Here is a 72,089-nt window from a genome sequence, read left to right as displayed (position 1 = left end):
TCCAGTCATCTATTCCCGTTCATGGAGCAAGAAGGAATATTTATTTTGTGCAAACTCTAGAAACTCCGTCCACATGAAAAGAGGTATCGACCCTCTTCTATTTTCTGTTGCCCGTCCGTATCCGTGCTTTCATCTGTAGTGTCTCTCCAGTGGGTTCCAAAATTTACCAAACTCCATTGCATTCTTGGGACAGATGGCTGAAACATATGCTCAGAAACGATCATGTTAGGGCTAATCTTGGATATCGTGGTTTCGTTGTCGGTCCATCCTTGACTTTAGGTTGTTCAGTGCTTGGACCTTCTGATTGCGATGAAAATATGTTGTGGATGCTTGTATGGTCGATATCTTCCGGAGCCACTGGATGAAATAGATAAGCTGGGAGGCGTTCTGTTGTCGATGTGCTGTTATAAAGTCTTCAAGGACTTTGTTCAAAGCGACATCCTTCGAACCATCTTATGAATCTTGGAATATCGTATGGAATGGGATGCGGTGAGCAGTCCCCAGTTATACTTCCGTCAGATCCTATAGCACGACCGAATATATGAATATATCTTTGTGGCGTGTTTTTGGAGTCTTCAATGCACATGTACGGTTTCATGTTGAGAAATTCCTGCGTCTTGTAAAACTTCGACAATGATGATGTTGAAATCAGAAATAACCTGGTTGAGGGGAGTGAAAGCGTCCCATGCTGGTAGTCCCCATGTGTAGCTTGCTTTCATTGCATCCCCTTGAATCCGTGTCCACGGGATTCGGTACAAGCTTATTGTACTCTTCTGGATGTGACGCTTGGACGCTCAGAATATCACACGGACAAAATATTCTCGATAGAGAAGAGGTATAAATAAGAGAGTTATGATGTTTATCGTGGCTCCCTCTGTTTCTTCAAGTAAATATTTCAGCCGCGTCTCTGGAGTTATCTCATGAATCTTTGATGGTCGTCGGGATGGACTGCGGTGAGCAGTCCCCAGTCGCACATTTCTTCAGTTTCTGAAGTTGTTTCCTCTTAAGAAGGCTTGGGATCCACCGCGACCTCGTAAAGTGTTGCAGGAATCTTCTATACAGAGAGGTGATGGTACTCTTACGATATATCCTTGAAGAGTAGATGACCTTGTCGTGGCTATGACCTTTTGGTTGACCGTGTCTTCTAATCTTTGAAAGTGAAGGGATTCCGTGTAGATCCTCAGTCCCCAAGTGTGGTTTACATGTTTCCATCTTTGTAGTGATTGTTTCCATGGTGAAGGTCTGGCTGGTATCACGAGCGGCAATAGTTCTTGGCAGCAGATGTGACCAGAAGGCACTACATCGTCGCGGGAACAAAGTAGGTTGGATGGATGCGTAAGAGGGCAAACCTTCCATGACCACGAGCTTTGACGGGGTGGATCAAAAGGTGGCCACGACTACTAAAATTGGATGGCTGCGATCATGATCCTTGACAGGGGGAGCGGAAGCCACGAGCACGAACCTTGGCAGGAATGAGGCGTTAAAGCGGCTTCGGCTCTTGGAGAGGACGTTGAAACTTATAGAGAAAAACGCTAAAGCTTCGGCTTCGGATCCTGGAGCAAATGTTGAAGCGGAGCCGCTGCTGGAGGACATTGAAGTGGAACGACTTCTGAAGAGAACATTGAAGCATAGCTGTTGCTGGATGACGTTGAAGCGGAGCCGCTGCTGGAGGGCGTTGAAGCGGATCCGCTGCTTGAGGACGTTGAAGTGAAGCGAATTCTGGAGAGAACGTTGAAGCGGCTCCTTATCTTCGATTGACGACATGTGCAATGTGACTGGCCATACCGTCTCCGAAGATGTAATCTCAAGCTGGAAGTTCCATCGTGACATGCGGTGTAGACTACAAGTTCAACGCTCCCTGGTTTGTTGAGGGTTTTACCGAGATCCAAAAGTTGCAGGCCGAGGCGATCGAAGGCCCTTCCGCGGATGTGATCAAACAACAGGAAGCGGAAATTGAAAGTTTGTCCAAAAAGTTGAAGCTGAAACGGGGCGGCTCTCCAAAGCACGAAGGAGGCTTTCTCTAAGAAGAGCAAGCCATTGTTGAATGGCTTCCCTTGAATGTACTTCTGTCTTCTGAACTTCTTTTGCTTAGGTTTTTTTTTTGAAAGGCAAACGAAACGCCTAGTTTATGGTTTGGTTTTCTGGATTTTTGGGTTCATAGATAATTGTTAGCTATGAGGGTTTTGGATTATTATTTGGAATGAACTGTTTTTAGAATAATGTCGTTTTTGATTATGATTGTAAGTAACACAAATATTCCAGGAGAGTCATGGAACTATGAGTGTTGTATGACTGTGGAAAGTATAGGATGAAATTCGAGGATAACATGGATATCGGTTTCTGTTATCAGTGTGGAAACTCGAAGTAATAGATTATGCACTTTGTCTAACAAGACTTACTCGTTTCCAGGGTCACCCAACAAAACGGATCTTCCGGGCGTAAGTCTGAGTTTTGTGGGCGACGCCGTCGTTACTGTGAGAAGTCCTCAGTCGTTTCTCGTCGTTTGATAAACTGAGTCGTCGATCCCTGCGCGGATCATTTTCTTCTACCATCTTGAGATCTGGGTTGAAGAATGAAATCGGGAATTAGAAATTGACATTGTAACCGAGAGATTAATCTCCCACTGTGGTCGCCAATTGTTTGAGGGTGAAAACAGTTTCTGCTGATTTTGGTAATTTCGAGTGTGTGGGTGAGAAACGAGTCTAAACCCTAAACAATGTACTGCAAGGAGTACTTTGATTCGAGAGATCATTCTATACAAATCCGGCCTAAACCAAGAAATGACCGTTCCATACTTGCTTCGGTCACAAAGTGAAGGAGAAGGGTTGGTCTTAGGGAGGGAAGCGAAGAGATTGTTGAGACCAGAATAGTTGATTCTGGAAGAGTAGTTGTTTGACGACTTGTATCAGAAAGTGGAAAGCTATCAGATGGGAACGCTAACAAGTGATTTCTGAGTGTTGTATTCTGATAAGCACGAAAGTGCTACATTTTATACCCGTATTTATACTAGATAGGACTCGATGTTTTGCCAAATAACATTATTTTAGTGCTTTTGTAGAAAGTACAAGTGAATCGGATCATCCGGATAATAAATGGCTTAGTTGGGAGCTAAACTGGCGTTCGCGGCTCAAAGGCACCAAAGAGACAGGGATCATTTAACCGTGGTTGCCTTGGGTTGCCTATGTTGCTGCACCACTTCTTCATTTCATAGACAGAAACATCAAAAGGAAACAGATGAAATTAATTTCACTCAAGCGTGTGAAACTCCCACTAGTGGTTTAGGCAAAGAAGACGAGTGAACATGGCCTGGCTTCATTATCACCACGTGTTAGTTACTGGGAGTTTAAAAGAGCATACAGATCTTTTCATTTCTCGGCAGAAAGCATCAGCTCTCAAAGGGACTGTTGTTGGTTTATGGTCTGAGTTGTTCTTGAATGGAGATGGAATTGTAGAACCCATTTGCTTGCAGGGAAGAAAGCTGGAGTGTTTGGCCATTTTGGGTTCGTTTTGAATGATGAGAAGGGCCGGAAAAGCAGCTGAACTGATGATGTCGCTGCTGTTAACTGGTTGGACGAATGGAGAGGATTAGGAGCTTGTTTTGTTTCCGATGGTAGGGGTGTAAATTCGGGCAGGCCGGGCCGCCCGACCCAAAAACTAAGACAGGCCGGGCAGGCCAGGCTTAATATTTGTGAGCCCGTAAACAAATTCAGGACGAACAGGCCGGGCACAAGTAGATAATTTGCTACCCAAAGACCGTCCAAAGCCCGCTTTTTATACGGGCAGGCCAGATCAGGCCGGACAGGCCACTATTTTGATTTTTTTTTTTTAAGTTTAAATTTTCAAATGAACAGTATTAAATACAATATCCTTTCCTTTCCAACATCGCATATCATAAGTGATAGTATTATTTTATATTTAAATTACACTGACAAATATTTAATTTTAGCTTATAATAAATAATTAATTAGAGTACAATAAACTTTCTAATAAGAAAATATATTACCATTAATGTTTTGAAAAGGTTAATTATAAGTAAAAAAGCAATTATATATTTTATTTTTCTTGACACAAAATTGACAATTATAAAATTGTAACTTTTAAGTCTTTTAAGAGGATATTATATGATTAATGGCACATATAAGGCTTTCAGGCCGGGCACCAGGCCGGGCATCATAATTAATCGCAAAGCCCGAAACCGCCCAATAAATTAATCCAGGTCAGGCCGGGTGGTCCATGACGGACCATAACAGGCTTTGGGCTACTTCGGGTACAGGCGGGCTCGGGCGGATACAGTCAGACCGAGTATTTTCGGGTATTATTTACACCCCTATCTGATGGAATGAGGAAGTATGGACGACGATGCTGGCGCTGAGATTGATTGCTTCCGAAGGTGTTAGAAGTCATGAGAAGATGGAAACCAGTGCAGTGCTATTCTGACCGATGGAGGAAGGATCTTAGACAGTGAGAAGAAAATGCGAAGAAGAGCAGTTCAAGAAGGAAGTAATGGTTGTGTTGGCTCAGCTGGATTTGATGGGGATTGTGGTTCGAATTATGTACAACGAAGATGGATATGATGGATGAACTGTTGGTGGCAGTGGTGATTTGTACAAGCTGCTGACAACGATGGATTTTCGAAGCTGCTGTTGATATGGAGTACAATAATCACCGGCATTAATGGAGTTTCTATATAGGGAAGAATAAGAAGTGATGGTTGAAATCGTGCTGGTGATGTTGGCTGGAAATAACAGAATTTGGAGGTTCTAGCATGGAACTGCAGATTGAAAGAAGGTTCATCTACGGCAATAAGTAGGAAATGGTTCTGAATCCGTTTTGGAGAATGATTTGAGAAACTGGTGTTGGTGATGGCAGTCGCCCAAACTTTCATAAACTGTGGTGTGGGACCTGTGGGTTTTGAACGTGAACTGGTGATGGAAATTGCAGTTGGCAGTGTGGTGATTCATGGGTTTGTGAATGCTTTGTCCTGGTATAATGGGTTGTATCCGAATCTGAGATTGGTTGTTGGCAGTGATCAAGAAGATGGAGGAGATCGGACATTGAAAAAAACAAAAGCAAGTCATGAATCCTGCTGGTGTCGATGGATTTTGTCGGACTGAAATGTAGATGAACGGTGGACGGTGGTGGTGACTGAACACTGAAGGTAATGTCACGGAAGTGATTTAGGGAATGTGGTTAAATTTGGAAGGCGAAGTGCTGTGCGTGCGAACCAAAGGCAAGGAGCAGGAACCGGTGTTGTATGTGTTTGGACTGGGCCTTGGCACTTTGCTAGGGCTTAGTCGGACTTCTTCGCAGCATTTTTATAAAAACGAACAGAGACAAGACAAAAGGAGGCCGTTTTTTTTGGAGACAAACAGAAGGGAGGCGGCTACAGAGCCGTGAAAAAGAGATGGAAAAGGGTGTGCGTTTGGGTTTGCGTTTTTTCGTTTTTCCAGTTCCATTTCGATTAGCAAGTGAATTTCTAATATATTTGTTTATGACTTTTGAGAAAGCCATGTTTTACTAATAATTTTGTAACTAGGGTTTTTATGGTTGAAACTACATGGGTATTAGGCCATTTTTGATTGATTGGATTATATAGCAATAGACCATTTTGATTTGAATAAATAATTCCATGATTTTATATATATTGATTTAATGATAATATGAGTTGTTGCTTCACCGGTTTCGTATAACCTTTGTGCATAATTGTTAGGATCAAAAATATATTTGTCTACTTATTTGATATTTCATGTTTGGGTTAAATTCTTTGATGGGGTATGCTTAGAATAGCCAGGTATTATTTGAGAACCTGTATTTAGTTTCGTATAAATTTATCGCTAATACAATTTGATGGTGCATGCTTTGGTTTACTCTTTTGATGTGCCATGCTTAGGGCGTCCCAGTGATATTTGTGACTCTAATATATATAATAGGTGAAGTCAATAGAACGAACAATAAATAATTCATGAATTATGTTTCATTTCAGTATTTGAATAGAAATAGTGGTGGATACATTAAACCCTGGTTACCAACTCTCCCATTTTATTCGTTTTGTTACTTTAGTTTATGTTTCTCATTGTCTTTATTCTTTCAAAAATCTGAAAACATCTTTATTTGTTGGTCCATTAGATATATTGATCACGTATTTCCACCGCACCTCGTGGGAATGGCTCGTACTTGCCTCTGTCTACTAGTTGGATACCGTGCGATTGCGGTTATTACATATAGGCATCTCCAGATCCTATCAATTTTTGGCGCCGCTGCCGGGGAGCGGTTGTGGAATATTGTAATTAGTATTTTTGATTTTGTAAATAGTTAGGTTTTTATTTTATTTTTGTATAGTATTTTTATTTTGTTTTAAGATTTCTTTTTTCTTTTGACTCTTTTTGTGTTTTAGAATTTTGTTTCAGGTACCTTTTTGAGGATGAAGAATTCTTTGCACGAGATGTCATCTAAGATGACACTTGCAGAATATAAGCGTAGAAGTTCACATTCTCAGGAGACGTCTTCTGATATGACGCTTGGGGAATATATGCATAGGCAACGGTATGGAGTTTTTGCTCCACATATGGTAAGTGAAGAATCACCTTTAACGATATATGAGAAGTATTACAAACATACACCGCTCAGTTTGGAGCAAAGGTTGAGAATTCTAGCATGCCAAGAGTTATATGCAGATGATGATTTAGAGGAACCTGTTTTTATAGAAGATACTATTGTTGAGTCAAACGACTTAGAGACAGTAGACATTCATAATGAGGTACCTTCTAGTCATTTGAATAGTGAGATTCCTTTAAATCACTTAGTCGATGAGTCGATTATTCATGATATTGCTGCTCCATTGAGCTCATGTGTTGCTGACCCATCTTGTGATCTCCTAATTGCTGATATGAATGTTGAACAAATTGATACTGGTACTGTTGATTTTGAACCAATCTCAATTTGTTTAGCCCATTTTGCAGACTCTGAAGACCCCATGATTATTGACATTGTCAATGCATTGCTGTCTCCAATAAATAATATAGGCAACTCAGCAACAGAAGTTATTTCCTCGGATTTAGAACCATATTTAGAGTGTACAACGATTGTTGAATTCTATATACAATCTTTACTCATTATCCGTGATCCATATTTACTCCAGATAACCACATATGATGAGGAAAGTTCAATTTGTATTCCTAATAAGACTGAATTCAGTTTTGACTCTCCGGGTACTAATCAATATTATTGTTGCAGGGTCATCTTTTCATCTAAACTGATTTGTTGGATTGATCCCCAACTTTTCAGACTTTATATATATATGCTTTACAGTTTACTTTGGTGTATCATCACCTTGTTTGGGAGATCAGATACACAAAGATTATGCTTCATGGGAGTCAACCCATACGATTTCGCTTCATGGGAGTCAACCCATCAGATTTGTTTTCTTTCCCCTATCTTTTATTTGTTTGCTTAAGATTTCCCACCTTAACTTCTACGTTGGATGACTCAATTACATTGAAGACAATGTAATGTTTAAGTGTGGGGGAGTGGCATTTTCATTAGGAATTTTGATTGAATATTTTTTTTTTGAAAGATATGACCAGCTGTTTAGCGGGTCTACAAAAAAATATGATGATCAGCTGTTTAGAGGGTCTACAAAAAAAATATGATTTTATTTAGAGTATGTTTTATGACCAGCTGTTTAGCGGGTCTTTCCGTCTCGCTGTTTAGCAGACATTTCTTCATATCCAGTTGTTGGGCGGATATTTATCCAGCTGTAGAGAGGATATATTCTTTGTTTTGCTCGAGGACTAGCAAAATATAAGTGTGGGGGTGTTGATAAGCACGAAAATGCTATATTTTATACCCGTATTTATACTAGATAGGACTCGATGTTTGGACAAATAACATTATTTTAATGCTTTTGTAGAAAGTACAAATGAATTGGATCATCCAGATAATAAATGGCTTAGTTGGGAGCTAAACTGGCGTTCGCGGCTCAAAGGCACCAAAGAGACAAGGATCATTTAACCGTGGTTGCCTTGGGTTGCCTATGTTGCTGCACCACTTCTTCATTTCATGGACAGAAACATCAAAAGGAAACAAATGAGATTAATTTCACTCAAGCGTGTGAAACTCCCACTAGTGGTTTAGGCAAAGAAGACGAGTGAACGTGGCCTGGCTTCATTATCACCACGTGTTAGTTACTGGGAGTTTAAAAGAGCATACAGATCTTTTCATTTCTCGGCAGAAAGCATCAGCTCTCAAAGGGACTGTTGGTTTATGGTCTGAGTTGTTCTTGAATGGAGATGGAATTGTAGAGATTGGGTATAACCCATTTGCTTGCAGGGAAGAAAGCTGGAGTGTTTGGCCATTTTGGGTTCGTTTTGAATGATGAGAAGGGCCGGAAAAGCAGCTGAACTGATGATGCCGCTGCTGTTAACTGGTTGGACGAATGGAGAGGATTAGGAGCTTGTTTTGTTTCTGATGGGAATGAGGAAGTATGGACGATGATGCTGGCGCTGAGATTGATTGCTTCTGAAGGTGTTAGAAGTCATGAGAAGATGGAAACTAGTGCAGTGCTATTCTGACCGATGGAGGAAGGATCTTAGACAGTCAGTGAGAAGAAAATGCGAAGAAGAGCAGTTCAAGAAGGAAGTAATGGTTGTGTTGGTTCAGCTAGATTTGATGGGGATTGTGGTTCGAATTATGTAAAACGAAGATGGATATGATGGATGAACTGTTGGTGGCAGTGGTGATTTGTACAAGCTGCTGACAACGATGGATTTTCGAAGCTGCTGTTGATATGGAGCACAATAATTACCGGCATTAATGGAGTTTCTGTGTAGGGAAGAATAAGAAGTGATGGTTGAAATCGTTGCTGGTGATGTTGGCTGGAAATAACAGAATTTGGAGGCTCTAGCATGGAACTGCAGATTGAAAGAAGGTTCATCTACGGCTGAGATTTGCATCTCAGAAGGAAGGGTAGCCGTCGATTGTTACAACCCTTCGTTTGGCAGCCAGCGGCATGGAGGCATGGCCGGCATGGTGGTGCGGCTGACATGGTATGCCTTTGGCGCTGAGGTGTGGCTGGCATGCCGTTGGCACGGTGGTGCGGCTGGCATGGTATGCCTTTAGCGCAGAGATGTGGCTAGCATGCCGTTGGCACGGTGGTGCGGCTGGCATGGTATGCCTTTGGAGCGAAGATGTGGCTGGCATGCCGTTGGCACGGTGGTGCGGCTGGCATGGTATGCATTTAGCACGGAGATGTGGATGGCATGGCTTCCATGTCGTTGGCACGGTGGTGTGACTCGCATGGTATGCCTTTGGTGCGGAGATGTGGCTGGCATGGCTGGCATGTCGTTGGCACGGTGGCGCGGCTGGCATAGTATGCCTTTGGCGCGGAGATGTGGCTGGTATGCCGTTGGCACGGTGGTGCGGCTGGCATGGTATGCCTTTGGCGCGGAGATGTGGCTGGTATGGCTGCCATGGTATGTCTTTGGCGCGGAGATGTGGCTGGCATGGCTGGTATGCTGTTGGCACGGTGGTGCGGCTGGCATGGTATGCCTTTGGCGCGGAGATGTTGCTGGCATGGCGTTGGCACGGTGGTGCGGCTGGCATGGTATGCCTTTGGCTCGGAGATGTGGCTGGCATGCCGTTGGCACGGTGGTGCGGCTGGCATGGTATGCCTTTGACGCGGAGATGTGGCTGGCATGTCGTTGGCACGGTGGTGCGGCTGGCATGTTATGCCTTTGGCGCGGAGATGTGGCTGGCATGCCGTTGGCACGATGGTGTGACTCGCATGGTATGCCTTTGGCGCGGAGATGTGGTTGGCATGCCGTTGCACGGTTGTGCGGCTGGCATGGTATGCCTTTGGCGCAGAGATGATGCCAGTCATACTGAGGGTTCTATCGTGGAACATAACATGTATATAAAAAAAGGTACCCTGGTAAATTTCACGTATACATATTGAATGGTTCAATAAATGTGTTATTGGAGCTATTGGTACTCTCGGCTTTGTTTTTTTATAGAGTGACGTCACGTTAGACTAAGGTTTTACGATTTTAACCCTAAGCTAAAAACCACCATCAACAATAGTTTGTAAACCTACCCATTTGATTTCACGAACAAGCAAAGTTCTATATTTTTTTTCGTTTACTCGAAAGACTCAACTGTAAGTTCATGGACCTAAAAGCTTATAATGAGCCAAATCCATAATATATATATCTTTTGGATCATTCATTATTTTTGGATTTCAACGAGAACTTGCTAAACTCTTACAAATAGTTATCCGTAGCTAATTTATTTAGTTATAAACTCTATAGTTTTTCATGAAAGTTTGAAGTGAACTTTGATAGTAATTCTTTTCATAAGAATTTCCTTTGGGCTTTTAATTGTCTACAAACTTGAAACCGCAAAAATAATCTCATTGCAAGACCAGTCCATTCCAATAAAATTATTTTAGAAAACTGACTTGGTTTAGGAATTGAGAATTAATTTGGGTGGCAAGAAATTCATTGCTTAGATCCTAACTAACCCATCCTTGATTTATCACTATAAATTGGAGACACTAGAAATACAAAAAACTTAATCCCTGCACTCATGTGTATCTTGATACAAGGTTGTCCTCCAAGGATCTTCATAATCTAAGGTTCAACTTTGGAAAATTTCACCTGGGATACGTGAAGCACATGTTCACCTATCTTGAAAGAAGGATAGTTTCGAAACCTGTATCCATATTTGTATTGCTTAATTATTTTTGTCCATTTTAAGGTCATTCTTTTCCGATATAAGGTCATTCAAGAATTGCACAAATCCAGATTTGATAGAAAACCAAAAAAATGATTGAGTATAACTCTTAGCTATTGAAATCATGTTTGTGTGTTTTAGATAAGATTTTATTCTAGATTAAGTTCTAGTCATTTCTTGTGTAGATAGAAGATCATATATCTCTATAAGTTTTGAAATTTGAAGAGAATAAACCCTAATCTTGGATTTATATTCACTTAATGCATATATTTTGAAAATACTCAACATCACCAACTTGCATCTTACCTACAACTTGTTCATCTTCATCGATTGATTCTTCTTCAGAATCCTCTTTTTCATACTCAAAATCCTCATCAAAGAAACTTGATTTTTGTAGGATTTGTTCTCTTCAGGGGGTAGATATAGATGTACATGGTAAGATTAGCTCGTAATGGTTAGTAGATTCAAAAATTTTCATACTTGAGTAGTGAACTGTATGGCCAGTAGGTACTCGTAATAGGCCTGGAAAAAATGCAACCTATTTCTTATCTCGTTGTCATGCTCAATAATCATGTTGTACAAAATAGGAAAATATTTCATGATAAAATTCAAGCCACGTTGTTTTCAATACTTACATGGTGATTCGACAATCCTATCTACGTAAAAGAACTCCAAAAGAACGCTCAATATCTTTTTTCTTAGCCCTTTGCTGCTTGTATAAGCTATCAAATTCATGAATGTCTAGTGTTGCCTAGTATGCTTGTACAATGTCTTTAAAATTGGGTAAATACCATCGACTAGAAAGTAACTGAAAAGAAGAGGGTACCCAAATACATCACAACCTTTTAAATATCAACATATAAGTCTGATACCATGTGTGATCGTTGATAGACACATTTTTGTGTCTGAATTGTCCTCAGTGTCTCTATTGCTAATGGTTGATTTTGTACTTATTATGGTGTTTTTATGTTTGTGTAGGTGTTTTTGGAGAAATACACTTGTGTGGAAAAAGTTGCTCAAAAAGTGCTATTTGGACCCCTGGAGGACATTTGCTATACGGACCCCAGATTTGGCTAAGGGACACCAAAGGTTATGCGTAGCCCAAATTCATCCTCAGCACCCAAATTTGTCCTCGGCACCCATCTGCTATTCGCACCACAGAAAAGGATAGGGGCACTTCATCTTCAACAGTTCAAAAATAAAAATGGTGGGAAAAATATTCACTTCACTGGCAGATTTTTCGATCGGATTTTGGAGGAGTTTTTGTGCGATTTAATCGCTGAAACTTCATGGGTAGTTGTGATATGTCCTAACAGAGCTGGTATGGGTCTTTGGTTCGATCAAATTTGGCTGGATAACTTGGTTTAATCCAAACAGGAAGTTGGAGGAAAAACATGAGCTTGCACGAGTTGTGAGGAATTTAAACGTGTTCTGCTCATGTTTGATGACTCGAGCAACACTTTGAACCTTGACAAAGATTAAAATGGAGATTTTGCAGATGTAGAAACGCGTGAGAAGCTAAATCAGGGAAGAAAATATTCCCAGAATATTTTTCATCAAGGCCGAGTTAAGAGAGAATTATCTTGAGTTATAGCGAGATTTCTTGGTGCTACTGGGTATAAATAGGTTCCTAGGATCACATAGAAGCGTTTTGGAGAGTTTGGGAGAGTTTAGAGTAACAACAGAGGAGATTGATCGTGTTGCAGAGAAAACTTTTCTGCTGCTGCTAGGAAGAACACGAAGAACAAAAGACTACCAGAGGCAATCGTTTATCAACAGTGACAACGACAGCTACACGAGGGTCGCAGATATACAACAACAGTTCTTTTCTATCGTTCTTTGTAACAGTGTGTTGCAACAATTATAAACGTTGCAAACACCCGATTTTCATTATTTTCTCTCTATCTCATCTTTGTAAACAAATTTTGAGCATGAATCAATACTTTGAGCAAGTTTATACAATGATGAGCTAAACCCATCCTATGGGGCGACGGAGGAAGCTATTTCGCCAATAAAATGTGGTAATCTCTATTTTATTTAATTTATGCAATTATTATATGATTATTTGCCTTGATAAATAAATAGAAAAAATGGTTATTGTTAAACAATTGCTATTTCAATTGATGGAGCATGCTAGCCTAGAGTTTTGATGTCCCATACTTTCGGTTTACAATTGTTATTTCTAAAAAACTCAACTTTTGCAATATTTAGAATCAATTCGAATGAAGGATTTGCATAATTATAATTAGAGAATATAAATCACTTTGATATTGGTAATTAGTGCAATCCATAGCCCCAGTCTTCTCCATATTTTTCATATCACTTTTATTTAAGTTTCTTATATTTTTATTTAAAATTAAGTCTAAAATCTGCTTTCACAAGTTTTGAACGAATCTTATTACTACAACAACTTTGAAAACACATCAAATTTTTGGCGCCGCCGACGCGGACTTGTCTTTAGGCTAGAGTTTTTAGATTTTTTTTTTTTTAGGTTTTTTTTTTGTTTTGTTCTTCTTTACATTTTTGGGTTTTTGTCTTTTTCTTACAGAATTCGGAATTTGGAGCGAAAGAAAATTTTGCCAAAGCTTTTGGTGAATACTTAAAGACTTCGAGTGAAAGGCAAAGCGAAAGGAGCGAAAGGAGAAGATTTTTTTATTTTATAAAAAAGAGAGAAAAAAAAAAGAGAGACATTTTTATTTTCGTAGATTTTTACTTTTTTTAGACTTTCTTTTTCTTTTGCAGTTTATATTTTTGGACTTTGGACTTTAAATTTTGGGACATTATTTTTTTTTAACCCTACGGAAGGGTAGTTTAAATATAAACTGTTTGCAGAGAAGGACGGTGATTATAATATCACCTCGGCCCCTCGGGTTCGTACATGACATAGGAGTCGTGGCCCGAGTCGACTACAAAGGTTCATCCCCCGTCTGGTACGAGAGGTAAGTTTGTCGAAACACTCGTGAATCCCCTGTCAGCGAGTTACTGTCTTCCTTCGTATGCATATATGTTTAGGACTTGAAAACGACTGCTTTCCTAGTAAAGGGAAAGGACTGGCCATACAATATAAGGGTTCAGATTTCATCATCGTTCTCTTCTTGCCCGCCTTAGGAAAACGACACCAAACGCGAACCTAAGCCTAAAATTTTGACTAGAACGAGACCGATATGGTAACGAGCTTAACAGGAAAGTCATTCAAAAAAGATTGGTTACTCTTTTAAGCATACTTCGAAGTTCTTGATGGTTTCTGTAAGTTGAATGCGTGACTACGCCGCCTTGTAATACCGGTGAGGCCTTGGGTATCAAAGCTCCACCGAGATTCCCTCGCCTCTATTCAACTTACTTTGACTCGGATTGATTCCAGTGGGGTTTGCTTAAATTGTAACGAATTCCCGTTCGAAGGATTAAAAGATGGTCTAGAAACAATCTAAGTGGAGCCATCATGCTTTTTGTTTGCTAGAAATCAGTAGGTTTGCTGTGGTGGAGTCAGCCTTGTTTGTGTTTGCATAGAACATCCCTTCCGTTTTAGGACTTTTCTTTTTGATTTTGTTTTTCTAGTGTATGCCCGAAGTTTTTAAACGGGCTTGGAAAAGAAACACTCTAGGTCGTTTGATTAGTGACAAAAATAGTAGTTCTTCTTGTGAAGGCGGGGAGCTCGAAGACTCTTCTTTTGAGAGCCCCGTTTTTGGAAACTTCAGTTTTGAGAATTTGTCTCTTCGTGAGGAAAGTACCCCTAGTACTCTTAGTCCTTTGGTAGTGCCATAAATGGCAAATTTGAAAGCCTTGTTAAACCCAACTAGGACCTCTCGTCCGTCTTGTATCAAGTTAGCTGAAACTGAGGCAAATTATGAACTGAAACCTGGGACTTTACAGATGCTCCCAATGTTTTTAGGGAAGGAGAATGAGAACCCCTATTTTCATGTTAGGGAATTTGAGGAAGTTTGTAGTACTCTGAAAATTAAGAACCTAAGTGATGATGCGTTGAAACTTAGGTTATTCCCCTTTTCCTTAAAAGATAAAGCCAAATCTTGGTTGTATAGTTTGGACTCTAAGTCAATTGAAATCTATGACCAACTTACTTCTGCTTTTATACATAAGTTTTTCCCAAGGCATAAAACATTGTCTATTAGGACACAAATATGTACTTTTGCTCAACAAGAGGGAGAATCTTTACATAGGTACTTAGAATGTTCAATGACTTGATATCTCGATGTCCTCATCATGGTTTGGAGAAGGTTAGGTTAGTTCAGATCCTCTACGAGGGTTTAGATTATTCAACAACAACCATGGTTGAGTCCTTATGCACAGGTGGGTTTGAGAATAAAACTGTTGATGAAGCGATGACATTTTTGAATGAACTCGCCGATAAGACCCAACAATGGGAAAATATTAGGGAACCCTAGAAAACAATTCTTCTAAGTAGAGGAAATGTTAATAGGGTATAATGATCTCATGAGTCAGATGCCAAAATAGCAGCTATAGCCAAAATGTTAGAAGCCTTAGAATTAGGTCATTCTAGTGGTAGTAGTGGAAGAAATGAGCCTTTTTGGGAAGGCCATGCTATTGAAGAGCAAGCCAATGCTCTTTATAACAACACTAGGTTTGATAACCGACAGAAGTTTGACCCATATTCAGAAACCTATAACCCTGGCTGGATAAACCATCCAAACCTTTCTTGGTCCAAGAGCCAGAATCAAGGTCAGTATAGTAATGCTCAGGTTCCCCCAGGTTTTGGCTACACTAAGAATCCTTCAGCTCCGGCACAGTTTCAGAACCCTTCGGGTAAGAAGATTATGAGTTTAGAAGAGTCTCTTGCTTTGTTAACTCGTAACACTGTGCAGTTTCAGAAATCTGTTGCTCAAGGTTTAGAAGAAAATAAGAGAATAGGTCAGGCTAACTCTCATGCTATTTCCGAGTTGAAAACCCAGGTTAGTCAGATAAATGAGTCTTTAAGAGAAAGAGGTAAGTTTCCTAGTCAGACTCAACCCAACCCTAGAGGAATTAATGAAATAGGTGAAAGACCATCTGATCATGTGAATGCTATTAAAACCCTTAGGAGTGGTAGAGTGATAGACAACAAGTTTTCCATGCCTGATAGTGAACATGCTGTAGTTCACCCTTCTGAACCAGAAACTGAGGAGACTGATAGAGTCTCTAAAGAGACCAATGAGGGTCATATTGAGCGCGGCTTTGTCCCTAGAGCCCCATTCCCACAGCTGCTAGTTCCAACTAAGAGGGAGTCCAATTTTAATGATATACTAGAGGTTTTTAAGCAGGTAACTATCAACCTTCCACTACTAGATGCAATTAAGCAGATTCCCTCTTATGCCAAGTTTCTCAAGGATATGTGTACGCGAAAGCGAAAGCTTAATGTCTAGAAGAAAGCCTTTCTAGCTAGTCAGGTGAGTTCTATTATTCAGAATACCACTACTCCTAAGTATAAAGACCCAGGGTCCCCTACCATTTCTTGCACAATAGGTAGATACCGTGTTGAGAAAGCGTTGCTTGACTTAGGAGCTAGTCTGAACTTACTACCATATCATGTGTACCTTAAGCTAGGACTTGGTGAGATGAAACCTACCCAGATGACACTTCAGTTAGCTGATAGGTCTGTTAAAATTCCTCGTGGTGTGATCGAGAATGTTCTCATAGAGGTTGACAAGTTTATTTATCCAGTGGATTTTATTATCCTAGATACCCAACCTGTCCCTGACCCAGAGAACCAGATACCGGTAATTTTAGGTCGCCCGTTTTTAGCTACATCCAATGCGATCATTAACTGTCGAAATGGTATTATGAAATTGTCTTTTGGTAATATGACTATTGAGCTGAACATTTTTAATATTAGTAAGCTACCCTCTGAACTAGATGACTCGAACATAGCAGAGGTGAACATGATAGGATTATTAGTCGAGGAGTCATTACCAAACACTTTGTTAGAAGATCCATTAGAGAAATGCCTAGCTCACTTTGGGATTGATTTTGATGATGATAATGTGATTAATGAGGTGAATGCTTTGTTATATTCAACCCCTTTGTTAGATACTAGTAATGGATGGAAACTTAAAGTCGAACCACTACCAGTTTCTAAGTCTACCCTAGTTCCTTCGTTAGAAGAGCCTCCTAAGTTGGACCTAAAACCATTGCCAGATTCCCTGAAATATAGGTTTTTAGGCCCGTATGAGACTTTACCTGTGATTATTTCTTCCGTCTTGGATAGTGACCAGGAAAGTAGGTTAGTAACCGTCCTTCAAAACAACAAGGAAGCTTTAGGGTGGACCATAGCTGACATTAAGGGTATAAGTCCCGCTGTTTGTATGCATCAGATCTATTTAGAGAGTGATACCAAACCTTCTAGGAAGATGCAACGTCGACTAAACCCTAATATGAAAGAGGTAGTTCGAAACGAGGTCCTTAAGTTGTTAGTGGGTCAGCCCCATTTCAGAAAGTAAGTGGGTCAGCCCCGTTCAGGTTGTACCCAAGAAATCCGGTATTACTGTAGTCCAGAATGATAACAATGAGTTAATCCCGACCCGAGTGACCACGAGTGGGTGTATTTGTATTGACTATAGGAAATTGAACAAGGTCACTAGGAAGGACCACTTTCCCCTTCCCTTCATCGACCAGATGCTAGAGAGATTAGCTGGACATAGTCACTACTGCTTTTAGATGGCTATCTGGATATAATCAGATCGTTATTGCCCCAGAAGACCAGGAGAAAACCACTTTTACCTGTCCCTTTGGTACCTTTGCGTATAGACGCATGCCTTTCGGGCTTTGTAATGCCCCTGCGACTTTTCAGCGTTGCATGATGAGCATATTTTCTGACATGGTAGAACGGTTCTTAGAGGTCTTTATGGATGATTTTTCAGTGTTTGGTTCGTCTTTCGATGAGTGCTTGCATCATTTGTCACTAGTGTTGACTAGGTGTAAGGAAAAAATTTAGTGCTTAATTGGAGAAATGTCACTTCATGGTTCGTTCAGGAATTGTTTTAGGGCATATCGTATCTTCTAAGGGTATAGAGGTAGATAAAGCCAAAGTTGACCTTATTAAGACTTTACAGGTCCCAAAAACCGTAAGAGATATTAGGTCATTCTTAGGGCATGCAGGTTTTTATCGTCGATTCATTAAGGATTTTAGCCTAATTTCTAGACCTCTTTGCAATTTGCTTGCAAAAGATGTTAAGTTTGTCTTTGATGATGCTTGTTTAGAGGCTTTTGAGAAGCTTAAGAATTTACTCACTACCGCCCCCATAGTCCAGGCACCCAACTGGAACCTACCCTTTGAGATCATGTGTGATGCTTCAGATTATGCTATTGGTGTTGTGCTAGGTCAGCGAGAAAACAAATTACTTCATGTGATTTACTATGCTAGCAAAACTCTGAATGATGCCCAGTTGAACTATACCACTACCGAGAAGGAACTGTTAGCCATTGTGTTTGCCTTAGACAAGTTTAGACCCTATCTCTTAGGTTCTAATATCATCATATATACTGATCATGCTGCTTTGAAATATCTTTTGTCTAAGAAGGATACAAAACCTAGATTGATTAGTTGGATCCTTTTGTTGCAAGAGTTTTCTCCAGACATTAGAGACAAAAAGGGTGCCGAAAATGTTGTAGCAGACCACTTTTCTAGGCTAGTTATTAGTTCCCCTGATGATTCTCTTCCTATAAGGGATAACTTTCCTGATGAACAATTGTTCTTTGTTACCCAATTACCTTGGTATGCGAATATTGTGAACTATCTTGTTACTGGTCGAATGCCCCAACATTGGGGTAAACAAGATTGTTCTAGGTTTTTAGATGAGGTTAAGCACTTCTTTTGGGATGATCCTTATTTGTTTAAGTATTGTCCAGACCATATTACTAGGAGATGTATACATGAGAGTGACCAGTCCAGTATTATTTCCTTTTGTCATGATCATGCTTGTGGGGGTCACTTTAGTGCTAAGAAAACTGCTGCTAAGATATTGCAGTGTGGATTCTATTGGCCTTCGTTGTTTAAAGACTCCCACAGTTACTGTGTGACTTGTGAACGTTGCCAGAAATTAGGAACCATTTCCCGTAGGAACATGATGCCCTTGAACCCTATTTTAGTTGTAGAGGTATTTGACGTGTGGGGTATTGACTTTATGGGTCTGTTTCCTAATTCTTTTGGTAACTTATACATCTTTGTCGCTGTAGACTATGTCTCTAAGTGGATTGAGGCGGCTGCGTGTAAAACCAATGACCATAGGGTTGTGATTGAGTTCTTGAAAAATAATATACTTACACGTTTTGGTACACCGCGAGCTATAATTAGTGATGGAGGGTCGCACTTTTGTAATGGACCTTTTAGGATTTTGATGAAGAAATATGGTATTACACATAAGGTAGCTACCTTGTATCATCCACAGACTAGTGGTCAGGTAAAAGTTTCCAATAGGGAGATAAAACATATATTAGAAAAAACAGTTAATCCTAATCGGAAAGACTGGTCGTCTAGGCTTACTGATGCCTTATGGGCTTACCGTACTGCGTTTAAGACCCCCATTGGAATGTCACCTTATCGACTCGTGTATGGAAAGGCATGTCACTTACCTGTTGATTTAGAACATAGAGCTTATTGGGCTGTTAAGTAGCTAAATTTTTCACTTGACAAGGCAGGAGCCCAGAGGAAACTCCAGCTCAATGACTTGGAAGAGATTCGTAGAGATGCATACGATAGTGCTAAGGAGTATAAGAACAAAATGAAATTTGTGCATGATAGAAATATCTTAAGAAAGTCATTTTCTTCAGGTCAAAAAGTTCTTCTGTATGATATCCGCTTGCATCTTTTCCCTGGGAAGTTACGTTCTCGGTGGACGGGCCTTTTTATTGTTCGCATTGTCTTTCCTCATGGAGCTGTTGAGATCGAGACACCGGATGGTAGTAGTTCTTCGAAGGTTAACGGTCAGAGATTGAAACCCTTTTTAGAGCCCTTTCCTACAGGTGATATTGAGGAGGTCCCTCTGGAGGACCCTGTTTACCCTTGATTGACCATCAAGGCGATTGTATGTTGTTGTATATTAGTTTTTGATTTCTCTCTTCACCCAGGTACTATCTTTCCGACTTCTCTCTTTACTAATTCCTCATGTTACTTTACTGTTTGGTATTGCTCTTTCATTAGAAACATTGAGGACAATGTTAGATTTAAGTTTGGGGGTGGGGAAGAAACTTTTTGTTAGCTTTTAGTTGCAATAAATAAACTCCAGAGCCTAGAAATTTATGCTTATTAAGGTTGGCACTAACCAATCTAAGTGGATGGGAACATCTTGGTTATAGGAGTTGAGGAACCAATCTGATTAGATGGAAACATATAAAGAGTCTATTCATAAAAGCACAAAGCTCGGGTGTTAGAATTTAAAAAAACATGGTAGTTTCGCCATATCTCGTTGAATCCTAATCCTTCTGTTTTTATTTTTTTTTAAGTGATTTGGTGGGGCACACGATTCAAGTTGTTACCTTTGCTAGGGTGGAATAGAGTGATTGAGATACCAAAAAAAAAAAGAAAAGAGACCAGACCATTAGACCAACCGGAATAAATTCAATAAAGTCGACCACTGGTGCCCTTGTATATGCCAGTTGTGTTGACCTAGAGTTAGGTTTATCGACCACTGGTCCCCTTATATATGCCAGTTGTGTTGATATTAGTCAGACCGGTATCTCAGTCCATTAGGATAGGTTCACCTTTGCAGAGGTCTTCAGACAGATATGGGAAACACCGTTCACTTTTAACCATCTCTTTATCAATCTTCTTAATCTTTCCATGTGATTGGTTGACTCCGGTTATGATGTACAGAAACTATCTGAGTAGAGCTCTGTCACTTATATATGAATTTTAATATGTTGAGTGCAAACTCGTGTACATCAATTGGAATTTCGCATCAGGGTACTTCCTCCTGTAGTCAATGAGAGTATGCCAACCAAGGAGATTCTTTAGTGCTTTCCAAGGTTCTGCGTAGATAGCTAGGGTATGGAGTAAAGGTTTTGTGGGTACACCTCTGGTAAACCCTCCGTAGACAACACTCCGCCACTAGGGCCACCTAGTGGTTTAACGGCTTGTTGCACGTGCTAAATGTAGTCATTTTTATTTTCTATATTAGATTTTCTCGAGGACTAGCAAATAATAAGTTTGGGGGTATTTGATAGACACATTTTTGTGTCTGAATTTTCCTCAGTGTCTCTATTGCTAGTGCTTGATTTTGTACTTATTATGGTGTTTTTGGAGAAATACACTTGTGTGGAAAAAGTTTCTCAAAAAGTGTTATTTGGACCCCTGGAGGACATTTGCTATATGGACCCCAGATTTGGCTAAGGGACACCCAAGGTTATGCGTAGCCCAAATTCATCCTCAGCACCCAAATTTTTCCTTAGCACCCATCTGCTATTCGCACCACAGAAAAGGATAGGGGCACTTCATCTTCAACAGTTCAAAAATAAAAATGGCGGGAAAAATATTCACTTCACTAGTAGATTTTTCGATCGGATTTTGGAGGAGTTTTTGTGCGATTCAGTTGCTGAAACTTCATGGGTAGTTGTGATATTTCCTAACAGAGCTGGTATGGGTGTTTGTTTCGATCAAATTTGGCTGGATAACTTGGTTTAATCCAAACAGGGAGTTGGAGGAAAAACATGAGCTTGCACGAGTTGTGAGGAATTTAAACGTGTTCTGCTCATGTTTGATGACTCGAGCAACACTTTGGACCTTGACAAAGATAAATAAGGATATTTTGCAGATGTTGAAACGCGTGAGAAGCTAAATCAGGGAAGAAAATATTCCCAGAATATTTTTCATCAAGTCCGAGTTAAGAGAGAATTATCTTGAGTTATAGCGAGATTTCTTGGTGCTACTGGGTATAAATAGGTTCCTAGGATCACATAGAAGCGTTCTGGAGAGTTTGGGAGAGTTTAGAGTAACAACAGAGGAGATTGATCGTGTTGCAGAGAAAACTTTTCTGCTGCTGCTAGGAAAAACACGAAGAACAAAAGACCACCATAGGCAGTCGTTTATCAACAGTGACAACGACAGCAACACGAGGGTCGCAGAGATACAACAATAGCAGTTATTTTCTATCGTTCTTTGTAACAGTGTTTTGCAACAATTATAAACGTTGCAAACACCCGATTTTCATTATTTTCTCTCCATTTCATCTTTGTAAACAAATTTTGAGCATGAATCAATACTTTGAGCAAGTTTATACAATGATGAGCTAAACCCATCCTCTGGGGCGACGGAGGAAGCTATTTCACCAATAAAATGTGGTAATCTCTATTTAATTTAATTTATGCAATTATTATATGATTATTTGCCTTGATAAATAAATAGAAAAAATGGTTTTTGTTAAATAATTGTTATTTCAATTGATGGAGCATGCTAGCCTAGGATTTTGATGTCCCATACTTTCGATTTACAATTGTTATTTCTAAAAAAATCAACTTTTGCAATATTTAGAATCCATTTGAATGAAGGATTTGCATAATTATAATTAGAGAATATAAATCACTTTGATATTGGTAATTAGTGGAATCCATAGCCCCAGTCTTCCCCATATTTTTCATATCACTTTTATTTAAGTTTCCTATATTTTTATTTAAAATTAAGTCTAAAATCTGCTTTCACAAGTCTTGAACGAATCTTATTACTACAACAACTTTGAAAACACATCAATCGTCTATGGACAAAATCGAGACAGTATGACAACTTTATATTCACTTGATAATAGTTACAGTCCTAAACTGATTTATTATAGGATCAATATCAAGTGATTAGGAATTAACGCACAGGTGTATTTACTTTTATTATAATATAATACAATTATAATGCGTAAGTAAAGTAAATAACACAACACAAGATTTTCTTAACGAGAAAACCGCAAATGCAGAAAACCCACGGGACCTAGTCCAGTTTTGAATAGTCTCGGAATTATGCCGTTATACAAAATCTAAGCCGTTATACTACTTAGTTTCCTCAGTATCCCTGCATCTTCGAACTTTTGGTCACGCACGTGAATCTCAAGACAGAAGTCACTATCTCAAGTTTCTTTACCCAGTAAAGTCTTTATGTACCCAACTCTTTTAGATCGTATCCAAACAGTAAAGGAACAAATATGTTTGGTAACCACTTCAATTATTTTTAATATAAAAGATATGTTGAGTAATCGACAAAGGCTCTTCCGTTTAATCTAATAAACTCCTTCTCGGGTAAGATCAATCCAAATCAGTAACTTAGATTCAGATTTAAAACTATCATTTAGATATTAAAAAATTCCACCAAATGAGAGTTGCCGATCAATACGACTTTCTGATTAGATAAATATAATCTAAGTCGGATCCCAGAAAATCAAGATGTGTGCATAAATTCACAAGATACGAAAACTAATAAGAAAATCTCATTTGTCTTCAAATCTTTAATTGACTTCTCAATAACCTGCACAACACAAACTTGAATCTCTTGTGATCAATCACACACAGAACGGAGTATGTTAACAATGGATTATCACAAGATGTCTTTAGACCTATAAATAGTTCTAAAGATCCCGTCGATACTTTGATCTAGTTTGAGTGACTCTTATGTCAGAGGAGAAGGTTCTCAAGAATAATCAACCTAAGTGAAATCAAAGTTTCAACAACCGTTAGTCAATCAAATAAATAATTGAAAACTAAAATAACAACACAATTATCAAGCTTCCCACCAACTGTACTCGTAGAGCTTATTGATCCCATAGAAGTCTTTAAGCGAGTGGTCGTAAGAGATTTCGCCTAATTAGGTTACTTTCCTCTCTGAATAGACGACTCCACCACAAACAACACGAATGAAGTTTGCCTCGCTCTTAGGATAGTTTGCAAGAAATGCAAACTCAAGTATTTATAGACTAAGGTTATTTGGACAACAAGAAAATTATAAAACCGAAAATATTCTCAAAATATGCATTAAAGTACATAATTTTGGTTTTCCTATTTCGTATTAAATGTCAAACAATATTTCTGAAATCTCTCTTAGAAAATTTCTATTATTAGTTTAATACATTAACTAATAATCCTTTTCTAGAGTATATGATTTAATTGCTGGTGATTAAGACATATGCATTTGAAAATCATAATTAAATGTTTTTCAGTTCGGTATCACTTTTAGTATCAAGGAATATCTTTGAACAATTAATGATAAGAGCTATGTACATGTTCAAATAATGTCAACATTGAGAAGTTTCTGTTAGCAATCCCTAATTCCTAATTCACACACAACATGAAGAAATGTGTGAACTTTGGAAACTCGGTTTTTCTCTTGGGATCTGTTATACCATAACTCACAATATAAGTTGTGACCGGTTATACCATGCTCCCCAAGATAGGTGGTGACCGGTTACACCATGCTTCCCAATGTAGCTTGCGGTCGGCTACACCTTACTTCCCAAAGCAGCTTGTGATCGGTTACACCTTTCTTCCCAATGTAGCTTGTAACCGATCACACCTTACTTCCCAATGTAGCTTGTGACCGATTACACCTTGCTTTTCCAAATTAGATTTTGACCGGTTACAACTTGCTACACACTAGGCTATGACCGGTTATACTTTGATTCTCAACATAATTCAAAATAGGTTCTACCTCGTCATTTTGTATTGGTCATCCAAATGATATTCATTAAAGAAATGGACCAACACACTTATGATTTCCCTTTCGATTATGGAACAACATACATCGACTTCCTTAAATCAATGTAATAATACATAGTTTCATAGGATGAAATCACACCTATATCTTACACATAATCAAGTAACTAAATACATATATTATGTTGATGTCGTATTTACCAAGTTCAAAAGATAAGTGTTATACTTCGTAATATAATTCCTTGATACTTTGATCATAATGCTATGACCAAGTCTAATCACTAGATTATTATATATACAGCTTCGCATGTTATGCTTTCAATATAAAGTGACTTGATAGATACATTAGAAATGGAAACAAGATCAAGTCAATATTACTAACCTCAATAGGAAGGATGATGTCTTCGTTGCAGTCGTTAGTTTTTCACATTCTTCAGGTCTTCAGAGTGATACTTGTACGTCTCAACATTCGTAGACTTTCTAGTCTAACCTAAACGAAGTTGACTCTAGTAAATAATCAAGCGACTCTGTATGAGTTTTGATAATAAAATATGACAACCAATCTTGACATACCAATGCTTGGTGGGTTCAACCGAGCTATGCTCTAATAGTAGCCCATTTGGTAGTGCTTTTATCGATGACAAAATGACATGAAGGTGAAACATCACTGAGAAGGGAATAATAAAGAATGAGTGTGCCAAACATTCCAATCGTTGTTTGATCCTGGCATTCCCAACAACAAAAAAATGCCAAAACCATAAATCATATGATGTAGCCACCTCTAACTTCATAATATTGACCGTGTTTTTACCCATATATATGTTCATGTTAAGCTACACCACAGTTCTTTTACGTCATATGTATACAATCCAAACTACCAAGCATTTTAGGAAATCCTCGTTCGGCATTTCTACAAGAAACCTCTGAATATCTTCAGCAGTTGTTGTCACAAGTATGTACCTTTCTCCAAAGTTGCTACATATTGGATTCTATTGCTCTCAAATACCCCCGCATATGACTTGTTGTACCTCACAAAATTTTTTAAATTTCTATTAAATGCATTCTACATTCTGCACCAAACTACATCAATACCATAATTATTGATCTGCAATACTCCTACAACTAGTAATAATCACGGGGTTTTGACTGCTTCTGTGTTCGAATGAGTAATTAAGAACACAATGTATTTATTTAACCTAAGATTAAAAATATTATGATTATCGAAGAAAATTGTATTCAAAACCCTGCAACTGGAATTACTAACCTTTAATTAGTTTGAGGGTGTAACTTAAAATTGAAAGATGCCATAGAACCACCTTTATATAGAAAATAAACCATTCTTATGGCACACAAAATTCCATTTGGAACACCTTTATAGTATAAGCAAAAGGGACCTGGGAATCGCATATTATGACCAGAATTATAAGTCAAAGTTAGTCAACCGGTAGTTCAGCTTGTCCTAGCCGACGCTGAAGGGTAAGTGGCAGAGGAAAATACCAAGGTCAGAGGACATCCACTTCAGATAGCGGCGCCCATAATTAAGCTCTTCATGGGGTCACTTGTTGCAAAATACCAAGTCACGCATACCTTTTGGCACCCCCTCCATTCACTATCATCAATGATACAGTATTGATGTATTCAATTTTGTTTTGGTCCCTGGATTCAATGAACGCTAGATCTATCCCAGATCCTTCACAATGTTTATTTTTTCCACCATCTATACCAATTTCAATTTTCAACAGCAGCAGCAGCAGCCAGTGAAGAACAAAGTCTAAAATCCTATCTAAACCAAAAGCCTTGAGCTTGACTGACAGACTTATATACTAACTATTTTCATTTCAACAGATGATAAAATGTAAGATGACACCTACAAAGAACTTGCTCAAAAATAAAATTTCCCATAGATTTCATATTTATTAAGCTATAGTTACATAGACCAAATCCAGCATACGACCCCAAAGAAAAATATCTGGACTGAATAAATCAAATGTATATAAGAAGAAAAGAAGGAAAAAAAAGTAAAGGAAAGATCAAAACAGAACCAAAATAAGAAAAAGCAAAAAACAACTACAATGAATGGGGGGTGGGTAGGAATATAGCAATGCAATATATGGATCTATCGCCTGCATCTAGTGATTCTTGAGCAGCCTCGAGAATAAGGTTGAGCAGGTTGTCTAGCTTTGTAACAGTTGTTGGTGTAGTAAGATCTACCTGATCTAGGTGGGCATGGTACCCTATTTGCTGATAATGCTCCATATGAGATGTAGTAATGCTTTTGTTTGGCATATAGAGCCCTACGCATGATACCGTCTTCGGAGAAATCATCACCATTGATAGCCAAGTCTTCTTCGTCTTCATCCATGATAATAGATTGATCTGAACCTGATGATGCATTTGTTGTCCACTCTAGTAGCTGTTGTTGCTGAGAGCTACTTGTTCTATCTGAGAGTACTACTACCACTTCAGCTTTAACACTAACCAAGTATGAGAAACAGACACAGAGAAGGACGATCATCAGCTTATTAGATGATGATGATAATGAGAATGCCATTTTAATGAAACAAATCTTTAACCCTTTTTCTTCTACTGCAAAGAAGAACAATATTCTGTCTTCCAAAAATACTGAATTTTCTTCTCTTTCCTTTCCTTTACTTCTTCTTCTTGAGGTCTCGATAGGAGAAGATCTAAAGAAAGTAAAGTCACTTGAGATTTAAGAGGTGGAGATAAGGGTTAAGGAGAGAGTCTACTCTACCCTGGAAAATGTGTAAGCGAGTGGTACAGTGGATCTACGTTAGAAGCACATGGGGTCGGTCGGCTGAATCAGTAGTTGTACCGTTGTGGCGCCATTAGTTTTAACTTAAATATCCAAGAATTATTCTTTCTGCTGTATTATTTATGAATTGAGGTTTAGCTAGCTGTGCCATTATGTTGATGGATGTATGCAATGAGAATGGGGAATTGGGGGTTTTGTATTACAGTGAGGCGATACAGTCACCTTCATTTGCGGCAACGCATGGGGTCCTCAAAATGCATCCGTTGATGATTCTATCACTTCTCTCCACCACTCCCACTGATTGTTAGAAAAAAATGTGTTACTCTTTGAGAAACAGCGGACACCAGCCGAAATTAAGCAGTAGCACCACCCGTACATGTTAAGCAACTTCAAATAGCATTGTACCAGATCCAAGCAAATAAAATAGCATTGTACCAAATCCAAGCAAATAATATAGGCGTAGGAATGGTAAGTCTTATACGAAAGCAATGTAACTAATAAGTGAATGCCATATAGATTTGCGGTATAACCCGGGGGCGTGTTTCCGGGACCAAAGGCTGTACAATTTGCAAACCTGACGATTGTTTTCTTCCACATGGATAACAGTAAGTAACTCATTCATAACAGTAATAACTTGCAACTCATTCACCTCTCTATAGTCTACACATCCAGCCTTTTCCAGTTCTCTACAATTATTTAGAGATGATACAGACAGTTTGATATGGAGTATTTCACTTCCTCCATTTAAATCTTGATTGTCATTTCAGATGGATGTGTCACCGGACAATCAAACAGTCACATAATGAATGTAGGGCTAACTAGAAACCGTAACACGGGAAAACATACGTCAGTTCTCGGACTCGGAATGACAGATTCAGAAAAAGTGCAGCTTTCTATTTCATTAAAAGGTTCCTCAAACAAGAACACGTATACAGAAGACTCCACGAGAGTTATCCAAATTCAAATATACATTATGATGCTTGAATAAAAGAAAAGAACGGATCCTCTACATGTAAACTGGGGGGAAGTAACGATATGTTCCTTGTTCCCAAATTGAAGAAGAATATCAGAAAATACAACGAACCGAGTGATCCACCTAAAACGGATCAAGGCAACTTCTAAGGACAACTTGTATCAACACCTATCAACAGGTCAATAATTCATTCATGTACGGAACATTATCAGAGCCTACCATAAAGTCTATGGAAATGCAGAAAAGCTGAAAGTCTTACCCTACAGAAAGAAAAGAAAATGGCCACACCAACTCTTGTGATAAAATGGAGATCCACATTCCAAACTACTTACATGATGTCCAGGTCCAAATATGAAAAAAAGAAACTACCTCAGGAGGAGGATGTAAGGAGCTTGTCAATGGCTGCTGTATAGACATGCTTGGGCATAGTACCAATCACCGAATCGCTCTTCTCCCCGTTCTTAAAAAACAAAACAATCGGAACAGCTTTGACTCCATACTTCTCGGCAATTTTGAACTCCACATCTGCTCTGAGCTTGTAACACTTGATTTTCCCAACGTACTCATTTGCGATTTCCTCAATCTCACGGTGGACCATCCTGCAGGGACCACACCAAGAAGCCCAGAACTCCACGATAACAGGAATGTCACTGTTCAACACACACTCATCCCAGGTGTCTTCTGTAACAACCTCCGCTGCAAAATACCCAAGAAAGATGGTTAAAAGGGTAGTTTTCATGCTATTGTTGCAACTCGCAGCATAGCATACATGAGCTCCATAAAATGCTGAACGAGAAAAGTTCGATATTATGCCAGAAGAGCGACGACGACTGCAGACATACAAACAGCTTCTAAACATAACTCCTGTTACTTCTACTTAATTTTTGGTTCTACTTATTAATCTTATTATCACTTTTTCTTCCGCTTTTTACTTGTTTCCTTTCGGCATGTGAGCCTATGGACAGATTTATCTCAACACAACAGCAAAAAGTCGAACAAGGGACTGATCTACCCATTACATATATAATCCACAAAGAAAAAGGTTCAAGTGCCCAACAAGAGGCAATTTCATATTTTACCAACACCTGTTTAGGTATATATTGTTCAACCAGGCCATGCTGGATTGTAAGATGTGTGAATAGTGAGCTTAACTTAACTAAAGAGTTATGTAGTTGCAATACTTACAACATAATGCCGTTAATTAAGAACATAAAAATAGATCGGTGCGAGTGAATGTATATCACCATGTCAATGGAGGAAAGTGAGGCAACAAAAACTTGTATTTACAACATACAAGTCTCAAATCTGGTACATCCCAACTTCACAAGGGATTCAGACTTACAGTACAAACAAGAACCGCTTTTAAAAAGTGAATCGAAGCACAGTGATGCTCTTATCAAATGATAATTAAGAAAAATGAGATGATAAGAGAAGAGAAGTCGAATACCCACTCATTCTGATTGAAACCAAGAAAAAAGCACAAAATCATCAATATTACATAAAAATTCAATCAATTAAATGCGCCTTGAAATTTGACGGTTTGACTACCAGTTCACCAATCATTTACCATTAGTAAAGTCGTAAATGTGTACCCTTCCTATTTATTTTCTGCCTCTTTATTTAAAGGTAAGACTACCAGGCACCTATCATTAACCATTAGTTCAAGTCACAATTGTGAAACCATTCTAATTATCATTTAATGCATTGTTCTGCATCCTATTTAACAGTTTGACTATCAAAGCACCCATCGTTATTTAGTTCACTGAATATTTCAAATACATTATCAGCGGAACTTTGTTAGCACTTGAAAACTTCGAACACTTTGTTAACACTCAATCAGGTTCATACCTAGAAAGCCGAGGACAAAATAAAAATCATTCAATCCGAAAGTTTCTTTAGAACTTTGTTGCAATTTCCACACCACACTTGAGAATAAATAGCAGTTAAGGGTTGTACATTCGACAAAACCATGAACATGCCATGTATATATAATAAATATTTCTCTTGAATGATTATCAATTGAGCTGAAGGGGAGACACAGATTAAAATTAGTATCAATGATCTATGAATTAACATAAGAAATCAAAATACTCATCATTGCTTACAATCAGTCCCCACTTTTGTATCATTAAAATTGATCTAGAACCATCTATGACTGGCTTACACGTTTTACATGTTTCAAAGATAGTAGTGTGCGGATGGTTCAAGCAAGTACAAAAACACAAACAAAACCAAACTAGGACACGCAAGTTCATGGAAACACAAAGACAGCGCAAACAAACAATTCGTAGCAAAACCTGTTTTGAAGCTCAACATTGCGCATAACCAAATGATATTTTAATCTATACAAGAGATTCAATTCCTCATACAAGATAGCGAAATTACTTAAACTACCACTAATCCGTTTCTAATTTACTTAACAAAATGAAAACAGATCGTCCAAATGAATCTCAATAAATCAAACAAAACAAAAACACAAAACCCTACTCTAATAACTTAATCGAGACTAAATTAATGAAAAATAAATTTCAACGAGAGGAAAATCTTACGTTCAGCGCGATGAATAGAAGCCACGATCACAGATTTCGATACGTATTTTTTCTTCAGAGATAGAGATGATGATGTGTACCGGACTGGATTTACAGGAAACCTAATTGATTCTTCACGAGGTTTTAAATGTAGTGATCTCGATGAGAGTCCGATCTTTGGATTCATAGATGAGCAGATGAATCGTTTTATGGATATAGAAGTAACAACCGCCATAGAATTGATGATGATGATTCACGCAGGATAAATGAAATCAGTTTAGAGAGATGAAATGATTTGTTGGAAGAAGAAAGAATGAGAGGGAAATGTTTTCGTCAAATCAGATTTCAGAGTGAAGAAAACTTCAGTGACGAACTCCTTTTATTGTTGAGTAGTTGGTTATCAAATTGACGGATTTAGCCTTTACATTTGTACTCGGTTTTGCTTGTGATCGTGAGTCTTTTCTAATATTATTGTGGGTATTTAAGTAAACATGATTTCTCAGATCAACTCGCACACTTCATCACTATATCCGATTTTAGCTACCTGACCAGTCTTACTGTTGATTCAGTTCAGTTAATGATCGGAGGTGAGAAATGTAAGTTAGCCTAAGACGGGAAAATGAAATGAGGAATAGCAGTTTCCCCGTCTGAAATGAGGAATAGCATTCTTATGTACATGTCAAATAATATAGTTTGTCAGTTTTACATTCACTAGTATGTAACCCGTGCTATGTACCGGGGACGATGGGATCAGCCAATTTAGTGTGGCGGGGCGAACGCCCGTGGTCAAAAGCATTAGATTTTTTCTGAATAATCTTTGATTAGATTGATTTTTTAACGAAATAGTAAACTACGATACGCTTTAGGTATCTAATGATTTGATTATTGAAATTTGTTATGATAAACCTAAATTCATGTATTTGTTTTAATGGCATATATTAAGATAAACCAATGAAATGGTTCATTATTGAAAAAGTCAAAGGGTCAACTCATCAGGTTTTACTACAATATATTACTTGAAATGTGTTTGGTTAACATACTTTTTCGATTAGGCCCGGCCTCGACCATTCTTGAAGCTCGGCAATTAGTTTACCATAGACATATTTTAGTTGATGGTCATATGGTAGACATACCAAGTTATCGCTGCTAACCCCGAGATATGCATCACGTAACTCAATTCATGAGCAATACAAAACGTCCAATTTACATGTCCAATTTTGCTAATGATTTATTCGAGCATTATGAATTAAAGATGATTTATCCGAGCGTTATGAATTATTTTACTTGGCATGACACACGTTGATTAGTATTTGATTTCATTTTATTGATTAGTTTAGTTGTGTCATTTTCTAACATTATGGTCTAAAAACCTTCTAGACTACATTGATGAAGCGATTCAGAAAAGGAATGTTACTCTAAAATGGGTTGGATCTAAACATATCAACTGAAGATGAATGATTATTTGTTGCCATTTTGGAATTAAATTACTGAAAAGTTTGGATTCTTACGCAGATCTCCATATGCCTTTTTCCATCCCCGCCAGCCAAATCGCTATTTAGGCTTTGTAAATTGCTACATTATCTTCGTATATCAGAAAATGAAGAGTTCTTATAGTGATGTTTTTTAAATTGCTAACTTTCATGTAGGCTATGTAGCTTCAAATGAGTTACTTGTTGGCCCTTATGGTCTCTCTTTGTGCATATTTGAATTGTCTTTCTGTGTTTTTTTTTTTTAAATTTTTTTTTTTTTGCTTGCTTTGAGTAATTTCTTTAAATTCTGAAAGTTTTAGAGGTTGTTGAAGTTTCCATTAAAGTTACCTAGGTATTATAATTTATTCATTAGTACGCCATTTTATAATTTTACATGATTCTTTTATCATTCCCGTGAAAAGTTTTTCTATTTCGAATAGTTATACCCTTTGGAGGTTTCTTTTTTCATTTGTTTTCGTGAGTGAATTGCAGATTCCACTAAGTTGGAAGCATTCAATTCTTGGCAGGACAGTTGTTGTGCATGCTGATATCGATGATCTCGGCAGAGGTATGCATTATATTCTCTCACATAACTCTTTAAACAAATGAATAGATGAGAATGTTAAAGACGAACCCGTGAATGTTTTGATTGAAAGAAAAAAAGAACAAATATTAAAATTGATGTTTGTATGTAAACAAATCAATGCTTTTAAGTTTGAGCAATTCGGGGTATGTATTTTAAGAAAAATGAAGTTTGATTTCAAGTCATTAGCGATATAATTTGTTAAATACAACACATTTATTGGTTAATAGAGTTATATGCCATCTTGACTCTGTCTTAAGTACTTCAAATCCACAAATCTCTTTGCATCATCTCATATCACAGATGAATCATTAAAGAGGGAGAGAAGAACCGAGGAAGCATGGAATAACTTTAGTATAAATTTGAAAACTTTTAGAAAAGCTAATAACAACAATTTCTCAAAATATTTTTGTGAGAACCGTAGCCAGGTTAGAAAGGATTTCAAACACTTTTGGTTGATCAATCACCATCCTATTAATCACCATCCATACAGAACCATCAAGGCGTAAGAATTACAAAGGACCTCATTTCTTGTAAATTGTTTGGGTTCGGACTAAATTAACATGAGAAACAAAGGCAAGCTTAAATTGGTAACTGCATAGTATAAATTACCATTCAATAAATTAATATTGCATAATATTTTTCCAACACCACTGCGTTAGACCCTAAAAAAAAAGATTGCACAAAAAAAAAAAAGATTGGACATAACTGGACTCAAATAAAATGTACCCCATGTTTAGAAAGTGTCAGTTGGTTTGTGTTAACTCCGATGAACACCAAGCTAAAATAGTTTAAATCTTAATCCTACTTTTAAGTTGTACCAACTATGGTCAATGTAAAAGCCATTGTTTCGTCACTTTAATCCGGATTTGCAATAAGCGGCTTTTATAAGTTTTATTACAAATGATGCAGCCAACTCAAAAACCGGTAACTGTTAGCCTAATTAGAAAGAAATCATTTCATAGGAAGCGGGCCCACTTCCTCATTCAGATAGGTGAGTTTCCATAAAGAGTGTTACTGCTACACCCCACTTCAATCTTAAATTGAAACTATATATCTCATTAAGACTTCTTTAAAGTCATCTTTCACATGCAGTCACACTATCACGTCTACACCATAGGGAAGGGACAGAGAATGAAATTCTCTGATAGTGTTTACTTTTACCCACCACAAATTAGTTGTCTCATTCGAAACCTTAATCTTGGGATCTCCAGTCATCAAGGTTGAGTATCCTTTATGGCAAGTTTAATTTATGAGCTTAAGCTCCATCCCCCTCGATGCATTTTTAACTATCTCTTTGTACAAACCTTTCCTCAAAGGTTGTGCGATATTCTCCTTGGACTTTATCCAATCAATTTAAATAACGCCGATTGAGATTAGTTATTTTTAGCTTTAGCTATTATATTTTGGCTAACGCAATGTATAGATATAGCTGGCACGGGCCTATGCCAGAGAAGAATATTTTCTAAAAAGCATCTTAGGCACTCGGCCCCCTCTCGTGCTTTATCTAACGCAATACTCTCCGATTCCATAATGAACAGAGTAATATAAGTATGTTTGGAAATCTTCCAAAAACAAACCCTCCTGCTAGAGTGAAAACATATTCACTCGTAGACTTAGACTCCTCTGAGTCAACTATCCAGTTTTCATCACAAAGTACCTCAAGGAAACAAGATACCTATCATAAATCAAACAAAAGGTAATAGAGTGTTTTTAGGTACCATAATACTCTACTAAGTGCATCCAAATGATCTTGCTCTGGACTACAAGTATATCTACTTAACTTACTCACAATATAGGCAATGTTTGGACTCTTACAGTTCATTAAATTCATCAGAGATCCTATAACTCTTGAGTATTCAAGTTAAGATACTCCATTACCCTTATTTTTCTCGAGTCTACAAGAAGAATTGTATGGAGTACACGCATGCTTACAATCAGACTGATTGTATCTCATAAGTATAAATTCAATATAATGAGAATGACTAAGACTATAAATATTTGATTATCTTATAATCCTCATCCTTGAGATTACATCAAAAGGGCCTAAGTTTTTCAAGTCAACGTCCTCATTCAGTGCATGTTTTTAGTGGAATTAATCACATCTATGTTTGTATCAAGTATAAGCATATCATCAACGTACAATCATACAATCACACATGCATCCTTAACAAGTTACTTGTAAAAATACTTGTCAGATTCATTAACTTAAATCCAATACACATTATCACATGATCAAATTTTCCATGTCACTGTTTACGTGCTTATTTTAAAATCCATATAAAGATTTGTTCAACTTACAAATTTTGTCTTCATATCCTTTCACTACAAAGTCCTCATCAGGTTGGTGTATGTAAATTTCTTTATCTAATTCACGATTTTATAAAAGTTGTCTTAACATCCATCTGATGTATCTCCAAGTTGTTTATGACGGCAATATCAATTAGCATCTCAACAGAAGTAATTCTCGTCACAAGTGAATAAGAATCAAGGAAATCTACACCTTCTTTTAGTTTATAGCCTTTAGCTACCAACTTAGCCTAATATTTTTCCACAGTTCCATATACCTAACGTTTCCTCTTAAAGACTCATTTACATCCCATGGTCTTACTCCGTATAGGTAAACTAGCAAGCTCCCAAGTCTAGTTCCGACGGACCGAGTCCATTTCACTAAATGAAGCTTCTTACTAGAATGGGGTTTCAGTAGATGTCAAGGCTTCTTTACAAGTCTAGGATCAGACTAAGATAGGTATGTTATGAAGTAAGCTTCATAAGAAGTCTTGAGTCTAATTGTTTTACTTCTCTTAGGCTCAACCTCAGCTTCATCTTCCTTTAAGATAAGTTCTGACTATTTGAAAATAAATCTAGGGGATAAACATCACATCTCTAATGAGGTACATGATTAAGAATAAACATGTTCAAAAAACTCAGCATCCCTAGATTCCGTAATAATATTCACACCAAAGTCAGAAAAAATCTGAAAATACACAACCAAAAATCTATACGTAGAAGTATACTAAGCATACATTATATGAAGACACAATCAACATTTTTTGTTTCTATCTCGTTCTTTTAGGAAGGGGAATGAAAATCTTAGTTAAACACCCCCACACTTTGACGCATTCATAAGAAGGTCATCTACCTTTCCATAAATCATATGGAGTTTCATCTGATCCTTAAAAGGGTACTCTATTCAGGATATACTACTTAAGAGGAATACCTCCCCCCACGAGGCCGCAGGTAAGAACTAATCAACATGAAAAATATCATCTCCTTAAGGATACAGTTGTTATGTTCAAGGCTTCTAATTGGGTTTCAACTTCAATTTTATACATCTTAAGGCTTCTAAGGCATCATCCTTATCCCTAAGCAAGTATACAAGATAGTACCTCGTACAATCATCTATCGAAGTTATAAACCATCTTTTACCACAGTGGTTTTGGGTTGAACTCATGTCAACTAGGCATAACTAAATTAATTCTAAGGGCTTAGAATTACTTTGAAAATTTGTGCTAAAAGGTTTTATAACATATTTTGATTCTTCACAGATTTCACTTTTGTGTTCAAAATCCAAACTAAATTTGGGTACGCAGCCTATGCTGGCCAGTTTAAGCATTGACTCATGATTTTACGGTTCAAAGTGTTCCACGCAAAACATTCAATCACACAAAGAAAGCACAAGAATCAACTATGTTCACTTCATCAGTTTTTCCGTTAAGCTTATATAGACCCAAAGTCCTATAACTCTTGCCTAAAAAATCACTTCCTAGTTACAACAAGTTTTCCAGATTCAATTAAAATTTTATATCTTTTACCATCTACAACAGAACAAGATACAAGATTCTTGCATATGCTTGGAACATGAAAACTTCATTCAACGTGAGAATATTACAGATATGAGCTTCTTCTCGACATTTTCCTTTTATACAACCTCTGTCTCAGATGAGTTACTCATAAAGAGTTTCTCGACATCCCTTATCTTTTGATAAGAGGTGAACAGGTCTCTGTTTCAACAAACACGCTTAGTGGCTCCAGAGTCCACCCCAGTCTCTCACATTGGTTATTAAAATAACTTCCGACATCATGCCATTGAACTCGTTCTAGTCTGTTTCAATTAAATTAGCATTAACTTCCTACTTATTAAGGTTTTAATGTTGTCTACACTTTACTGCCATGTGGCTAGGAATTTTACAAACATAACAATCACCCTTAATTAAAGTAATAGCGGATTCAGTTTTACGAAACATACCTTTCCTATGAAGACTATGCTTAGAGTTGTGTTTGATGTTCTTTCCTTTGTCATCTTTGGAAGACTTGTGTTCATCCACATGCGCCTGGTAGCCATGTCCCTTTTCAGTTTCATGTCACAATCTTCGTTTATACTCTGACCACAGAACAGTAATTTCCCAATCACCTAATACACCACATCTCACAAACCTTAGTTCTGAATCGAAAAATAAAATATGAGTTTTGAAGATAACATCTAGATCCACAAACTTCGTTTGAATCACCATTTCAAAAAACTCATGGTTACGCCATAAAACTACTTTAGTTAACAACAAATTTCTGCTCGTCAAATTTTTTTCAGAAACGTTTCTCTGTTTTGTAAAATATAAAAAAAAAAACTTTTACAACTCCAAAAATTCTGAAATTTTATGTGGGTAACTATCAAGATGTCTATTACATTAGGCCAAAAGAGTTCCTCGAAATTCCTTATAGGTTAAGAGATAAATTCGAAACTCTACAGCTGACCAAAAATTTGTTTTTTTGTTTTTCACTTCACAATTAACATCCATGATTATTACCAATTCTAATGTCTTAAGATTGTTGGGTACAATAATCAAAATAAGAAAAAAATCAAATAAGCAAAAGTTATTGATACTTAGCTCCTTTATAATGGAAGTGATCGATTCGATAAAACGGACGAGCTCCCCAAATCTCCGCAACAGCAACAAGAAAAAACTTTGGAAAAACAGCGTGAGTCACGTGTTCAACACGCTGCCCTTAAGACATTAGCGCCCGACTTTACCCAAGAGTGATGTTATAGCCCTCACAGGACTGATATCTCCAGGATAAAACACCCTACTACACCTACTACTAGCATGTGCAGTAGATGCTCAACTTGAGCTTGGCAACTCCGAAAAAACCATTAAGGAAAATCGCAAACGTTAAAGAAATCACTATAAAATATTTTCCCTTGGAGGTCTCTCTAAAAAATAGAGAATCCCCTTTCCCATTGATTTTACAAAAGTAGTGAATTTGTTTATATAATTGACAAATACAACTTAAAAAGAGGAACTTCCCGATTTGGGCTAAAAAGATTTTCTGTTCATAAGAGAAAACAATAATTAATTTTAATTAGTTAAAGGTTTAAAATAAAATAAAATATATAAAGTTTTCCAACACTAGTTCCTCAATGTTATTCCAAAATTAATTTGAGCCATATACATTGTCTATAAGTTCGAATTGATACATTTCTATTATCAGCGAACAAGATCTACTTCAGGTTATAATTTCGAGACCAAATTTGTCGTATGATTATGCATGCAAATAGTTAAAATATTATCAAAATTGGTAAAACTTATTCGGATTTGTTTATACATTTTACAATTCGGACCTAACAATTGAATAGTCTACCAATTGTCTTCATCTTCTTTAGATTGTGCATGATTAGGGATTTTGGGCTCTGAAAGATTAGGGTTTTTAGAAGAGGCGGCAATACCTCTGTAGGGATTGTCTGCATCTGGATATCTCATTATTTTTTTAATGATTGCCATGATTGCATTAATTTTATTTTGTATCAAGCTATTTTTGAATTTTATGTGCCGAAGAAGTGAGAGATGGAATTGAAATTTGATTTTTTTTTGGTTCGTACACATATGAAAATGAAGTGATTGTATAAAAAAAATGAATTATTTATTTTAACCAAATGATAAACATGTAATATTTTCTGTAAAGGTAAATGTAATATTAAGAAATCAAGGTTAACCCGGGATATAACAACTGTGCCGAAACATTTCATAGCCAAAATATCTTGATTTAGTTGATCTGAGCGCAAACTTTCTTTTTTTTATGCAAAAGAAAAAAGAAAAGAAAATCATTTGCCAAATCGAAGAAAAAAAACCATTTCTAATGCGGTGGGCCGTTAAAGGACTCACCTGTCGCCACCAAACCAAGACCAAAATGTTTTTGGTACAACACTTATGGAGTATATTTTTAGTTTTTTTATTTGCGAAGTCGGTTGGACAAACACAAAGATTCAAATTCTTGACTTGAATTTCTTTTACTTGCGAAGTCGATTGGACAAACACACAGATTGAAATTCTTAGAATTGAATTACAGAGTAGGAACTATTTGGCCAAACAGACAAACTTACGGGCGTGGAAAAAATACCAAAGGAAACTCAAACAACAAAGAGGGCAAAAGGGAACCGTTTGACAAATAGACGACTCGGTCTTAATTACTAAAAACAAACTGAGCAGTCTTGAGTCAACTCGGACCACTACACTTAAACTGTATCAGTTCGCAACTGATTCCCGCGTGAAAAATGGTAAAAGAGTGTCCGAAGAGATTCTCGGGAACATAAAAACAAGTGCAGAAAAAACGTACACTATACGCTTATACCCCTCCCCCCCTCTCTCTCCACATCAGTCTCTCCATCTCTCTCAATCTCAATTTCCGGGAGTTTTTCTTCAACTCTCAACAATGGCCACGATACCTCATCATCGTCAACAACAGCAACAACATTTTCATCAGCAATCTAAATCATCATTTAGGTACGAAACAACGAACTCTTGTATTGATTTTGGTGATGGATTTCTGGAAAAAAAAAATCTTCAGTTTTTGATTGATTTTGTTGTTTTTCTCTTTAGAAATCTATTTGCAGTAGATAATCAGATGCCTGACTCAACGAGTTTCGTTGATCAATCTCTCCCGCAGTACATACCTAATTGTAATCTCTCTGCCCTATCTTTCTCTCTAAGAATCTATTGATCTTTGTATTGATGAATTTGATTGTGCCGATGGTTTATGTCGGTGGATTTGATGCTGCAACAGATAGCAGTGGTGAGGGTGGTGGTGGTGTTGATCGAAGATGGATTGATGGTTTTCAACCTAAGAAGATGAGATTGATAAAAGAGGAGGAGTTGGATACAAACAACAATAACTTTCTGACTGGTTTATTACCAATGCGTTCTGTTCCAACGGGATTAGGTTTATCTTTGGATGATAAAAGTTCTGTAGAATTTCAATCTTCGTTGCTATTGGATGACTCGATCAATAAAGAATTGCAGAGACAGGATGCAGAAATAGATCACCTAATCAAAGTTCAGGTAAAAGGAATTCTGTTTATTACGATTTTATGATAACGCTCTTACCGGCCTAGGGTTCTATCTCATTTTTGGGAGTTACGACTTCCATTTTGTTTAAAAAATTTTAGACCTTAATACTTGATAGATTGGAAAGTTCATTTGATTTTTGTTTGTTCCCCTAACCTTGGTTTATCTGGGACGCTTCTAGCTTCTTAGTCTAGATGCCAATAGTATCTGTTAAAGGCTATTGAATGCTAAGAGATTATTGATGTTTCCTAAAAAATTTATCCCTTTCTTACTAATAGGCGGAGCAGTTGAGGCAAACAATCCAGAAGAAGGTTCACGCAAACCAGTTGCAAACTATTTCTTTTGTTAAAGAAAGAATCCTGCAAAAGCTTCGTGAAAAAGAAATGGAGGTTGAGGATGTAAACAAGAAGAACACTGAGCTCGAGGAGCAAATAAGAGTGTTACTGGTAGATGCAGGTAACTGGAAACAGCAAGCTAAGAGTAATGAGAACATGATTACTGCCCTTAGGATCAATCTTCAGAAAGTGTCTGTACAAAACAGAGATAGCAAAGAAGGGTGTGGTGACAGTGAATTAGATGACACGGCATCATTTTGCAATGGCGGGACAATAAACCAACTTGTTTGCAAGGAGAACAAAGGCGTGAAAAAGTTGATGACCTGCAAAGTTTGTGGATATAATGAAGCATGCATGTTGTTGTTGCCTTGCAGGCACTTATGCTTGTGTAAAAATTGCGAGAGTAAGGTCAGCTTTTGTCCTCTTTGTCAGATCTCGAAGTTTATTGGCATGGAGGTCTATATGTGATGGTATAGGTTGAGTGTTGTAACTCAATCTTGTCCACTTTGATTAGACAACCATAAGTGATATTCTCATTCTTGCTTCGAACAATATCATGTCCCTGGTAGAATGTTTGCGTTATCAATGCTGCTGTTGAAACACCCTTTATATTTTAAATAAAATTGTATAGTTTTTGTTGATTTGACTACTTTGGGGCATGGTTAGCTTTCGAAATAATAGAATAAGTTATACTTGTGCTGTTATAAACTGAAACTGAATGAGTTGTTTGTGATTGTATTCTCAATCTCTCGGTAGATCTGAGGGTGGGGTTTGAGTTCAATCTTGCACTACAGATGCAGAGTGGGGTTTGAGTTCGATCTTGCATTACATATGCATGTAACATCTTAAGATGTTTATGTAAAACGTGAGATAGTTCTTTATGTCTTGCTGCATGACTCAACTAGTGCAAAAGAGACTTAGCACATTAATATATTTGTCTTTTTGCTAATTACTGTCATCTAATGCTTGACACTCAGTGCCAATTGAGGAAAATATTGGAAAACGAAAACTGGTTTTGGTCATGGTGGTCTGGTTTTAAGTGACATGTATTCTCATGGCAGATAGTCATAGATATTTAGTCCAGGATTGATCAAGGTTAGTATTTCATATTCATTTGTTTGTGTTTCTTCTTTTATACCAAGTTATCAACGTATACAAGACATGTATTCTGATTTCAAGTAAAGCTTCTCTATGATGAGGAACTAGAAATGCGGATTAGATCATGCTCATATTTACTGATTTGTAACTGTCGTATTCTGTTATCTTAAGTGTTCTTGCAAATTGTTTGGTGTTGGTCTTTTCTCCTGATATTGGTGGTTACCTGAATGTAAACTAGAAATCAGGGGAGCTGTACAAAAACCAGAAATCTTGTAAGCTACATTTTGACTCAATGCTGTAACAATCTCCCGCTTCGTCCAGACTGCCACTACTTCCATAACATTATGTACATAGGACACAAAAAGTATGATTTTTCTGTTCTGCATGTTAGTTTAATTTCTTTTGTTTGTTTTCAGCAGCCATCCTGATGCAAATGATAGTCATTGATATAGTAAGTAAACTATAATGTCATCTAAGACCTCTGGACAGTGGTAGTAACCTGAAGTGATATGCTCTTTGTATTCCTTCATCTTGTTTGTATTGCTCTTTGGAGGTGGAGAATTGTAACATGTAAGACTCATCGTTGATGTAAATTTTGTCGAATGTATAACTATGCGAGATATGGTTGCTTAGGGTCGTTTTACAGGGAAATGGACACTTTAGCATGGGCTATTTGTGTTAAAGAGATTTTGGTAAGTTTCACCTTCGGAATTCAGATGGGTCACGCTGGTGTTTCATGAGAAGGGGTAGGTGGGATACTAGATTCTTAGCGCAGGAAGTGAAGTGATATGCACCTGCTGTTACTTTTATTTCCAAGTTGGTCTATGCCAGGCATTAGTGGGTTAACTGTGAAGATATGGTGTCAGTTGTAACAGTAGTCTTCTCGGTTTGACCGTTAACATAACAAACCTAAAATAACATGATTATGCATTTCTACTGTAAATGATGAACACAAAAGTTTAATTTTTCTTTGGCAGGTATGATGATGTGACCTTATTGTTATGGTTAATGACGCGGTTGGAGCTGATTCCAGTTTATTCATGATTCTTCAGCGTATTCATATAAAAGTAAGTTAAGTTTTTTTGTTTGTTGGTGAATCCCTAGGGCTTGGTGAATTCTTTTGATCATACTAGAGTCATTACCCAAGTCACTTTAGTTGCTTTCTCTATGTCTTGTTATTGTTACGCACAGTTGTTTTTTCATTTTGAAGCAAGCTCAGTTGTTTTGAAGTAACAAATTTTGAGACAATAATAAATATGTAAGTTCATAAATTATTGATAAAAAACAAAACAAAAACACACACTAAAACACGTAGTGTGTGTGTGACAGCAGGTGTTGATAGAAAATAAGCAAAAAAAAAACTTTCGCAGGTGCAATATTTGATGGTTCTTTAAACTTGATTGGCACACCGATGTACTAGTTACGTATTTTTTGAGTATAGTATAGGTTCATAAGCCCAACATCGTAGTTGCGTACTTGCATAGGCATAAATTTTTGTAGTTGTTAGGAATTTACCATCCTCAACTTTTTGAGGTTCACTTACTTCAAACACGAGAGAGTTTCATAATCATAAAAAATACTCACTGCGTTGGCTCTGCATTGTTTCACGTATGTATGCTGTGTTTGTGAACCATAAACCAATTCTTAATTTCTTGAGTTTTCTTTGGTTCTTCTGACGGACTTAGATCCATGTCATCTTTGGCCTGCATTTTTCTTAGATAAGCTGTTCTCGAGACTTTTCTATCATGCATCTCTAGGCGATTTTTCAGAGGAAACTCTTGTTTATCCTGATGCTCGATTCAGAATAGCTGGAAAACGTCTTTTTTTTTGTTAGAATCTTTTCAGGTTTAAATCTTTATGTCGAGAAAGTTTAACACATGTAAAAATGGAGGATGTTTATTTTACACCCACCAAACAGAACAGCATCTACACAAACAGTAAAAGTAGAACATAATAAGTTAAAACATATCATGAGAAGGTGTTTTATCCATAAGGATCCTCTTTCTGCAGAACTTTAATTCAGCTGATTTTATATCTTGCATTATTTGTCCTAATGATTTGAACATCAAATGTTTTGAGATTTTATTTATATTAATATTTTATTTTGGTTTTGGTTTTGCCGCTAGTTATGAGTTAATATCCATTTTTCTTAGGTGGATGAGATCTATATTAGCCGAGACCAGTTACAATCAATATAGTACATGATTAAGCATTCAATCCCTTCTAATGAGATACAAGATATTTGCTGTGCGTATGTATATTTTGTATACACTAAACCATCCATCAAACTCATTCCACCGAACCTTCACATGGTCTTGCCTGCCATGTCTAACTCTTTTTTCCTCCTTTTTTCATAAACATATCATCGAAGTCAAGATATTTCATTTCAGGTAAAAGAATATAGAGAGTTAGATCATTTGTTGGACGACACTTATTCTGCAAGTACTAATAAAGTATTGGCTTCATTTCAATCATTCCTTCCTCTTCTCCTCTCATTCTTTGTAAAAGCTTCTCATATCGGGGTGGGCTCCTTTTCCCACCATTTATTTTTTGTCAGAACAGATGCTTGTACATCAGGAATTATTTTTGGTTTGGGTTTATATCTTTTGGTGATAAAATTCACTTGAAATCATTTGTTCCCTTTCTTTTTCTTTTTTCTGCTTTTCCTTTCTGCAGCAAATGTTTTATTAGTTGTTCATGTGAATATGCAGTAATTGATGCCTATACACGTTAATAATTGAGATCAGCTTTGATTCAATATCCAGTCATCAAAGCACAATTAACGTAATGCACACTGTTGGGAGCTGTAGTTAATGGTTTCAAAAAGCCCATCTGCGGCCTGCTGCGCATGTGTGCATGAATAATTTACCTTTTTGAAATTTCAAGGCCTATTGGCACAGAAGGTTAATTTTTGACCTAGCATCAGCACAGTATATACTTTTAACTTAAGTCTTGATTTTACCAATCAATCATACTGATATCTGCATGTAATGTAGGTCCTTAAAAATGGGCAACGAGTTCATTGGTGGATGCAGAGCGTAGACTAGTGAAGAAAATTGATCGTCCGTCATCCAAGACAAGTAAGTACTGTATAGTGGAGCCTTAAAACATAATAAGTTAGTGTAGCCATGATTTCAAACTAAGACCCTACTGAGTAACCAAAACACAAAAGCATCATGTCATGAATTTAATTGAAATGTGCTTCCTTCTAAGCTAGGCGTTCATATACGAATTCAATATGCATGATTAAACAATACATAGAATATATTGCACATACAATGCATGATTAAACTAAGACTCTCAAATGCATCGAGTACTATCACCACTATTCACCATTCCATGCATTTGCATCTTGCCTGAATATCATCCAACTTGATGAGATTCTTCAATCTTTGTATTTACATTACCTTTCTCTATTGTTTATAAAGCCAATGTCGGCTAGTATCCTTGGGTGAATCGACACAGGCATAAATATGAATTATCCTGAAACCTACTAATAAAAGTAGCTATACTAATTAGGTTGTCTTAATATATTATTATACTAACATTTTGTAGGTATACTGTCCCAAATATTCTTTTGGGCCTTCAGCAGGATTACCTCCATTTGATGATAACCGCAGGATCAAAGATCAGATGGCTCGAGCATATAGGCATTGAACAGTTACAGAGGTATCAATCAATCTTCTCCTGATCATGTCTAAATAATTAAATTTCATGCTTTATTGATTGATTAAGATTAGAACATTACTTTAAGGTCTCATTAAAAAGAGAATTTAAAAGATAAGTTCTTTAGGACTAATGGACGTGAGAAGGTGGCGGGTCCTTAATGTTGCATGAAATGATGGTATAACAAGGGGAAGGTGGTCTGGGTTTCATCTCTCACAAAATTGATCCCTTGGATTGAGCAGTAACAACAGCCTTGAAAGGGTGGGACCCTTTTAGGTTTTCTTTCTTTAGTTTAGTGCTTATTTTAGGAAGTAACATAAAAGAAGAGAAGAAGAAGAAGAAAATAAGGTGATATGCATGTGATCTAACAGCCTTTATGTCTCGCTCTTCTTAACATACACCAAAAAGAAAAATATACGAACCACCAAATGACTCATATCTTTAATCTCTTTGCTTTGTTGACATTTACCCACCACACGTTTTGTTTAGTTATGTTTATTAGCTCTTAATCACACACACGGGCGCACGTTTGTTGTATACATTCACTGCAAAGGTTGGTATGTAGAGTAATCCTATCCACTTGATATGATCCATATCATCCCACAGTTTTGCTCAAATAAGATGTCCTAAAGCCATGTCTTTACATTCATAGAGAGGGTGTGCATGAATTACGAATATGCATGTCAACTAAAGTAACACATATCTTTGTAGAATCTTTTCTTCGAGTCGCTTTATAGTTTTGTTTAAGAAATGAAAGGGGGTGTCTTTCAGAAAAAAAAAGTGTGGGGGTTAAAATATACTAGTAGAAAAGAAGGATTATAGAGAAAAGACACCTCTTGTTCTCTTCTTTTAATGTGTCGAAAGTGTTCGTTAAAATTTGTTTACTTTTTATTTTTCTTTGCTGATAGGAGACTAATTACTGTTATCAACTAATCTTGCTAAGTCTTAGCATTCATTCGTGGGTGTTTATTCTTGTCGCCCTCGCAATTCTTTTCCTGCTTTAGTAATAAAATTTTGATGATGTTCCTGATTATGCTCTATTATTAGCTGTAATATCTATCAATCAACTAGTTCTTAATTTTTTTGATTCTAGAACTACTTTTAAGTTGCATTAATTGGTCTAATATGTTGGCTCAAGGACCTGTAGCACCGACATTATAATCATAGTCTTTTTCATTTGAGCTTGTTTGGTTAGATTTTCATCACTAGAAAATGGAACTAGTTTACAAATAGTACCATGACTTTCCAAATAAGTCAACATTGTTTTACCAATGTCAGAGGAAGGTATTAGCATATACGAGAAAGAGTAAGAGTTATCTATCTTTTTAAGAGCTGTAGATGGAACAAGAGATTTGGTTTCATGTGGTTGTTCTGAGATTTTCTCATGCATAAATATAGTTTATTGTGTTTTTCATAGATCAGATTAATGAATTATTAACAACAAAAGCAAGTGGTTAGCTGATGTGATCAGCAGATCTAGAGAACATAAATTTGTTTCTCTTAATTAAACAAATGTTTATCAAGAGGCACAACAGACATTTCCATTATTTTTATGTAGTTTTGAAAGATGGAGATTAGCAATTTGAGTTGTATAGTTCTCTTCTCGAAGAAGGACAGTAGTCGAATCTTATCAGTTTACCCTATAAATTACTAAACCGAAATTAAGAAACATATTATTCTAGGGCAGAACTCCAGTGAACGGTAATTAAGCTCTTATAACAAGGGATTTAGGACAAGAATAATTCACCAGGCAATATATAGTTAATTAGTAACACTAACCTAGATTTGAATTACTATTGTTTTGGTGATGTAGTTCTGACTTCTAAGCTTTAAGCTCTAAGCTCTAATAACCAAGATTAATTTTTTTTGTTGGTTTGCATGAAAATGAAAGAAAAAACGATCTATCCAGATTACAGGGGTTGTATCAGGATTGAAATGGTCATTGTTAATCACATAAAAGGGTAGCAATTGTCATGTAGTAGTGGTAAGCAAGTACTACAAAGACAAAAAAATGTTCTTGTCTTTTTGTATTTTGTTCTGTTCATCAGGGTAGTGCTATTTCCTCGTGACCCATTAAAATTTGTTGTGTGATGCAGTTGAAGAAGTACTGCTCGAACCTTTCATATCTTTCTAGACAGAGAAAGTAGCTATTAGTACCCATTGTTATTATCATATTAGTGTAAAATAATAGAAAGTGGAAGAGTTGTGCTTCTAACCGTGCAGTTGGAGTGTGAAGGGGTTAGAGGAAGAGACAAAAGAGAGTGAAAAATAAAGACAGAAGAAGAACCTCTGTAGATTGTCGTTTTGTTAAACAGATTTTAAAAGAAGAGAGAAGAAGCAAGCAGAACCAGGAGGGTGAGAGAGGAAGATTGATTCTTTTCGAAGAGATAGTTCTGCTGCACTTCTGCATTTCTCTTGTACATATTTAAAATACAAAAATGTCCCCAGATCATTGTGTCCTTTCTCATTTTGATCCAAATATATGTGTGTTGATTTTAAATCTTCTGTATGTCTTATTCCTTGAGAACACCATTAGTTTGGATTCACTTTTAAGTTTTATGTCGTATTATAAATTATTTTTAAAAAGACAATCTTGGCGGTGGTCATGTGCGGGATGTGAGTGTGTGACTAAGTGATGGATGAGCAGTATGTGATTGGATGTGGGGTTCATGTCTCTCTATCTCTCAATCTAAATATTGGAACAGAATCTTCTTCCTTCCTCTCTCAGTGTGTGGAGCTTTTCTTAATTTTTTTTCTTTTGTTTGTGTTTGGTGATATATGGCTAGTGGTGGTAGTGCCGTGGTGGTGGGGCTCTCCGTAGTTGGAACTGCCGATGACTGAAAAATACTGACAACCTGTGAGCCAAAGACTATTCTCGAAAGGTTTTGTTGGGTCCAGACTCATATCTCAGGTAGGGATAGGATCATCATGCAGTGCACTCTATGAACTTGCCAGTTTCATCATGCAGCACACTCTGTTAGCTACGAGTTTTATTTACATAAGACGTTTATGACTTAGTGTAGAAATATACTTGGTTGCCTACAAATAGTATAGCAGTTTGCATGCATAACTTCAGACTTACCTCTGTATACAGGCAAGTAAACTGTTGTAGTTATCTCCGAGTTTGCTAATTCATGAGCGTTTAACCCCAAGTCTATTAGTTAACTGATCAACTAGTATTATCATATAATTTTGGATGATGAAGTGGTCCTGACTTCTGTATGTACTAAATTTGTTTTGTAGGGACGAAGGTGGGTGGGGGAAAAGTGGTCATCTGGTGTAAGTGGATAGTGAATTGAAAATATGTTTCCATTATATTTAAGAAAACTACAAGAAAGAAGAGATCACGAGCGTTTTCTAATAAACAAATCCAGTACATTCAAACTCTGTCTCTCTCCATGTCAGTCGCTGCACCCATTTTCATTTTTTTTGCAGTTTGTTAGTGCTGAGTGTATAGAGAGAGAGGTTTGAACTTTGAATTGGAAATTTGGAAGTAGAAGAGAAGAGAAGAGAGGAGGGAAGGAAGGAAGGAAAGAACAAAGAAAGATTTGGAAGAAGATACTATATATTTCATACATGGAGGAAGCACTTCAGCAGTAGTAGCAGCGATATGGATATTGGGACTTGAAACTGACACAGTGGACACACTAATACATAAAACTTCTAACTCATAATCACATGCATTATTCGTCGTTACACACTTACACTGCTGCATTCTTGGGGTTAACTCTGTTGTGCTAGCAAATTATTGTCCTGCGGAGTACGGAGTGTGTCAATTTTCCCTTTGATTTTGGTATAATTACGTAACAGGAGGTTAATACAGAGGTGAAAGAACAAAGGAGCGTTGAGAGAGAGATTGATTTGTGTTCATAGATGTTGGATTCAGAATTCAAACTGATATCCACGTGCTCTGACTATTTAATATGTGCAGTAGGAATCTGTCCCTATTTCATGAACAAATGAATAAGAGACGTACTAGATGCCCGTGAAAGTATTCAGGTACAAGGAAGGATTTTGAATGATTTTTAAGAGAGTATTGAATTCTGTTATGGGCGCCAAGGACTGTCTATCTATGACGAGAAGGATGTCATCTGAAGAGAAAAAGTTAATGCCCAACGGTACAAAGGAACTGCCCTACCAGCAACATGGGTCTAACACTCGCGACGAGTAACACAACTGTTAATCACGTATAATAGTTTTGCTTTCCTTGTAGAACTTAATTGAAGGAAAGAACAAAGAAAGATTTGGAAGAAGATACTATATATTTCATACATGGAGGAAGCACTTCAGCAGTAGTAGCAGCGATATGGATATTGGGACTTAATTGAAGGCTAGGCATTCATTCATAATTTCATAATATTACCGAGTCTTGATTTGGGAACTGTTGGGATTGGCTCAATTGCTTTACTCCCTAATATCCAAACCTTCTTGTTAGGCAGAGTCTATTGCTTTAGGGTACTACTCCACTTATATGAAGGTCCATAACTAACGGTCAACTGATTGATGGTTAAAATAGAGTGATCTTTTTTACCTGAATTCTTAGCAATTTAAACGCACACTCAATAACGGGCACTTTTCCAATATTGCTTTGGCATAAATGATGATCATGACTAAGAAAGAAAAAGTTACCTCAAAAAGTAGTACGTGTATTTAGTTGATAGATAGATTCGAATGATGAGATAACTAGTTTTGGGGTTTGATAACTTTGAAGTTTGAGAGTATGGAGTCATGATTGAGTTTCATCTGAATTCAAGAAAGGAAAAGTCGAGTATTTTCAGGTGCGACTGAGATACTGTTCAGTGCTCCAGTTTGAAGATCACCATCATCATCATCCAGGGAGCAGGGAGTACATCTGTTATATCACCAGTGGGGGACTTTACTCCAAAAATATTATTAATGAAACTTTTGGGCTCAATAATTCAACCACGACCTGATTATTAGTAGTGGTCAATGTGTACTGCATGACTTTTTTAAGAAACAAAAAAAAACTATCTAGATGCCTATTTATGCATGCTTTATAAAAACTAGCAGCAGAGGCTAGTTAGCTACCTAGAGGGAGTATGTTTGTGTGCATGGGGAGAAGATAAATATGTAGCTTGTTTTAGTAATCTGTAATAAGCTGAACAGCGACGACCAAATACCCAAAGGTTACTTGAGTGGACTACTGAGAATAAGTATTGAATAATAGGAATGTACATTTAAGATAGATGGAGAAGTATAAAGAGAGCTTTGAAGTTTGAACTTACTTTGGAATATATATTTATGGTGATGTGATTTGATATAAATGAAACGAAATGATGATGATGATAACGCCAGTATATATCATAGCCGAAGAAGAGCCAGAGGTCTTTAGAAGGTGAAAACGAGATGGAAGAAGAAAATGGTGTCCTTTTTAATGGCAGGCTTTAAATCCCTGCCACCTACTACTTAATCCTGCACATTGTTCAAAGCAAACAAAATTTCTTGCATCTCATTTCGCCTCATCTCTATTCTGCAGCTTGCAAGTTTCTATCCCCTCAGCAGTTTAAGTATTATAATGCGGAACATAAAAATTACTAACGCCAACTCCGGGCCTATGGAAACCAGTTAATTAATATGCCTCCGACCTACAGTAATGTACTACTACCATACGATCAAGATATGTACTCATTTAAGAAGATATATAATAGATCCTAGACCAAATTGATATGTATCTTTGTTCCAAATCAGATAGGACTAGTAAGACTTTCACAAAATGTGATAGTGAAGTAAAGGTACCTCAGATAATGAAGCACATGAAGTTTCTAAAATTGAAGATTTGAGGGAGACCTTTCATCATGTATTAAATTTCATAGATTTTAAATAAAGATGGATGATGCACGAAGAAGAGCGGATAGGAGTTTAATATGCGAGTGAAGAAGAGAGCCTCTATAGGCATGCACTACAACCGCATCACACACACAGATATCCTCACCCCGGTTTTAAGTGATTGTGCGCGCAGAAGACTAGTCACGGGTTTATCTTGAAAAACTCGTCTCTCCTACTAGTTAATATATACATCACATTTCACAGTAATAGACAGAACATACAGACACACATATTCTCTCTCTCATAAACCCCAAAACCAACTAAAAAAAAACCATTCTCCTCAAAAACCACATCATTTCTCTCTCAAACTTACCCATCAAAACCCCCTTCAAATCTCTACCTTCTATCCTCAAACTCATTAGAGCACCTTCTACTCTCTTCTTCTCTCTCTAGCTCTGTCTGTTTCTTTCTGAGTTTTTCTGTCTGTCTTTCTCACTCTGAAACCTTCCATCTTCTTCTTTTTCTTCTTCTTCTTCTTCTTCTTCATTTTCTTCTTCTTCTTCTACTTCTACTGCTTCTTCTAAGTTTTCTACACATACAAAAATCATCTTTCTTTTGAACCTTCTCTTCTTCTTCTTTATATTTTCAAGAAAAACTATGGCTCTTATGTTGGACAGTAACAATAATAACAACATGATGAATAACTCGTCATCATGTGAAGGTGGAAGTATATTGTTAGCATTAGACTCAAACAAGTCAGTACCAGCTCCATTTCTTACTAAAACTTACCAGCTTGTTGATGATCCAAATACTGATCATGTTGTTTCCTGGGGTGAAGATGATTCTACTTTTGTCGTTTGGCGTCCACCTGAATTTGCTCGTGATCTTCTTCCTAACTACTTCAAACACAATAACTTCTCAAGCTTTGTTAGGCAGCTCAATACCTATGTACGTATATAAAAATACTAGCTTCTCTTTCATTTTTAAGGTGTTTTAATGAGTTAACTGGTTCATACATATAGTTTGATGATTTAGCTGATGAATTTGTGTTTGTTTTTCCAGGGTTTTAGAAAGATAGTACCAGACAGATGGGAGTTTGCAAATGAGTTCTTTAGAAAAGGAGAGAAACATTTATTATGTGAGATTCACAGAAGAAAAACTTCACAACCTCAACAAGTTTCTATTAATGGTGGTGGGTCTGGTTTCTATAACCCATTCACTAATAGACTGAGTATATCTCCATCTGATGATAATTCAGATGACCAAGTAAGTTGGTGTGACTCAGCTGATCCCTTATTATTATCATCTCCTCAAAGTCATTATCAGTATCATGTTGCTGGAGGTGGAGGAGGATTCAATATGAATGGAGGTGGTTGTAATGGCAACACGAGTTCGATAATGGCATTATCAGAAGATAATGAAAGACTGAGGAGAAGTAATTCAATGCTAGTATCAGAGTTGGCTCATATGAAGAAGCTTTACAATGATATCATCTATTTTGTTCAGAACCATGTGAAGCCTGCAGCTCATCCTAGTAATTCATACTCATCACCATCTCCATTTGTTATCACTAATAACAACACTAGTAACCCTACTTCAACATCACTAGTTGTCCAAAACAAACCTCAAAATTACCAAAACCAAAACCTAGGGTTTAATTCACAACAACCCATACCACCAAAACAATCTCATTATCATCAACAACAACAACAGCACCATTTTAAGGTTCCATTAAGCCCTAACGCCACTACAAACAACACAACAAGTAGTACTTCTCTACCTATGCTTGAAGAACACAACAACAACAATGGTAGTAGTAAAACAAAGCTGTTTGGTGTATCACTATACTCATCAAAGAAAAGATTACATCCAGAACCTCCATCTGATATGGATATTAACAAGTCAAGGTCAATGTTGAGTAAGAATGATTTAGGCTTAAATCTCATGCCTTCTTCATACTAGAAGATGTTACTTGCTTCATTAATTTGCCTTATTTTATTTTGGTTCTTGTTAGAACTTATTAGAATAATATCTTTCAACTCTTTTAGTTCTTCTTATTTAGCTAGTAGTCATAGAGAAAAAAGTAGCTAGGTTTTTTGAATGATGGTGATGCATGTACGGTTGTTTGTGTGCATTGGTGTTAGTGTATATATATTCCAAGTTAAATTTGATCTCATCACCTTTTTTTTATTCTGTTTCTTGCTTGACCATCCAATATATACTGAACGAACAATGATGATGAAGTTGAAATTAACAAGACAACACTAAATTTTTTGGATTTTCGTACACACCAAACATTTGCCACTTATGGATCCTACTGTTGTTTTTCATTCAGTTACCATTAATGTAGCTCGCTAGATTTTAATTCAGAGCCTTCTGAGGAAAGTTATCAGCAGGTTCTCTTCATCACAAGACACAAGTAGTCAACTAGTCATGATGGTTTTTCATTTGACCATCCCTCTCTAGCTAGCTAGAGGTGAGCTAACTCATTATACTGTCTCTCTGTGAACTAATTAAAGTAGGCTCCATGAAGTTAGCTCAAAAAAGCGTACTCACTGCTCTCCATTAATTAAGCTTGTAATCATGAAAAATATTACTAGCTACTTATTATTGTTTGCATTTTGTGATGGATGGGATTTTTAGCTTTAAGCTGTGAATGTTCTATCTCCATGCATATATATTCTCGGTCTTCTCGATCAGTGGAGAAACAGACCAGCCTTCTACGTAGTGCAAATTTTGATGAAAAAGTAGTCGACAAAGAGCGAAGTAGACGTATTTATTCAGTGTAAGCCTACGGCAACCAAGCTGTTCATTGCAAGACATCATTGCTTCCTTTTATCCCTCAAACAAAATGTTAGCTTCTAGCTAGAGATAGACTATTGGAACGTTAGTTTCACACTAAACCTAAAAGAAAGAAGAGAGAAAAGCCCTTCTTTTCATGACGTTGTTCGTTTCCACGAGAAGATACTTTCATTTTGCATGAAAAAAGTTATGTTTTTTTTTCTCATATATATTTAGATTATAAACGTAAAAGATTAGCTAGATTGACTCACTCAATCATGTTGATAGTATTTGACTGTATCTTCTTTTTTCTTGCTTTCTTCATTTCTAAAGAGAAAAAGGAGAAGAAAATGTAGTAATAACAAAGGTCTTAGTCTTGGAAAGACAGTGATAAAAGAAGAGAAAAAGAGGGGAATATGGATATTAAGATGGATTATTTTTTCTTTTCCTTTTTAGAAGTAGGTCCTCGAGATTTAAATACTAGTAGATATAGAATATCTTTAGAACCCAAAAAAATACTAAGAAAAAGAAACAAAAAAAAATGCAGATAATAACCATATTATATACTATGTTATGTTGGGGCAATCATTTCTCATGATCTAAAGCAAAGAAAAAACACAAACCCTATTTTTATTTTTATTTGGTTAAGAAATATATTTTGGACCCCTTGGACAGTCCATGCAACATTGCAATCACATTTGATTGCGTATCTACAACATGAGAAACCCTAAAACTTTGTCCTTTTGCATTTTGGAGGGATCACACGTGATTTTTGTTCACTCGTGTACTGTAGTTGATGAGGAAGAAACAAGAAAAAGAAAAGAAGAAGAAGTCTCTTTTAACTCTTTAGAGCAACTGCACTGGACGAGCAAACCTATAATTATGGTCCAGGGACGAGACGCAACGGGATGGAGTAAAGACTAAAATCTGGACCAAAACCAAATTCCAGACCATATTTGGTCTGGGACCAAGACCAAAACTATATATAGTGGAGCGGAGGTATAATCACCGTTTGGCATCGGGCGTGTATATAATCTACGCCTGTTGTGAAACGTACGTAAAGTCACCGCCCCATAAACAGGCGTGTATATAAGTTACGCCCGGTTCAGGCGTTGATAAAATGTTCGCCCGTTGGGACGTTGATAAAGTTTACGCCCCACGTCAGGCGTTCATAAAATTAACGCCCCATTCAGACGAAGATTATACAAACGCCCCAGCCCGGCGTTGATATTCTTAACGCCCCACGCCAGGCGTATATATAGTTAACGCCACGCCAGGCGTTTATATAGTTAACGCCCCAGACAGGCGTTGATATAATCAACGCCCCACGCCAGGCGTTTATATAATTAACGCCCCATCCCGGCGTTGATATAGTTAACGCCCCACTGATAACTGATAGAGCAACTTCTCTAGCAGCTTCTTCATAGACTTGTCTGGTGGTGCAATGACCTTGAAATACTCTATCTGTTAAACCCAAAAAAGCCGAATACTGAATTAAGCAGCCCAATTTCAATAAAAGAAGAACAAAATTACCCAGAACTTGAAATCCTAACAATCTAAAGAACATACACTAAGAGTAAAACAAAAGACTTCAACAACCAAAAAATGCACAATTAAGAATGAATGAAGATAAGGTGTTTGGATAATTACCCAATGTATAAGCAGTTGGATACATTGATCTTTCAGGAATACTATTCTTGAATATAAGGGTATTATCACTAACACATTCCCAATCAGAACCATCATTATTATTCTTACCAATCTCTCTAGCATTCAAAGGTCTTAACCTAACTGAAACGAAAATCTTCTCCTGAGATGATGAAATATCTTCCATTTCAGTTTTCTCCCACTGCATTACAGTTTCTTCACTACCCACTGAACAACCCATTATCTTCTTCTTTTCCCCAAACTGATAATAACCAAATAAGGAAAACTCATAAGTTAAGATAAGTTTCAGTACAAAAATGAAAACCCCATTAATACTTAAACATACAACATCTTTTTGCTGCTTTTTTGATACTCTATAAATGAAAATAAAGTTTGTTCAAGTGTTAAAAGCAATGGTAGTTGAAAACTCAAAATACACACTTACTTACAGTGATCTCTCCATTAATCATTGTTACTAAACATAGATTTTGTGTTCCTAATTAAACTAATAGCATAACATAAACAAACAACTCCTCTATATCTTCCTATGTACTGCTTTTCTCTATTTTAATAAGAAAAATATGCTCAATTTCATTACTTTATAAAATAGCTACTCCATTCTTTTTCTTTTTTAATGCTTTGAAACTAAGTTAATGGGGTTTATTAATTATTTTTTTTACAATTTAATGACCATCACCATTCACCTCCCAGAAGTCCAACACTATACGTACGCCTGTCATGAGGCGTTGATTCCTTCGTTCGCCTGAGTGAAATCAAGCGTTGATTATACGTACGCCTGAGAGAAGAGTGAGGCGTTGATTATACGTACGCCTGAATGAGGCGTTGATTATACGTTCGCCTGAAACAGGCGTTGATTATACGTACGCCTCAAACAGGCGTTGATTATACGTACGCCTCAAAACAGGCGTTGATTATACGTTCGCCTGAAACAGGCGTTGATTATACGTACGCCTCAAAACAGGCGTTGATTATACGCACGCTTCATTCAGGCGTTGATTATACGTTCGCCACACCAGGCGTAGATTATACAAACACCCCTTCTTCGAGCGTGAAATATATGTACGCCCCACAACAAGCGTATTCTTTACCAACGCCCCACAACCAGCGTTAACTATATCTCCGCCCGGCCCAAACGAAGATTATACCAACGCTCCACATGCAAGCGTGGATTATACATCCGCCCGACTAAATATACTCCACTGCCTTAACGTGACACTACAGACTAAACTCAAATTTGATCGTTTGTTTTGGTCTTTGATCTTTGGTTTTGATCGTACCACTGTGGACGCTCTTAGTAGTCTCTGATAATGATATGGACAATATCATCTCTTGCTTTCTTCTTTCATCAAATATTCGTTTCACGCTGCTCTCTCCCTCTGCTTAGATGGTTTTTTCTCCATCTCCATTGATGGATTATATCTCCCATTAGGGTTTTATCTAATCAATGTATGATTTGTTATTTTCGTTATTCTCCTCTATCTCTTCTGCTTTTTTTCTCTTTTTTGCTTGGTTGTTTCTCTCATGGCTTCAACTTCACAAGGTAACCCTAACTCTGAGTTTGAAGACATCATCAACCGTATGAATAACCTTATGGAGGAACCTCACACATACAGTTATGATGACAATGATGATGCGCAAGAAACTTCATTTGATACTCATAAAAACGTGCTCTTCAAGTTCAACTCTGGGAAAGAGTATCATCTAAACATTCTAAACGAAGTCCTGTCAAAAGCTTGGAGACCCACTGGTGCAGTTTCGATCACAGATATTGGAAGTGGGTACTACAATGCAAAGTTTCAGTTTTTATGCGACATGGAAACTGCTTTACAAGGCACTCCATGGTCTGTAAAAGAAGACCTAATGCTACTGGAAAGATGCAAAGAAGAATTTCTTATAGAAGACTATGATTTCAAATACGTTTACTTCTGGATACATATTCATGGATTACCATTAAGTATGATGAACAAAGAAAAAGTTTTCAATATCATTAAGGAAATTGAAAATCCATATCCAATAGACTCTGAACTAGCATCTAAACGGGGTAAATACGCAAAGGTACGTGTTAGATTGAATATCACTAAACCTCTGCCTAAAGATATGATTATTACCCTAAAATCGAAAAAGAAGATCACTATCACTTTCAGGTATGAAAAACTCCCTAGATTGTGTTTCTTTTGCGGGTACTTTGGGCATATTATGAAGCAGTGTCCACATCTATCAAAAAAGCTAGAAGAGATCCCAAATCTCAGTCCGGAGGAGTTTGCTTACAAGATGAATGACAAGACATATGCCAGGTATAACGAAGAAATTCGATCTTTTATCAAGCAAAAAAATCCAGGAATCATACGAACAGCTCAAGATCTTCATCAAGTGAAGAAATCTAACACCAATGCTCAGGGGCCGTTAATCTCAGGGAAAATGATCAACGGTAGCAAGGATGCTCCCAGTCAGATACAACTTAATTTGGCAGCATTAAGAATGACTACAAGCAACATTGGGGAAACAACTAATTTAGGGTACTCTGAAAAGTGCAGGCAGCCCTTGACGTCTACTGCAACGGTCTTAAAAAACATAAGTTTATCTAAAGATGACAAGGTGTCGACATCTACAGGAAATCAGGTGATGTACCCTGAGCAAGGTAAGGCTGATAGTCATGTCAATTATAAGACAAATGAAAATGCTGCAGCTACAGAACTGTATGCCACCAACACAAGCACAACTGTAAGGCCTGAAAACCACTCCCAGCTGCAGTCACATGATCCAAGTAAAATGGTTGATCAGAACAGTATTAGCTGTGAGATGCCATCAAAGAAAATTACAGACAGTGAAAGTACGAGAAATACTGAAGGTAATTTTGCTTCGATGAAGTCGGCTATATTACCAGCTTCTGAAAATGGTTCAAAGGCCCAGCTCATAATATATCCAAGAATCCCAATGTTAAAACCCGATAAATCACAGTTGCAGACAATTTCAACCCCTTTCCTTTCATCACACCCAAATACCAAACCTAATTCGAATTTCACTCAGCGAGGAGAAATTTTGAAATCAAGTGAGGCAGATGAGTTCTCATCTATCTCAGTTTCTTCTACGGATTCAACGAAGAAGAAGAATAAGTGTTCGAAGAGATCAGCAAGGATTAATTCGAAAGGAAGCACTGAAAAGAAAGATGAAGAGATTTCAATTGGGGTTAAAAGGCATGCTTGTCCTATGGATATTGATGTTCCAATCAAGAAGACTCATTCAACAGTTAACTCTCAAAAGGGTGTGGTGGCTGCCCAAAATCAGCCACAAGTCCAATGTTAATCTTCTCCTGGAACTGTCGAGGGCTGGGAAACGTCTCGACAGTCCGTAATCTTAAAGAGTTTCTCATGGCTTACAATCCCCAAATTGCTTTTCTTTCTGAATCTCTCCTGAATGAGGTAAAATCAACCAAGCTTTTTTCTTCATTAGATTTTGACAACTACAATTTTATTCCTGCAATTGGTAGAAGTGGAGGTCTGGTTATTCTGTGGAATGATTCTGTTAACCTAGAAATTCTCAGTTCCAATACAAATGTTACTCACTGCCGTATTCATAACCTATTAGAGAGTGATTGGGATTTATTTTGTGTCTATGGCCCTCCTAGTAGTCAGAAAAGAAATGAATTTTGGCACAATTTTTCCCTATTCACTGCTCAGATTCAGAATCCTTGGTGTATGGTGGGTGATCTAAATGGTATCTGCTCCAGTTCAGAAAAGCATGGTGGTAGTCAAAAGTTTAATTCTGCTAACAATGGTTTTAAGGATTTCATCCAAGACAGAAGTTTGGTTGATTTGGGTTATATTGGCCCAGCTTTTACTTGGTCGAATGGAGCTACCTTATCAGAGCCTATATATGAGAGGCTAGACAGAGCTATGTGCACTACAAATTGGCTCCTCATGTTCAAGGATACTGGGATTCTTCATCTACCTAGAATTAGTAGTGACCATGCCCCAATTATGGTTAATACTCATAGGGAAAATCGACGCAAGAGAAAGCTTACGAACAAAATTGAGTATTTCTGGATGGAGCACCCAGAATTCAAAGATGTGGTGATTGATGCTTGGTCCACTCAGCAGGTGAATATTGTTGGTAAACTGGATGCAGTTGGTAAAGCTTTAAACAAGTGGAGCAGGAAATCCTTTGGGAACATCTTCCAGGACATGGAACACGCTAAGGCTGAACTTCTCAACATCCAAAAAGAAGATCACTTGAGAGACATCAGAGAGGATGAGAAAAAAATGTGTGATAATATTGAGTCTCTCCATCAATTACAATACAAATATTATGAGCAAAGGAGCAAAGTGAACTGGGTCCCCAATGTTGATAAAAACACGCATATTTTTCATCTTGATGCAACTCAAAGAAGAAGGAAAAATCAGATTGCAGCTCTACAACAAACTGATGGAAGCTGGCTCACAAATGCTGATGGTGTAGTGTCTTATCTGGTTGATCACTTCTCTAATCTATTCAAGCGAGACCCTAACGAAGATAACATCACTATCCAGTTCCAAGCTCCAATCAAACTAGATGCTTCCAACAATGATCTGCTTGCTCAAACTCCCACAACTGAAGAGATTTGGAATGTGCTGAAGAAAATGAAGAATCTCAAAGCTCCGGGGCCTGATGGGATGCCGGCTGTTTTCTTTAAACGTTGTTGGGACCATATCGGAGAAGAAGTTGCTCAAACTATCAAAACTTACTTTGCTTCTACGTCGCTTCCCCTAGGACTTAATCATACTAATATTTGCTTGATCCCAAAGGTAAAAAACCCCTCTCTGCCTGTTGATTTTAGGCCCATTGCCCTCACTAATGTCATCTACAAGGTTATCACTAAGATTATTGCACAAAGACTGAGAATTCATCTAAATAATCTAGTAGATAATGCACAGTCAGCCTTCATACCTGAAAGAATGATTATTGACAATATTGTAGTTGCAAAAGAGATATTTCATACAATGTAAAATTCTTCTTCTATAATAGGTGCTTTTGCACTTAAAATTGACATCAGTAAAGCTTATGATAAAGTGAGTTGGAGATTTTTAAGCCACTGCTTGAGAGTTTTTGGTATTATTGGCAAGACCCATGATCTCATTATGAACTGTGTTTCGACCGCCTCTTTTTCGCTTATTATTAATGGCCAAGCTGAGGGTTATTTCACCAGTGAAAGAGGTCTTCGTCAGGGCTACCCTATATCTCCGTACCTATACATTTTTTGCGCTCAAGGTCTGTCGTGGCTCATGCGAATATGGAGAATAATGCTTTTTACAACGGGTACAAGATTTGTAGAAATGCTCCTTCAGTGTCCCATTTAATGTTCTCTGATGATCTCATTCTATTTGGGAACCTTGATGAACTGACCATCGACACGCTACAGAGTATTCTTGATATATATGCTGCCTGGTCAGGTCAATGTGCAAACATGCAGAAGTCGTCAATTCACTTCAGCAAAGGAGTCAGACCCAATAGAAGAACTGACATTTCTAACAGGCTAGGGGTGAAACAGATGCAGATTAACGACAAATATCTTGGCCATCAGCTTCTAAAGTCATCCTACAAAATTGATTCCCATGATTTTCTTAATGATAAATTCGACACTAAGCTGGCAGGTTTGAAGCGAATTCACTTAACCTATGCAGGCAGAACCATCATGATCAAGCATGTCCTTGGGCTCATACCTCCGTACTATATGGCTTTATCAACTGGAAACAATTTGAAAAAGCAAAAGATGTAGGTGGGTTAGGAATTAGAACTCTGCAACACTTAAATAGAGCTATGATTGCTAAACTTGTCTGGAAATTTCCTAGAAAATGATGATTGTCTGTGGTGTCAGCTTATGAGGGCTAAATATCTTCAAAAAGACAACTTCTGGGAAATGACGAAACCCCAAAAATGTTCCTCTACATGGTCTGCTATGTTAGGTTGCAGAAGTGAGATGAAGGAAGGGTGTTTCTGGGAAGTTGGTAATGGAGAGAAGATACATATCAAGAATGACCCTTGGATTCCTAAACTTCATAACAGGAGGCCTATCCCCAATTTACTTTCAACAGAGCAGCATGTTTTAGTTAGTGAACTTATCCTACAGAACCCTCCAAGGTGGGATATAAACAAACTCCAGCTATGCTTCCAGTCGCATGAAGTCGAGACTATATTGGATATCCACTTACCTAACATCAGCGAAGAAGGGACTGAGGATAAATTACTTTGGCTTCACCATCCTAATGGGGTCTTTACAGCAAAATCCTTCATCAAAACTTTAAATGACAGAGCTCCTTCTTCTTCTCATTATGGTAATACTGAACATATACCTTGGAAGAAATTCTGGCAGGTAAAAATTTTGGCACCCAATCTTGAAATATTTGCTTGGAGAATTCTTAATAATGGTATTGCAGTTGGTAGCAGGATGATGACATACTGCAAAGATATTAATACAGAGTGCAGGATGTGTAATGGTGCTGTTGAAACTTTGGAACACTTGTTCCTATACTGCCCTGTATCTCAAGCTGTTCTTTTTGCTTCTCACCTGACTCTCAGAATTGATGCAAGCCTAAATCTTTCAGTTCACCACTATATCAAGAGTTGTTTATTAGAAGGTGGAGACTACTCAAAGTTAAAAATGGGGATTTGTCTGTTCTGGAGTATATGGAAGACCAGGAATAACATAGTCTTCAACAAAGGCACTGTGCATATTCAGAAAATGCTTCAAGAGGCTTATTACTGGTTCCACCGTGATACCAACATCCAAGACGATACCACTCTGCCTTCTGAACAAGACTTACTAGACTCTGCCAAGACTGTTTGGTCTCCTCCCACTCAGTCAAAAATGAAATAAATTTTGATGGTGTTGCTGGAATTAGAGGGTTCGCCTGCGCGGCAGTGGCAAGGAACTACAATTGTGAGTTTAATGGGTGTCAGACACAAGTTTTCGCATTCAGCACCCCTGTAGAAGCTGAAGCTCATGGTTCTTTGGTGGGAATTGAGCTTTCCATCAGCAAGGCTATAAGGCACATTATCATTGAAGGTTATTCACTCACTGTGATCATTTCTATCAGGTACAATAATTTCCCAGTCCCTTGGCGTATTAAGAATACTATTGGAAAAATCAAAGACAAGCTAGGGAACTTTACGTCTGTTGATTTTAACTTTATCAAAAAGGAAGCCAATTTCATGGCTCACTCCTTAGCAGCTTATGTTGTTCGGAACCAACTGTCTAATCAGTGGTTAACCTCTCCTCCTTCTTGTATTACTCACTTGTTTAGTGAGGATTCTTCTTCTTAGTTTTTGTTTTTTTGTTGGTTTTTGTTTGTTAACTTTCAAAAAACATAAAATGATATGGACATGAAAAAAGGTTAATCGGACGACCGAATAGCTATAACTTTGGTTTTACAAAAAGAGAAAGGTGAGGAAGAGGAGAATATAATCTCAGTATGAATCATATATTCAGATCCTCATATGTATAGTAGGGTCAAATGTTGGTCTATCTTATACAAGATTGTGACCAAATCTTCCCACTAAATTGCCACTGTCTACTGTTGCTTAACCAATTTCTTAAGTTATAAGTTTAAATTTTTATCCATTAATTTCTTTTTTTAAATTAGGTTAAAAAAAGCGTGTCTGAACAATATCTACATTTTTTTTTAAATAAGCAAACGCCTTCGACAAGGCTAATGGTCCCTTTCAACAATTCACAAGAGCCAGATTGGAGGAACACACCAGTACATGGTAGAATTGTTTGTTTTAGCCCAAAGAGCAAGTTCATTTGCCACAAAATTACAAATACGGGGTTGAAAAGTAAACAGACAACCAACTAAACTAGAATAGAAAAAATGGATATCCTTAAATATAACATCCGTTCTAGAATCTCCACCAAACAAGCCAGCAGAAACTAGAATAGAAAAAATGGATATCCTTAAATATTGCATCCGTTCTAGAATCTCCACCAAACAAGCTAGCAGAAAATTAGTTGATGAGGTTCTGAGCATCACTTTCAATGATGATATAAGTAAGTTTTTTCTCCATAGCTTTCTTCAACACTGCCCAAATAGCTCTGGCTTCAGCTTCTTCAGCAGACTCTACTTCAAAAACTATTGACACACAAAAGGAAGCAGTGTTTGAGAAATCCCTCATCACATAGCCAGCATTATTATTCCCAGAGATATCATCATAAGCTCCATCAGTATTACATTTTATCCAACCAGTAGGTGAGGGCATCCACTTGTCACAGTAGTCAACATAGAAAGTATGGGAGATAATGAGACTAGGTTTTCTAGTTAATAACATAGATCTAGCTCTCATCGGAACAACAGAATGGTTTTCTTTAATATTTTGAAAAATCGGGTTATTCCTACTCTGCCAGATAGACCAAAGAATAGCAACAAAGAAACATTGATCTCCATCAGGGAGTTTAGAGACATGGTCAACTAGCCAAAACATCATCCAATCAATAAAAGATTTATTACTGAAATCCCGAGTATTAACACAGAAGGAAGAAAGGAACCAGACACGACTAGCAAAAGGGCAAAGAACCAAAGCATGCAGAACAGATTCATGAGGGTCATTGCATCTAGTACAATCAACAGAAAGCATAGACATTCTAGTATTTAAAAAAAATTTAGCATGCAAAGCATTCCTGGTGGCTTTCCAGGTAAAGACTTGAATTCTATAAGGATATTTAAATACTAGAATGTGGGATAGCCTGGAATTCAAGTCTTTACTAAATGGGAGGAAGACTCCCATTTAGTAAAGTGGGATAGCCTGGCCAATATACCTAAGCAAAGCATTCCTGCTGCTTAAGCATTCCTGGTGGCTATCCCACTTTACTAAATGGGAGTCTTCCTCTAAGTCCCAAGTAAGCATATTTCGAGGTAAATCTATCATTCTTTGAAAGATCGCAAGCCCTCCTATCAGGAATGCAAATTCGGCATAAAGGAATGGTGACAATCTTCTCAACATAAGCATCATCAAAGTGGATGTTTAATCTATTAACATCCCAAGATATGGTAATAGGATTAATAAAATAAGCAACTTTAATATTAAGGCCAGGAGGAACAAGAGGGTTAGAAGAGGCCGATCCCAAAACTGGGATCCATTTATCACACCAAGGGTCAATAACTTGGCCATCTCCCACAATCCAGGTGATAAAAGGCTTAATCAGCTCCTTTATAGCATGTAAGCATTTCCAAGTCCAAGAACAGTTAGCATTTAAGAAATCAGTTGTAGGGAAGTATCTAGCTTTAAGAACAGTAGATAACATGCAGTTAGGATTTTCAATAATCCTCCAAGCATTTCTATCTAACATAGCTAGATTATTGAGTTCAGCTTTCCTGAAACCAAGGCCTCCTTCAGACTTAGGAGAGTTGAGGATATCCCACCCCAAAAGATGTAGTTTCCTATCTTTAGGGTCAAGGATTTCCCCCCACCAGAATTTACATAGGTGGGAATCCATTTTCTACAAAGATGCTTGGGGATAAGGAAGACTCCCATTTAGTAAAGTGGGATAGCCTGGCCAATATACCTAAGCAAAGTAGTTCTAGAAGCCTGAGACAGAAGCTTATGAAGCCAGATAGAAATTCTAGCATCAACTGCTTGGAGAATACCCATGTGGATTTGTATATTAGAAGCATGGAATACAGTTGGTGTACCTAGATATTTTTTTCCTAAGTCTCTGTTATTTATATCAAAGATATTAGAAAGCTGTTGTTTTAGATGTTCAGGGATTTTTTTGCTAAATAAAATCTCAAACTTATCGAAATTGATTTCTTGGCCAGAAGCCAAATAGTACTTTTGGAGGTACTCATTGATAATATGAAAATCCTTAATAGTGTCCTTAGAAAATACTAAGAAATCATCAGCAAATAAAAGGTATGTCATTGCAGGAGCATCTTTACACACTTTTATACCTTCAACCAGAACTTTCCTAGTAAAAACATCAGTATAAGAGGACAAAGCCCCAGAACAAATATTATAAAGGTAAGGAGACAGAGGGTCTCCTTGTTTTAAACCTTTCTCAGGCCTTAGAAAACCTTTACATTCTAAAGGTTTTCTAAGGCCTTTTTATTTGTTGAATAAATAATATGTTTATTAAGAGTTTAATAAGGGAACATATCATCAAAATATTGGGTTCAAGTTCATTATCATTTGGACTCAAAAGAAAAAATTGGTTCAATCTTGTATGGGTAGTGTACATATGAGATTGTCCATGGATCGTGTATGGGCTGTCGTAGGCTCAACAAATTAATAAATATATTTCCCACTAATTAACTGGTAATATAGCGGTAGTAAGAGATCGTTCCCACATAGAACTGTGTAATTGATAGGTTATTTGATCAGCAAGATAAAGTAAATAACAAAGAGGGTTTTGGTTATGATATGAATAAAAAGACAACAAAGAATAAAAGAGATGATTAAGGAATCCTTCGCCATTACCAAGCGATAAATGGATTAGAATACTTATTTATCTTTCGTTAGAATCATTCACCACCAACCGTAGAATAGCAGGTACGCTTAGCTATCCCCAAAAATCCTTGTATCACCGGATAACAGGTACGCTTAGTCACCGGATTCTATTCAACTGAGCCGCCTCGAGGTACGCTTACAAGGTGTAACTCAATCGAACGCTTTAGGGTTTGTGAATTTAGGTTTGATTCCAGCAGTTAAACTCAGTACGCTCGGTTCACTTACTGGTGTTGTTTCCACACATTATTGCTTTACAGAATCCCTCTGCAAGGTCTCATGTTTTCTACTTGTGTAGGAGATGCACGACAATTACGGATCGCTCAACTCACTACTAGCAATAGAATGATAAATAAACTAATCTAGCTGCGCACCCAAATCAATCTAAGAATCAATCATAAACCCTAGTTATAATGAAAACAAACGATGATGATTAAAAACCTCAATAGATTTGTATTATTAATAAAGCTTCACTCTTAGAACATTGAATTCATCCTTAATCAACAAAGGATTTAGCTACTCATATTGCAAAGAAGATGAATAATGGTGGTTTCTCCCTAAAGGGGTAAACCATAGGTTTTGATGTAGAACTTGTGATATGAGATTCAATTGATGATATTATTTTACATAACCTAATACTTTTTATAGGTTTACATTACTTGGTCTCCAAGTATTTAGTTCAGTTCAAGAACCCGACCCGAAAATACGACATAACGAAACCAAACGTGCCCTTAGGATTTTCAAGGTGTTAATACACGTTTCCTACTACCTAAGTTTGCGAACCCAGTCCGCAAACTTCAAATTCCAGCAGAATTTTCGGAATTAAAGTGTGAAACCCGTCTGCGAACTTTACTGTCTTCGGTATTCAATAAAAGCTTGTTTTGGACACAACTTCTTCATCCGAACTCGGAATGACCTAATTATTTTTGTATTCATTTTATATTTCAATTCTCTTCAAGATGATGATGAGAAATACTTAATTTGAATGAGTTAAGATCCGTCTTTGGCCCGTCTCTTGGTTATGTGTGTTTTGCTCCTTTTCGTCGCACTTCTTCCACTTCTCTTGGACTTGGGAAATTGGATACTTGGAATACTTCTCTTCCTATCTCTTTTCAGAACTTTGTAGATCCTTTTTGGATGATTCACCTAATTGAGACAAATAAGAGAAAACCAAAGTAATAATACGAAAATATGCAAGAAAAATAGCTAAGACAAGTGTGGGATGGACAATAAAATCATATGCATTATGCACTTATCGTATCCTCCCTATTAAATAACATAGTATATAAATATGGTGAAAATTAAGCAATAAATTTATTGAGTTGTGGTTATAATTGCACGTGTTTGTTGTTTTTTTTTTATAAACAAAGAACTTTTTCATTAATGGAAATTCGAGTCTACAATGAGTTTAAGGTGGAAAATAAGAGAATACAAAATAACAAAAACAAACCGTAAAAGTGTAATACCAATAAATATAACAAGAGAAAGAGAAGGATTACCGGAGTAAGACAAATACAAGTATGAATAAGATCCAACTGAATCGAAGGAAGAATGGTTTTTCTCAGAATTAAAATCCAACCATTTAGTTTGTTTTTTTAGAAAGATATGCTCCAAAAACAGGAGTGGTTTTCTCAAATCTTTTGTACCTAATGATGAAGCTTCTGTTATAAAAGAAATCGTCGTTGAAGATTCCGTCGCCGGATAAGTTGATGATGAAGATTTCTTCGCAGGAAACAACAAAGATGAGTATTTTGTCATTGAAGAGCATCACTATTGATCTTAAAACCCAACCTAATAACCAAGAATCACCATTAAAACGAAGATAAACCTCAAAAGAGTATATAAAAACCACCATGACGGTGTAGATAAGTGGAAAACGTGATATGATAATAACTAAGCTTTTCTGCACATGTGTGGAGATGTGGAGTAGACAACAAATGTTGGCTTCTTTTGATGAAATATTAGTGGCAATTTTGGAGGTCTATGGTATGTGTTGACATATCACCCATGAGAGATCAGTAGAAAATATCATGTACAGGTTAACAGGGGCAGTGCTAGAAATATTTTTTTTTCTTTTGACAAGCAAAGGGGCAAATTCATTAAAAATTAACACTCATTGAAAAAATGAGAGCTAAGAGAGAAAATACAGACATACAGGAAAAGTAAAAGCGACTAAGTGACGCTAATGACAGCTTCCCAATTACAAATCAAGGTACTTAAAGAGAAACCTTTAAAGAGAGAAGATTGCAAAGACCAATTATATAAAGAACATTTAACCGCAATGATTAATTAAATAATACTTCTACGCTTCTTCTTATAAAGTCGACATCAAGCCAAATATTCCACCAAATTGCAAAGGGGAGCAAACTCCAGACTTTCTTGATCATCTTGTTACTCTTTTTGTTAGACCATTCCCAAATATTCTCCTTGATTTTATCAGCAAAAACCCAGCTGACACCGAAACTGTGTAAGAAATAGTGCCATAATTTCCTTGTTTCCGTGCAATGTAAAAAGAGATGATTATTAGTCTCCCTTTCATTAGCGCTTAACAAACATAAGCTCGAATCCACCTTCGAAGCAGCATAAAGAAAGTCTAGTGTAGGTGCTCCGTTATAGCAGAGAGCCCAAACCAAAAAAGAAACTTTTAGCAGAATTTTTGGATTCCAGACTTGTTGATGTGGGAAGACCAGAAACCCATCAACATCCAGAGATTTATAATAGTTGGCGACTGAAAAGTCATTACCCAAGTCCCAAGATCTTCTATCATCATCAGTAGAGTTAAGTATTACTGCCGAGAAATCCCCCGTTAATTCTAACATATTAGCCATAACTCCTACTTCATGCTCGTTCAAATTTCTCTTGAAATTATAATTCCAAGCTCCATTACTAGAAATCATATCTCTTACAGAAGATGACTTTGATCTAGAAATCTTATAAATTTTTGGAAATCTCTCTTTCAAAGTTGCATTACTAATCCACTTGTCATCCCAAAAGGAAGTACTTTTGCCATTATTCAAAATCAGACTTGTATTGTCCAGGACATATTGTCTAGGCTTGAGAATACCATTCCATACACTATGTCTCATAGGCATTGATGGGCTTATAAGCCGATTTTTGAAAAACTTAGAATTGAAAGACTATTAGGTTGAGTGTGAGACTGCACGCCTATACTCTAATATGACTTTGTCACTGTTTGTGAATGATCTTTTCCAGATACCAATAAAAAGGTGTTGAAAAAGCGACCAAGCTTCTACATGTTTTCTTCGAACGACCGATGACTGTAAATGTTTTATAAAATGAAATTAAAAATACCGAGGACTTCAGATTCTTAACATGACGGCTAGAGAGCGATTTCAGGTGAAGGAAAAAGACAACTTTCCAGCCATCATTTTAACTGCTCGGATCTTCTGTGATCTTCACAGATCAAGTAGATGAACAATACTTTAGTTAGATTAGTTATGTGTTTCTAGTCAAGTTTCAACTATTTCTAGTTAGGGTTTGAAGTCTTTTAGGGTTTCAAGTTGTCTCGTCCTCCATGTTTTCGGGCATGGTTTCTTTGCTTTAATGGCGTTGTTGTTGTCTGCGTATGTTTGATGTTTTTTTAATAGCAATCCTTCATGGGATTATAATGGGTTAAAGTACATCGAAGATTTTTTTCCGGCCACCAGATTCTGCACCGACATCAAGACTTTGGGAAAAATACTTACTTTTGATGGAGTTTCTCTTTCTCTAGAAAACAATTATCAAAATGGTTGGACTATGATCCAAAAACTAATTTTCTCCGATTTATCGATTCTTTTCATGCTTGCATTTGGTCATGTTTACGGTGTACCGGCTCTTTCTCTTGTTGGAACACTAGACTTTATGCTAATACTAGTATGTTTTTCTTTCACTTGATGATGTACTTATGCTCTATGTAATTTGGTATTCTGCTCATGAAAATGGAATTTAAAAAGAAAAAAAAGAAAAAAAAACATCATGAAAGAAATGATGCCTAACAATTTTATTACTGAGTTAGAAAGATAAAGAGTGCAGGCAATGGCTGTGCAAAGGCTAATATGCTAGCTAAATTTGAATTACTCAAAGCTTCTTTAAGAAACTGAGCTATATAATAAAATTAAGCAGATAAAGAAGATAATTGAATGTGAGATCGACAGAGGAGGTGAGACCTGCAAAAGAAAATAAAAATGATAAAATAAATTAAGGAAGAAGGTAAAATTGGTTGTTGTTTTATTTTTTCATATACGGTGCTAATAAAATTCGGCTTTTAGCATATTCGATTAGTGAAAATTATAAGGAAACCCATTTTTTTGTTTTTTCCTGCCCTCAAATCCACGGGCATAAAACTTTCAGGCGTGCCCCCAATTTTAATGAGAAACTTCTCATAAACCCATAATTTATAAAATTATGTTTTTTTTTTTTTTGACGGATTTCTGCTTCTCTTCTATAATAGCCCCCTTAGTTCATCTCTTTCTTCCTTTGTACCTGGTATAGATACGCAAATTAAGAAGAACCAGCAGATAAGGTGGTAACCTAAGTGCAATTCGATGTTCATCTCCTTCTTCTTCTCCGCCTCGTTTCTCTATTGGATTGAATGAATTGCTGAGCAGCTGATGGGTTTGGGAGATCTGAGATGGTGATTAACACATGATGGAATAGAGATGGAAGATGAGATTCTGTTGCTGTGTTGTTGATTTAGAAGACATGGGTTTAGAGCAGATTACATCACTAACTCCTCCGTTAGTTCATCAGTTCCACCACCACCACCTCGGTATTATATATCTAATTTACTTAAGGGGGGAGATAAATGAGTGAGATTAATAAGAGCTTTAAGAGTTAGAGAAGAATTGGGAAGTCGGGTTTCAATTGGATTCGCATTTCAGCGGGAGAAAGTTGAGATTTTGTCATTTTTCAAGCCGATAAATAGGTAACGGAAGGCCATGTTGCTTGGATGGATGTTTAGAGTCCTGGTGTGATTGGTTTGTGGAAAATTTGTGTTCTGCAGGTGCAGGGAAGGAATTGAATTGTGAAGTCTCAATATTGCGAACAGTATGCAGCCAGTATCAGAATGCAAGTGGGACATCAGTTGTTTGACAAAAAGGGTGAACCAATACGATCTTATTCATCTTATTCAGATGAGATAATTGCTAAGCTGTAATGATAAATCAAGGATTTGTTTCTTGGCTAAATGTTTCATCCAAGAATGAACCTCTACTAGAATCTTTTATTCTGAGCGAGATTGTGAAAAATGAAAATCATCAACCTATGATGACCCGAACGTTAACAAAACAAGTACTAGTATTAGCCGTGAATGCAAGTCTATTTTGGAGTCTGTGTTTATTTGTCCTATCTACTGTGATTCAGTTAACTCCTGGCAAAGTTTTTGTGCTGCTAGAGTTTAATCAGGTAGCTGGCAAGAGATTTAACTGGCCAGAAATGAGTTATAACAACAAATACAGGCTGTTGGAAGTGAGACCATGACAGCCTTAAAAGCGCAGACCTACTTTTGGCAAGAAGTTTCTGTTGAGCTTTTACGCTCGTCCAGATAATATTTGAACGTTCTATAGAATTTGATATAAGAAAAAAAAAAATCAATGTCTTCAAATAGACAACAGAGCACTGCAAAATATGAAATTTGATATTAGCATGTAAACAAAATGACATACTGCGGTGATAGACCGATAGTAGATGTAAGAAATTTGCAGAAATTAAACACATTAGATTGATGCAATTCATATTAATGGCATTTCTCAATCGTGATATATACACAGCAACACATCAATGGTAATCGCTCGTTGGGATGCTACGGATGTATTGGTGTTGGTGTTGGTATAATGGTTGAATAATTTGTTATGCAGCTATGAAAATGGATGCATAACATGTTATGTATCTACCAAATTTGTAGCATAATTTGTTAAGCAGTCCAGAAAATGGTTGCATAACATGTTATGCAACAATTTTTTTGTTAATATTGAAACCAGCGAAAGCAAAGACTGCATAACTTGTCATGCACCTACAATAGTATATTCATAACATGTTATTTAGTCGCGAAAATGGATGCATAACCTGTTATGCATCCGAAAATATGGCTGCATAATGCACTATGTATCGAGAAAATTGTTGCACAATCTTTTATGCATCGAGAAAATAGATGCATAATGCATTATGCATCAATTTTTTATGTACGCACTAATATAATTGCTACCTAACTTGTTATAGATGCATAATTTATTATGCAGTGGAGAAAATGGTTGCATAATTCGT

General features: G+C 37.0%; 5 protein-coding genes across 6 annotated transcripts; 3 read left to right on the top strand and 2 right to left on the bottom strand.

Annotated features, from left to right (window-relative positions):
• Positions 1-26,240: 26,240 nt before the first annotated feature.
• On the bottom strand, positions 26,241-27,292 carry LOC113286248 (protein RALF-like 34). Its single transcript, XM_026534914.1, has one exon. It carries the CDS (start codon positions 26,906-26,908, stop codon positions 26,474-26,476), a length of 435 nt encoding a protein of 144 aa, XP_026390699.1. The 5' UTR covers positions 26,909-27,292; the 3' UTR covers positions 26,241-26,473.
• A 709-nt stretch (positions 27,293-28,001) lies between these two features.
• Positions 28,002-30,974, bottom strand: LOC113289528 (thioredoxin M3, chloroplastic-like). The gene is made up of 2 exons (XM_026538798.1): positions 30,653-30,974; positions 28,002-28,799 (listed from the first exon to the last, which is right to left on the bottom strand). Exons 1-2 carry the CDS (start codon positions 30,864-30,866, stop codon positions 28,474-28,476), a joined length of 540 nt encoding a protein of 179 aa, XP_026394583.1. The 5' UTR covers positions 30,867-30,974; the 3' UTR covers positions 28,002-28,473.
• Positions 30,975-39,286: 8,312 nt separating this feature from the next.
• On the top strand, positions 39,287-49,449 carry LOC113289527 (BOI-related E3 ubiquitin-protein ligase 1-like). 2 transcript variants are annotated; one of them, XM_026538797.1, is made up of 10 exons: positions 39,287-39,459; positions 39,556-39,635; positions 39,740-40,014; positions 40,299-40,763; positions 42,431-42,520; positions 44,165-44,356; positions 44,450-44,533; positions 45,009-45,122; positions 47,906-48,030; positions 48,363-49,449. In XM_026538797.1, the coding sequence occupies exons 1-5, from the start codon at positions 39,389-39,391 to the stop codon at positions 42,434-42,436; spliced, it is 897 nt and encodes a 298-aa protein (XP_026394582.1). In that variant the 5' UTR covers positions 39,287-39,388; the 3' UTR covers positions 42,437-42,520; positions 44,165-44,356; positions 44,450-44,533; positions 45,009-45,122; positions 47,906-48,030; positions 48,363-49,449. The 2 variants fall into 2 exon arrangements, with proteins under 2 accessions (XP_026394582.1, XP_026394581.1); XM_026538796.1 differs by lacking the exons at positions 42,431-42,520; positions 44,165-44,356; positions 44,450-44,533; ... (1 more) ...; positions 47,906-48,030; positions 48,363-49,449 and adding an exon at positions 41,333-41,562.
• Positions 49,450-51,221: 1,772 nt separating this feature from the next.
• On the top strand, positions 51,222-53,023 carry LOC113286247 (heat stress transcription factor B-4-like). Its single transcript, XM_026534913.1, has 2 exons — positions 51,222-51,854; positions 51,969-53,023. Exons 1-2 carry the CDS (start codon positions 51,564-51,566, stop codon positions 52,866-52,868), a joined length of 1,191 nt encoding a protein of 396 aa, XP_026390698.1. The 5' UTR covers positions 51,222-51,563; the 3' UTR covers positions 52,869-53,023.
• Positions 53,024-56,876: 3,853 nt separating this feature from the next.
• LOC113291575 lies at positions 56,877-58,658 on the top strand. Its single transcript, XM_026541097.1, has one exon. The coding sequence runs from the start codon at positions 56,877-56,879 to the stop codon at positions 58,656-58,658; it is 1,782 nt and encodes a 593-aa protein (XP_026396882.1).
• The last annotated feature ends 13,431 nt before the right edge of the window (positions 58,659-72,089 follow it).

Source organism: Papaver somniferum, chromosome 6, assembly GCF_003573695.1.
Source record: "Papaver somniferum cultivar HN1 chromosome 6, ASM357369v1, whole genome shotgun sequence".
Lineage (NCBI taxonomy): Eukaryota > Viridiplantae > Streptophyta > Magnoliopsida > Ranunculales > Papaveraceae > Papaver > Papaver somniferum.
Note: the sequence above shows the minus strand (reverse complement) of the source record. Positions and strands in the feature narration are given on the sequence as shown.

Coding starts and splice junctions, on each gene's coding strand:
- LOC113289527 (XM_026538796.1), top strand. CDS start 39,389: ATGGCCACGATACCTCATCATCGTCAACAACAGCAACAACATTTTCAT. Junction 40,015..40,298: donor ATCACCTAATCAAAGTTCAG/GTAAAAGGAATT, acceptor TCTTACTAATAG/GCGGAGCAGTTGAGGCAAAC. Junction 40,764..41,332: donor GTAAAAATTGCGAGAGTAAG/GTCAGCTTTTGT, acceptor CTTGACACTCAG/TGCCAATTGAGGAAAATATT.
- LOC113289528 (XM_026538798.1), bottom strand. CDS start 30,866: ATGGCGGTTGTTACTTCTATATCCATAAAACGATTCATCTGCTCATCT. Junction 28,800..30,652: donor TTCTATTCATCGCGCTGAAC/GTAAGATTTTCC, acceptor GGTATTTTGCAG/CGGAGGTTGTTACAGAAGAC.
- LOC113286248 (XM_026534914.1), bottom strand. CDS start 26,908: ATGGCATTCTCATTATCATCATCATCTAATAAGCTGATGATCGTCCTT.
- LOC113286247 (XM_026534913.1), top strand. CDS start 51,564: ATGGCTCTTATGTTGGACAGTAACAATAATAACAACATGATGAATAAC. Junction 51,855..51,968: donor TTAGGCAGCTCAATACCTAT/GTACGTATATAA, acceptor TTGTTTTTCCAG/GGTTTTAGAAAGATAGTACC.
- LOC113291575 (XM_026541097.1), top strand. CDS start 56,877: ATGGCTTCAACTTCACAAGGTAACCCTAACTCTGAGTTTGAAGACATC.